Below are 72,089 nucleotides of genomic sequence, written 5' to 3' on the forward strand. Positions count from 1 at the left end.
TTTTGCAGCGCGTGAAAACTACATTATTTGCTGGCGAAATTGTATTATTTAAAAAAGTCATAAATCAATTGGATACGGCAACAACGGCCGCAGCCACCACAAAATACGCAAATCTATTTTTAAATGCGAAATAATACGGTGGAACCGAGCGCGCGAGCGCATCCTGCGGCGTTCGACCTTTTCGCAGAACAATAAAAAAAAATAAAAATGAAAAATAAAAAAAAAAAAAAAAAAAAACTCGAAAGAAAAATATTTCGAGGAAAAAAATATAAAAAAATTATGCAAAAGCTAAAGAGAAGAAAAAAATATTTCACGCACACACACATGCCTACCGTAGGCCACGCATGATATACATAATATGTATGTGTGCTTATCCTTTTATCATTCCCCTGCTGTTGCTGGTGTTGTTGTGCGGGCAGCACGCATACGTGTCCTATCGATAGCCGGCGCTGTAACCAATGAGCCGCTGGCGCTGACTACTCGACTGTCAAGTGGGAGAAATCATTGGCCGCAATACCCCGCTGGGTATTATTGTTGGCAATAAACGTAAAGAAAGACAGCAGCAACATGAGCAATAAAATGTTTCCGCTTTTGTGTGCGAAAAATGTGGCAGCAACTTAAAAAAAAAAGTCTGCATATGAGGCGCATGAGGCTATGAAAATGCTTTGGGTCACATTCTTGACACTATTTTTCATTTGAGTGTGTTTCCACTTTTGGGTTTTTTAGTTGAGCCACACACTTCAATGAGTTCGAAATGGTATTTGATGGTCCACAGGGCATACATTTATAAGTGCACCATATATGGGGACCCTTAAGTTATGTGCGTGATATGCAAATCTGCGTAACTCAACAATGAAGATAACCACATATGAGTGTTTGTATTATGTTAAGAAGATATGTTTCTTCAGAGATTGATAGTAGCAATACTTGAAGAAAATGTACACTTTATTGAAGTTGAAGTACACTGAGAAAATTTTATTCATTTATCGTTTGAGGTATATAAATTTACAGTTTTAGTTAATAATGTACAGACAATAATCTACATAAACGATATATAACTATATATAAACCGATGCAAATTTCTAAAGTTCGTAAATAACAAACTGTTTTGCTCTGAATAATAATTATTGATTCGAGATTCTATTTGCGGGGTTTTACTGTACTTTGAAATTATAATACATTCTTATTTAACTAAGCCGGGATTTAAATTTCAGTCCTAACCATACCATAAACTAAAACTACATTAATTCAAAAATGGCAAATTTTAAAACATGCAAAATTTTTATTTGCATATGGCAACCATGCACAATTTTTTTGCACACTAAATTAATTTCTATTACTTTGCATATGAAACAGAGATTTAAATGCTTTAATATTCAAATAATTATATATATATATATATATATACCTAATTATAAATATATATGTATATTATACTTTTTATTTTCATTTAGCTGGCAACTCTAAAATTTATGTATTGCATTAAATTCATCTCGACAACTTTGTATATGAAATAAAGATCTAACTGCTTAAAATTGAATTTTTTAATATTAAAATACGGAATATTTTTTGCGGCGTATGGCAACCTTGTAAAGTTGTTTCCAGTTTAAATTTATTTCGACAACTTCATATATGAAATAAAAACGTAAATGCTTTAATATTGCAATTATTATAATATTTATTTTATTTTCATTTAGGTGGCAACTCTAAAACTTGTGTGGGCATTAAATTAATTTCGACTACTTTGCATATGAAACAAAGATTTAAATGTTTTAAAATTGAATTATTAAATTTATTTATTTTTAGTCGCGTGTGGCAACCTTGTAAGGTTGTTTTAGAATTATATTTATTTCGACTACTTCGCATATGAAATAAAGACTTAAATGTTTTAATTTTGAAATTTTTATAAAATTTTTTTATTTTCATATATGTAGGTGGCAACTTAAAAAAAAATTTGGATTAAATTAGTTTCAATTATTTATCATAAGAAAAAAATACGTAAACATATAAAATTTTCCAGTTTTTGAATTATTTGCTATTTTACTTTAAAATAGCTGGCAACTCTTTAAGCAATGTGTTGCTTTCTTTATATTCGACTTAATTTACATAACTACTTTTCACATGCAACAATTTTTAAGTTTTCTTGCTAGTTTTTTATAAAAAAATTTATCTGGCAACTCTATAAGACGTTTATTACGTTCAATTTATTTATCATGCTAATTTATTTACTTTTTTATAAATTACTCTATATTATCTAGCTTGTAATATATGTAGTATACAAATTATAACAAAAAAATTGAAAATTAATAATAAATAAATTATAAAAATAAATTGAACGTAATAAATGTCTTATAGAGTTGCCAGATAAATTTTTTTATAAAAAGCTAGCAAGAAAACTTAAAAATTGCACTTAATATTAAATTAATATGGCAGCATTGTCAAAAAAAATTCAAATCATGAATTTTCCAATATTTTGTGCATTATGTATATTACTTATATGCATCAAGTGTACATAGTTTTTAAAATTTTCAGATAGGTCTGTATAAAATTATATAATGTTATGCACTTTTCTGACTATGATAATTAAATTTTTTTGTTACAATTGTCACGTTTTAAATTATTAAAATTATTTTTTATAATAATTCTGGTTTCGTAGCAGTTTTTATTATTTTTTATATCTAAGATAATATTTGGAATTTTGGATTATAATTAATTTTAAATTAGAAAAATTAAAATTTTTTAAGTTTTCAATAAAAGGTGGCAACTCTATTTTAAAACTGCTTTTAATAATACTATTTAGATTTATTTTTATTTTAGTGTACTTGATTTAGTATTAGTTAGACAATCTTAAAAATAATGTATTTATATTCAAATTTAATTTTTTTTCTTTTTTAAAAAGAGGTGTTTTAGTAAACCAAATAAAAATTGGAATTTAATTTGCTATAAATATTGCAATACTTTTTAAAGTGGCTTCATTAAAAATGAAATTATTAAAAAAGATTTTACCCAGTTAGTATCTTTCATGACAAAAAATATTTGTTAGTTCACCTTTTTGAAAATTCTAATAAAAATAATCAAAATATTGCTTTCTGTATTACTCTCTCTTTTTCTCTTTAATAAACTTTCGTAAATTTATTTTATAAATTTTATTTCCAGTTACATTCTGAATACTTAAGACAACTTAACTTAAAACAAAAAGTGAATTATTGTCTAAAATTGTCTGGTTGTTTCAACGTTTAGGTATTTCTATCGATGTCAGAATATCGTTTAGAATACTTGTGAAGGTCACAAATTTGAGACGCCTGTCTGATCTCTGAGGTTTTACATTTCTTGAACATTAACGCTTCTAACTAGTTCGATCTTGCATACATCATCCACTTCTAGCAGATTTCAAGTAATTGTTTAAGTGTTTTATCAAATTGTTGCGAATAGTTTCACGTTTAATATGGGATCACCAAGTTATTTTTGAAGAGCTTGGAACCCTAGTTAACAAAATAGTTGCTGTAGTCCTTAGTAATCTGTAGGTGGTTGCTTGCTTAATCTCAACAGAAGCTTCGTAGGTCTTATCAGGAACACTCTAATTATTCTTGAAAAGCTTTATCGACTAGCGGTTTATATTTTCCGGCTTAAGAAACTTACATAAGATAATTAAAAACTGATATTCAAGAGCTTTAACATATTTGGTAAATTTGTAATGGTTTATTAGCCTATAAACACTTTCTGGGGTTATTTCTATGTTGTATAAGTGGCTTCTAAATGGGTCTGAAAAAGTTCTTAACAATTTTCTGTGAATTATTTTAAATGTTTTTGACACCTTTCATTTGTTTGTTTGCCCCTAAGATCTCTCTGATAATGTTTTTCAGTTGTTTATGCTTATATAAGGAGCTGCCAAGTGTTTCTCGAACAGTTTTTTCGATTTTCTTTGAATAATTTAAGGTTGTATATTGGACCTTCAATAGATTATTCAGCTCTAAAATATTATTTTTAATGACTCGGAGTTCATGTTCCAAGTGAAATTGGGTTTAGAGAAACCACTTTATCAGAGATAAGGGTTCACTTCGGTGTACTAAGGTCGATTTCTAAGATTTAAGTAATCTTAGTGTGTCCTTTTAACTCGGCTATAACCGCGTAAGTGGTGTCTACGCCAATAAAGAAGAAGAAGAAATAAGCTTACTAAAGTATCTACTATTTTATTTTCGACAAATATTCGGTTCAAATTATCTACATGACAGCTAAAGAAAGTATCTCAGTACACAAGTTGATAGTGAGTTATAAGCGAAAACAGCATTTATTGAAGACAAAAGTATTTAGTGAGAATTATTTCTCACAGTGTAAGCAAATAGAATTGATGTAATGCCTTGACACACATCCAAAAGTTGAGCTAGTGGCAGAAAACAGGGTTGCCTATGAGTATGTGACCACAAAAGACCAGCCTCGAACACAAGTAAGTGCTTAAAAAAATTTTAAAAGTATAAACTAACGCAGCACAAACATACATATGAACAAATAAAAGGATATTTGAGTATATCTGTTTATCTAATATACATATGTGTAGATGATATTTACGCACATGTATGCAAATACACTCCCACAACAGTTTCTGCTATCAATGCACACGCTTACTATTTAAATAAATCGTTTTTTCCTGATTCCTGCCCGGCTGGGTGGATACATAAATTTGTTTATGCAAACAAATCAAGCATAATCCTTTTTAACACTCAACAGCATACCAAATAAGTACGCATGTAACCCACAAACTAAAAAAGAAAACCCAAACAAAGTTAGAGAAAAAATCAAAGAATTTTCCTCACTCACGCGTCCGAAAAAGTGCCGGGAAAAGGGATGCGCCTAAATGTATGCATGCGTGTACGTATATGTGCGGTAGCAGTGGTTGAAGTATAGCAAGTTTGATAGGCATATATGTGTGTATATACATATGTGTGGATATGTACACATTAGTATTTGCATGTGTAGCTGCCGTGTGACTGACTGTCTGACTTGACTGCTTAACTCGCTTGGTAGCCCTAAACAAATCAGATATCCGCTCTAATTCAGCGATACGGTCAATTTGTAAGCGAACGTCGGGCGATAGTTAAGTATTTTGGGGCATTATAAGTGCGTATGTATGTGGGAATTTATTAATGCGCTCATATTTGAAGAAGTAATATACATATATGTGTTGTATGTGTTTGTACGAAAGACACGCGTTCCTCACTTTGCTTGCGGCATATTAGCCGTATGTGCTTGATAGAGAAAATTTTATTTTTTTCTTTGTACACAGTTTTATCTTACTTCTTTTTCCTTTACTTTTTTTTTAGTTTTGGTACAATCTTTATTATAGTAAAATTTTATTGCAATCTTTTTATACATTTCATTTTCTTTTTTGCACTGAGTAATCCTTGTAGCATACATGTATGCGGACATACACAGCACTGCACTCTATGATGGTCTGTTGTTGTTTACCTATACTGACTTCAAGTCGTTGAAAACTGAACTCTTCTCAAGAATCGCAAAGAAATTTTGCCTAGATTGCAATTACTTAATCTAATTAATTGGGGTATAGCTTGCGAAAAAGAGTCTGAAGAAGTGCAAATGATTCATTCGATTTCAGCAAGATAAATTTATTTCTAGCGCGCGTTGATGTTACTGTGGCTGCTATGTATACAGACCCTTAAGCTTGCTGATATTGTCCTAACAGCTAGAGAAGGTGTACAGGACCACAGTCACCATAGAATCAAGTAACTTCAACAATAAACTAGGATAAGTGCCTGGCCACAGCGGAATTGTCGGTAACTGTGAAGCCGATAAGCTTCCAAGAAAGAGCTTCCTCAAGTTTTAAGGATGGAAACGAGCAAAGATTCCCTTAACTTTATGCATTCGGACGCTGGATCTATGGACTTCAAGCGAGCGCAGTAGCGTTGGTCAGCAACTATTTGAATTTTCTTCTGGTCCAAAGTGCACGTAATAAGTACAAAAAACAGCTAGCTCTTAGCAAGCCTCACATCACTGCAGTGATAGGTGTGTTACTTAGACACTATCCCATTGATACTTATGCGGTGACGCTAACGTTTTTGAGGTTTATTAGAGTAGCAGAGAGGAAGATGCGGTGAAAACATCTTCTTCTCTGACCAGTTTCGCCAGACTATGGTTGAAGGATCTTAGTTTCCATACCTTCTACGAAACCGGCGCATTGGCTGGAGTAGGTATTAGCTTCCTCAATAAATTTTTGGTGGGCTATAGACACTATATCCTTATCCGACGGTCTTTTTGATTCATATTTTGGAGTTCTGGGTATCACAACGGACAAGCTTCACTCGCTGTACAAGTGGGTTTATGCTGGGACTCACAGGAAAACAGTTAATTTACCTAACCTAGCTAACCAAACAAATATATAATACATTTTATTTAATAAAACTTGAATAAACAACTAACAATGTTTTGGAATTATTTTTTTAGAGTTGCCACCTTTTTGAAAAACTTACTTATCTTAAAAAAAAAATATTTTATTAAATAAAACCTTAATAAAAAACCCACACTGTTACAAATTACTATTTTTAATTTGGAGTTGCCACCTTATTGAAAAAACCTACTTATCTTAAAAAAATATTTTATAAAAAAAAAAACCTTAATAAGAAAGTAACACTGTTTAGAATTATAGTTTTTTATTTGAGTTGCCACATTATTGAAAAAAAAAAATTAGTTTTTATTTTCTTATTAAAAAACAATACATTTTATTAAATAAAACTTTAATTGAAAAGTAACATTTCGAAATTATTTTTTATTTAGAGTTGCCACCTTATTGAAAAAATATTACTTATAAAAATAAATAAATTTTATTTAATAAAAGCTTATTAAAAACTAACATTATATCGGAATTATTTTTTAGAGCTGCCACCTTATTGAAAAATTGTTTTTCTTATTTAAAAAAATTAATTTTATTAAATAAAACCTTAATAAAAAACTGACATTGTTTCAGAATTATTATTTTTTATGTTTTTTTTTTTAGTTAGGGTTACCTCACCCTGTTGAAAAACATATTAATTCCTATAAATAATTACAAATTAAATGTGCATAATCAAAATATTAAATCTCATAATTAACTTTTGACCAGAAAACATTGGCATTTTTAGCCAAAATACACATGCACACAATGTTTCTAGTTTGTTTTGTGGAAGCACATTCCATGTTTCACGTCAAAATATGGGTGCATTGCCTGAAAGGTTTCGCGACCCGTTGAGAAAAGCTTTAGTCAAATAGTCGCCAACTAACGTCTGCAGATTATTTTTTCCGGGGGTATGTTAAATCAAAGGTATACGCCATCAACCAGCAATGCTCGAGAATCTCGAAGACAAATTACAGCGCACCATAGGCGAAATTCCTGCCGAAATTTTGGACCAGGTCATCGTTTATTGACTAAAGCGGGATTGATATATGCAAACGGAGCTGTGGAGGTCATTTGGCCGACATTTTTTTATATATATGGTATGAAATTGTATACATAAGTTCTAAAGAGCAAATAAAGATCTTGTCGCTATAAAACCCATTGAATAAAAACATTAAACATAAAATTTAAATTTGAAGAAATAGGATTTAATAATATTTTTCCTAAAAGTACTTTCGTACACAATGTCCACTTTGTATCTCCTAAATTCTCAGACGAATATTCATATAAAAATATATTAGTGGCAACATTGGTAATTTAGGTGCTAACTCTTTTAACCCTTTCACTACCATGGCGATCGTGCAACACAAAAGAAATTTAAAAATTTGTCAAAAATTCAGATCAAGCTCAATTTAGACAGGAAAAGGTCTTATTGTTAGTTTTGAGCATTTTTCGTATATCAGCTGATATTTTCGTTCAATATGTATACTGTATTTTATTGGGATCATTCCTTTGGTCAAAAAGCGCAAAAGAAAATCAGAGCTGAAGTATTTTAAATCACACGGACGACATCACCTAGCCAGTGAGGCCGCTGTCTATTAATTCGCTGAACTATGTCAATGTCGTCATATATCTCGATCAGATCATTGTTCTATCGAATGCGGTATTCGCCGTGGACAATGCGCAAAGGACCATAAATCATCCGCAGAACCTTTCTCTCGAAAAATTGTAACGTCGACTTATCAGATGTTGTCATCGTACATGTCTCTGCACCATAAGGCTACCGTTTTTGTTGGTGCTAATGATGGTTCCAAGGTAGATGTTGATTTGCCAAGCCTAAAGCCACACTGATAAGGTCCAATCAGTTTGTTGACGGTGGACTTTGATCTTTCATACAGTACCCTCGATAGAACCTTATATGCTCTTTTGAGAAGGTAGTTGGCGCAGATTGTGTGGTCTCCCTTTCTGTGGATTGGGCAGATCACGCTTAAATTAGGTATATAGTCCCATTTACTAACGTCTAAATATATCAGTTGGACATACATATTAACCGAGGAAATACTTCCTTCTGAAGATACACAAACAATTTTTTTAAGTTTTCTCTTTTATAAGATTTTATCTATCCGAAATATATTAGGTATATTTTTGTAACAACGCTGCGTATAGTACAGTAGTGAAAAGGTTAAAGACTTTAAGCTATCTTTCTTCACAGCAATGCAAATTTTCGTAATTTTTACATGAAAAAAAATTAGAAAAAAAATTTTATCTAAGTGGCAACTCTAAAAATATATATTTTAATAAAAAACTATCACTAATGCATCGAGTATGTGCCAATTTTTATGCTTTTTACATTTTATCAAATGAATAAAATTTGCAAACCTTTGCCACCAGAACTGTTTCCAATTTAGTAGTTTTCAATTAAACCACAAAATTAAATTTGAATTTTTATTTTAATACAAAATTGAAAATTAGATAATGTGTTAATATTTAGTTAGTTAGTTAATATTTTTTTTTATTTCTAATATATATATTTTTTTATTTTTTTCTTTTATATATTTAGTTAATAACAGAATATTTTTTAATTACTTTAAGGAGAGTTATTAAAACGAAATTCCAACAATCAAATTTATTATATTAAATATTTGAAAGATTCAAAATTTTACTATACCAAAACTCCAGCTTTTCATCTTACTGCCTTAAGCTTTCTTCTATTCGTTTCAAATTCATTATATTAAATGCGACTACAAAAATTCTTGATTGCCTTTTTAACTAATTTCCACATAAGAAAGCGCAAGCAAGCTAAAAAAGACACTTGAAATAAAAATACAACAAAAATGCCACACACCGCTGTAGCGTCATCGCAAAAGGAACAAGGAATGCTGCCAGATATGTTAAGTGCTCATCACAGACGCGCGACGGCAAGCGCAAGTGACACAACAAAAGCGCACATTAACTTATTTGCCCTGAGATACGCGCATGTAAGTGTGCCGTTGTATCAATGAAATATTTTTTTCTGTTATTTCTGATAGATGTTTACGTCTAAGTACGCACGCACCTTCGAAAACTGCACCATTGGGATTTATACAGATATTTGAAGCATACCTTGCGGCGCGCTACCCCACCAACAACCACCATACGCTTACAGAAACACACATAAGTCACTATTTCTACAACTTGAAGCATTTACCCACACCACTTTGAACTGAAAGAAGAAAATTTGCATATTCCTTAACGCGCATGTGTATGTGTAGCTCGCTTTATGTGTGTGTGTGTGTGTGCGTTCTTCTCTTCACTCGCCTGTCGTTGGTTTGTTGCGCCCGCCTCCGCGGTTTTACGCCGCGGTTTAAAGTATTTTGCATATGTTACGCGAAATTTGCGAAATTTACAAAATTGCGTTGTCAAGTCAACTCCCCCACCCGCCCTGCGCGCACTCACACCGCGCCGCGCAGCAAAAAATATTGCCGCCTTGCTTGCCTTGTGCGCGCTTGCTCATTGTCAGCTGCTTGGCATTTTCGCTTTCGCATTTTTTTTGGCAAACTTTTTGTTCTTGCTTTTGCAGCTCAATCTCGTTCACAATGCCACGACCTCTTTGTAATCCATACACCAATCACTCACCCCCACCCGCGTTGCAGTGTCGCGCTGTCGTCGGTCTTGCTAACATCGCGTTTATTTGTGTTTAAATTTTTTTTGTTAATAACTTATTTGTGCATGCATATGTTTGTATGGCTTTTTGTTCGCTTATCAACTTATCCAATTCGAGTGGGAGAGAAAATTATTTCTATTATTGCGTTTTTATCGGTTTCCGCAAGGCGCGGTTGGAGTAATGAGCTTGCATTCATTCATATTTGATATTTATATATATGTGTGCAAATTACTGTGTGTGTATGGTACATACATACATATGTGTGAACTCAAAAAGAGACAACAAACGTTAACATCGATTGAAACGAAGCTATTCAAGAAGAATTTCCTTCTAGCAATGCTTTGGGCTATAATCTATGCCAAATTTGGTGAAGTTACTTTGTCATATGAAGAAGTTTTCCATACAAGGACTTGAGTTTGTTCGGTCAGTTTGTATGGGAGCTATATGTTATCGTTATCCAATGTTGACAAATGAGCGGCTTCTTGGTGAAAAAAGAAATATACATAATTTCAGATCGATATCTCAAAAGACTAGTGACTAGTTCGCGCATATACAAACAGATTTAGTCGCGGACATCGATAAATCTACTAATTTAATGTTACTGTTTATTTGTACACGGGTCCCCGAAGTTTCCTTTAGAGTGTTAAAAATATCGTGGGGAACTTAGTATATCCTTTCATACACATATCCTTCAAGATGTACATACATATGTTTTACAAATATAAGCGGCTTTTTGTGGAACCTTTTTGGTTAGTGACTAAAACCAACTGTATGATCGATATGATCGTATAAAGAAAAAGATCTTGGCCTACATCCTTATGACGCAAGAACTTTAGCCGCTTGACCACCAGAATCGACGTTTGTTCGTGAATTGTTCTGAGCAACAACTTCAAAATTATCCGTCGTTTCATCGAAAAATCATCTTCAACGATGAGGCTCATTTCTGGCTGAGTGGCTTCGTCAATAAGCAAAATATGCGTTATTGATCAGGCAGCAATCCACGCGTAATCCATGAGTCACCATTACATCCTGAAAAAATTACAGTTTGGTGCGGTTTATGGGCTGACGGTGACATTAGCCGTACTTCTTCCGTGATAATCAAGACCGGCACGTTGCTGTGAATGGGAATCTCTACAGCTAAATGAAAACCGAATATTTATGACCCGAATTGGATGATAGTTTTGGACAATATGTGGTTGCAAAAGCATGGCGCCACAAACCACTCAGCGAATTGTACAATCAATTTATTGAAAACCAAATATGGTGAACGTGTTATTTCAGAAATTTGCCCAGTCAATTGGCCACCTCGATCCTGCTATTTGACGCCGTTCAACTAAAGACTACTTAAACTATAACTCGCGAGGCTTTAACGGCTCGAATAAAACTGTTAAGCTGTGTCCAACTTTTGAAATATACTACTGACCTTGTTGACTTATCCATCAATACATTCGATCAACGTGTTCTCAAAACTGGAACTTTGTTAACTTAGCTATATAATCGTACCGCTATAATCCAAGATATACCAGGTTTGTAAAAAACATAAACTATCTTTAAGAAGTTTGTGGAGAGAGTCTGCCGTATAGTATTTTCACATCTAATGGTTGTAGACGTAGAAAACCGCAAATTATGTATAGGAAAGCTTTCAAAAACTTCTGATCATCTCGACTGACCATATCGACTTCGACAGTTATAATTCTGAAGCCACGCTGTATAGAATATTACTTCAGAAAATGTAGTCTGGTCGGTATTTGAAAGAGAGAAAGTGGAAAAGAAGACAGAACCGAAGAATGGGTGGCGATATACATATACTATATTGCCAACGGATAAGAAGAAGCAAACCTTTATACTGAAAAGTCGGGATTTAGGGTTTATATTGGCTTATTATTCCTCTTACGCTACTTTGAAGAAAATATAAAATCTATGTAGAAATTGTGATTCAGTATTTTTTCCGACATCTCAAAGTTAATTTGCTGAGTTATTCTTAGTCAAAGTTACCTATATTTCTTTGGTGATTTAATCCTTCGATGCTATGAGAGAGACAAAGATAACGAACGTTGGAGACGGAAATAGTCAAGTTAAAAGAGGGATGAAGAGGAAAAGAGATGATCAAATAGTAATTAAAATAGAGCGAGTAAGATAAAATGAAATTAGGGTAGTGAGAAAGAGAAGTAAAAATTGTGTGGAAAGGAAAGGGTGAGAAACAATTCATTAGTGCAACGAGGCTTATCTATTTTGAAATTGGGTGAACAAATTTTGAGATCTTAAGTGTAATATTGGAATAGTTATAAGTAATAATACCTTATCAAGACATATTTCTGTTCAAAATTTTACAATTAATTTAACTTAGTAATCTAAGTGAATGCAATTTCATAAACTCGTATAAATCAGGCCTAATGGTGTTCCCCCCCATACTACATTGTCTCCTACTACCACATAAATTACCAATTCGAAACTAGTTGCTCTTTACAAAATGAGTCATAGTTTATGTTTGAATATTAGTAAGTGAGAAATAAAAAAGGAAAAAGGAGTAAACTAATCCTGATAGATCTTTTCTCGTGACTATTTTTAGCTACCTAGACGATTTAACTTATTTTGCTAGTAGCAGCAACTCATTGTCGACTAAGCGTTTTGTTATCGTTTCGTCCTGATTCGGAACTACTTTTTCAAAGGTCTTCAACTTTCCTCTACATTCAGGTTTTGCAAGACTCAAGTTAAAACGTTTTAACAGTCAAACTTTCAGTGAATTTGCTATTAACCCCCACAAAAAATGTGTGATCGGCTTGAGGCTCTTCGTCGATATATGAGGTCTTCATTATCAATTTTAAATGATTTCTGGGTACCGCTCCTGACCTCTGATCGCTGTTAGTATCAACGTTTTAACATAAACTTACCTAGAACTTCGAATAGTTAACTTCGGCGACTGTTTATATGGAAACATAAGACAGCAATGTTACTCAACGCACCATGGCGACCACACTTCGGACATCTAGTGTACCATCCCTGCAGGGTTGCTCAAGCCAATTGCATACTTTTGTGCATTTTTAATTATCGGTCTTCTTAGTCAAACTTTGACTATAGTCGGTCGTTAATTGTATTTGCTTTCACTCTTCCTGCGTATTTTTTCCAAATGTTTGCTCAAAAACTACTAACAGCCGTTAAGTGTACGGGAGTTTGAGAGAGCAGAGCAAAAAAAGAATAAATTCAATTTTATTGCCATTTGTGAGTGAATGAAAGTAAAACAAAACTAACGAGCAATCATCAAAAAGGGCGGAGTTTTAAGCTTTACTCGACTCGTCTCACTTCGCCTCGCCTCGCTGTTGCTTTGGCCGTACGAATTGGCGCTGAACACTTGGAAGTTGGAGAGTTCATATAAAATGCATGGAATTTTAACTAAAAGTGGATATTGCCAAAACGTTGCAGCAAGAATGGACCGAGCGAAAATGCGACCAAATGGCATATAGGAGAGAGAGGTGCTGTTGTGCGGCAACGAAAGGAGTTGAAAGCGAAATTGCTGGCATTTATACTATATAGCGTCATGGCAGCGCATAGAACGTCTGGTTGTATGTTGCTCGAATGGGAACGCAGAAATTGTTGCTCTCCGTCTGACCATTGGCAGCGCTGGTGATTGAACAAATTGCTAGGCGGATAGCCAAAATAAATATTTGTCGAGTAAAAAGTGCAGAAGCAAATAGTAAATATCAAAAAAAGACGAAGAAATAAAATTGCACTACTTTATTAGTTTGAAATGCGCGAAATGAAAAATGCAATTTGATGAATGCAATACGGAAGAAATGGATGGAAAATTTTATTGTGGGTGAAAAGTAACTGGCGGGTAGTGTAAATACTTGAATTGATGTAGTCTATTGAAGAGTGAAAATTGCATGGATCGAAGCTGTATAAGGCACAATTATAACGACCAGTTATTTCGGAATATAGAAGGAACAACTTTACACTTTCAACAACATCTAATTAATTTGCTGTACAATGTCTGATAATTTTCATCGATCATTTCAGGTAAGGAAGCAAAAAAAGTCCGAGGGCCATATCTGCGGAAACGTTGCCGGCCTTGACTAAGTAAAAGGGCGGTGTGAGCCGGATCGTTGTTGTGGGGCAACTTCCAATCGGCTTCTATGTTTCGTTGAACCCTTGCGCATGCTCAAAAACTCCGAACCACAGATTGTGATAAATTTAACATCTTGACAATTAAATGAATATTTAGTCGGCGGTCTGAGTTCAAAACCTTGTGCACACAAGTCACATTGTCGGTGTTTACGAAATCGCCAGTCTCTCAGCACGGTCTTCATCAGCGACTTCTTCCCAGCCCTACAAAAAGGCTTGATGCCATCAAAACTCACCACTTCTTGCTAAGTAAACATCTGGGTGAGTGTGCTTGATCATATCAAACGTCTCCGTCGCAGAATTACCGAGTTTTACACAGAATTTAATTGCTTAACTCTGCTCTAACGAACGCCTCGGTAGAAGAAACTCAGTCCTATTAATTTCCGGTCAAACCTGTACATATATATTTTATAGGTTCTCCATCGTATCCTTTGGTGAGTTACAATAATGGTATAAAAACTACAAGAAATTTGCATGTTAGGCAGTGTATTAAAGCGTGGATCATAGTACTTCTTAAATAATTACTGCTCCCAAGCTCGCTCACTCTACACTCGCTATACAGAACGTGAAAACGCGGCAGACGTTCTTCCTTTTCGCTATTTTGAGATTCCATGTGTAGTTCTCCACCCGGTCATTCCAACGTGTTGGAGGTCTTCTTCTTTCTCTGCTTCTCCCGTGGATACTGCGGCGAATACTCTCAGAAGTGTAGAGTTTTCGTCCATTCGGACGACATGACCTGCGGAGTTCATGTCTTTGTTTGTCGAAAGAGGACTTTATTTCTCCATTGCCTACTCAGTCCAAAGTAAAACTTGTTCGCAAGAGATATTCTGCGTTGGAGGCTGACATTGTTGATGGTGTTAATGCTGGTTTCAGGGTAGACGAAATTATCTACGACTTCGAAGTGTTGATTGTCAACAGTGATGTGGCGGCCAAGTCAAAAGTGCGAAAACTGCTTGTTCGATGACAGGAGAGATTTCATCTTGTCTTCGTTCATTACCAGACATATTTGCTTAGCTTCCTTATCCAGTCTGGAGAAAGCAGAAGTAACAGCGCGGTTGTTGAGACCAATGATATCAATATGAACGGCGTACGCCATCAGCTATACATTCTTATTTTCTCCAAGAGGAGATTGAAGAAGTTGCATGATAGGGAGTCGCCTTGTCTGAAACCTCGTTTGGTATCGAACAGCTCGGAGAGGTCTTTTCCAAATCTGACGGAGCTTCTGGTATTGCTCAACGTCTGTTTACACAGCCGTATTAGTTTTTCGGGGATACCAAATTCTTACATTTCTTTTCTAAGTTTTGGCGCATGGTGAATATCTGGTCAATTGTTAATTTTCCAGACCCAATTGCACACTGATAAGGCCCAAATCAAGCTCTTTGGACTCACGCTTCTGTTCTTTTAACTGTTCTTTGGCCTTTTCCGAAAACCAATAGGTTCGTTTGCAGTTGTACGTAAGGAGCTTAAAAAGTGGTCCCACAATTCCCTTCTACGGAGTTGCTGTTGAGTGCTCACAGAGAGCAGGAGTGCAAGCCATGTAGAAAATCGTTCGGCTGTCTGTTTTGATTGCAGCTTCTTGACGTCGAGCCTTCATTGTGTTCTTTGACGTCCGTTTTTCGCTGCACAGAGGCGGGCGCGTATCTTGGCTGCAACAAGATAGTGGCCTGAGTCGATGTTAGAATCTCGGAGCGTACGCACATCTAAAACACTGGAGACGTGTTTTCCGTCTATCACAACATGATCGATTTGGTTGATGGCTTTTCGATCCTGAGACAGCCCAGTAGCTTGATGAATTATTTAATGCTGGAATCTAATACTACAGGTAACTATATTTCAGGCCCTGAGAGGTCGATCAGCCTCAATGCATTTGCGGATGTTTCATCATGAAGGCTGAATTTACCGATTGTTGGGTCCATGATACTTCTTTTGCTCACTCTTATATGACCGTTATAGTAAATGCCACAAGGACTTCTCGTCACTGTCCTCGCCTCATCCATTGCACTTCTTGAACGGCGGCGATGTCAGCATTTACCCTCACGAGGACATCAACTAGCTTTGCAAAGGCACCTTCCCTATTAAGGAACCAGACATTCCAAGTGCATGCCCTAAAATCATAGTCCTTAATAGATTTGCTGTGATTGTCATCAAAAGGAGGGTCTTTCATGCAAGGCTGTTGTGTTCTTTTCATTGCTGTTTTTTTTCTACCTGGCGGGTTCTAAACCCAAGCCCAACCCTAGGGAGGAATGTTTCGCCTTCTTACTTTAGTTTGTCTTCAAATGGATAGTTTTTGGCTACCCAGAGGATACTTGGTCTAAGAGCGGTATTCGTAAGCTGTTTGAACCATATGTAAAATAATCGTTTCTGGCCACACCCAAGTGAATGGCGCTCAGAAAACATTCCTCACTTCTACACATGATTCCATCTTCGAGAAATTTGGGGTTCGATATTATCCAAGAAACCGGTGTAGTCTCCGAAGAAATTGTTCCTATCGAATCACTAGAGCAAAAAGCTGCCGTACAAACTGACAAGTCAAAATCATATTCTTTAAGGAACCTTCTGTATTTGTGAAGTGTGCTCTAGTAGCTTCAATACAACCATTTTTTCTTCTTTAATATATACTTCAGCAGAAATAATTTTAAATAACTGTAAATTGCCAAAGGCTACGTGCACCGAAAATTATAATAATTGTAATGGATGAGCTAAATTGCTTGATATTTATACAAATGCAAAGTATATGTGGAAGAAGAAGTGGCAACAATTGCAGAAATTGGCAGAAATAAAACTTGCGAGCAGGCAGTTGACATTTCTAAGCCAAAATATATGATGACAAAAAGCTTTGAGCGCACGAACGTGTGAAAAGCAGTAAGAAGAAATGAGTTTTTAAAAAGGCGTAATTTTTCAAGCTTTTCAGCGCACAAATACAAAAAGTGTGTATATATACACTTATATATATATGTACAAGTATATGTAATTGTGAAAAGCTGCGCGAAAAAAGGTGTTGGCGACAATCACGAGTTGTTAATGTGCGTTGGCAGGACAAATGCGCACACATATGCCATAAATTTGTGTCACTGTGTGGTTATATGCACATACAAGCATATATATGTATATAGGTATGTATATGCATGGGCGCATATGTATATAAAGGACACATTGTCATGTGCATGACTTTGAGCCAGTGTGCGCCGTTGATTGCAGCGGATTGAGTGAGCATTTCTCCAACCAGTGGTGTGTGTGCGCCATGCATGTGTGTGTGTGCGTTGCTGCTGGCCTGCAAGTGCGCTTGCTTGTGCGGAAATCGCTTAAAATGCTGAATTGTTAAAATGGCGAAATGCTGATTTCCGCTTTGCAACATTTTTTTCCGCAAATTTTTTCCGACAGTTTTGCATACACGTCCAACACTGCGCTCGCTTACCGTTAGCTAGCTTTCAAACAAACTATTTGCACTTTATCAAAAGATTTAAAAAACGGCAGCGCAGCGGCTGCGGCCGCTATTACTGCTGGTAGCTGTTGTTGTTGTTGCTGTGTTGTTGTAGTTTTCTGTACTTGTTGTTGCTGGTTGCTGAGCAAGTGTTTAAGAAAAATGTGCAAAGGTGCCACTGCTGAGCCTGTAGCTGGCAGCGCCAGCTTACGCGGCATTTGTAAGGCGAGACGCGTGTGCGGAGTGTGAGTAAGCGCAGAAAGCAAAAGAAACGTGAATACAACAAATCAAACGAGCGCACACTCTTATTTAAATTAACATAAATCATAAGAATGCCAGGCAGGCACACACATGCATAGCGGCCATGCCATAAGATATATGTATGCTTCATACACTCCCACTCAAAAAAAAAAAAAAAAAACACAACGCTCTTTCACACACACATACAACAGTCACCGCTACAGTTAGCGCACCACAATTGCATACTCGCTTTAATGCGCACACGTAGCGCCGCGCAATTTGACAATTTATTTTTTGCGGAAAAAATTTTTAACGAAAACGCGTCTATGTGTGCGCGTTGAAAAATGCTACTTTGTACTTTTGTCACATTTCATACTTAAAAATTAAAAAAAAAAAAATTTGCTCCACCACTTACTAGTTGCCACACACATGCACTTTGCAGCGCCTTCGTGCTTACCTACGCGTTGATTGCTGTGATTTTTCATATTTTTCACAGTTTTCCGCTCGACCGCTGATACCCGCTGCGCTAACCGGTTGCCGTTTGTTCGCGACAGGCGATTTTTAGCAATTTTGCTGCTGACATAGATTTGTGGCGAACTCGTTGACTTCAGTAGCTTAGGTGCTGTGCGCTGAATTATAACGTGTTCACGATGTGTGGGTAATAGAGATAAATACTTACTGTCAAAGAAGTAGCAAAGGAGAGAGACAGGGAGAGAGACAACACTATAGAGCTAAGTTGTGAGTAATGGCAAATTTATAATAAGTGCCGATACAGGATATGGAAATAAACTAGGTTAGAAAAGAACGATAAACTATGAAGATATGGATACAGTTACATATTAAGATACACTTTTTTAGATTAAAAGTAAAGATAGAAAAACAAATGCAAGCACAAGAAACCGTCAGGAAGAGATATTCATAGAGAGAACTCCAGATACATGCTGACAATAACGGGTGATCCATATGAAGGTACTTTTTACAAAAGCCTTTTTTTGACAGATCACGCGTGAGTCTTGCCAAGCTGTCATGTTATTTTTGTTCAGTATTGTTTGGCATTTCATTATAGAAAAACTTACCACTGAACAACGTTTACAAGTCGTTCATCTTTATTACGAAAGTTTCACGTTCTGTAAAGAATATGTTTCGCGCGCTTCGCGCAACTTATGGTCAACATAATCGCCCTACCGAGCGTACTATTCGCAAGAGCATCACCCATCTTGAGACCCAGCATTCATTACTGGATAATATTCGACCGAATAGACTACGTCTAGCACACAGTGAAAAAAATATAGCAGTCGCAGCTGAGTGTGTACACGAAGACGGTGGAGAGTCGATTCGGCGTCGTTCGCAGCAACTCGGACCGACGTATGGAATGACTCATTCTACTTCGAGATCTTAAATTGTAAGCGTACGAAACACAGCTTGTGCAAGAACTGAAGCCGTTCGACCTTCCCAAGCGACATCGCTTCATTCTAATGTCTATTGGAAAGTTTCAAGAAGATCCGACGTTTTCGAGCCACATTTTGTTCAGTGATGGGGCTCATTTCTGGCTCAATGGGTATGTAAACAAGCATAGTTGCTGCATTTAGAACGAAGAGAAAAAATAACGGTTTGATGTGGTTTGTTGGTCAGTGGAATCATTGGTCCGTATTTCTTAAAGCGTGATGCCAGTGGGAACGTAACCGTCAAAGGCGACCGTTATCGCGCCATGATAACCGACTATTTGATGCCTGAAATTGAAGCTCGTGATCTCAGAGACATTTGGCTTGAACAAGACAGCGCCTCTTCCCACACGTCGCAACAATCAATGAATTTATTGAAAGAACATTTCGGTGAGCAGATAATTTCACGTTTTGGGTCGGTCGATAGGCTACCAAGATCGTGTGATATCACACCGTTAGACTTTTTCCTGTGGTGATATATGTAGGCTAAAATCTATGCGGACAATCGCGCTTCGATTCATACCTTGCCGATTCGCTAGTTACTAATCAAAATGCTCGAAGGAGGCATCGAAAATTGAACTCATCGGATGGACCTCCGAGACGTAACCGCGGCCAACATTAAAAAAATAAAATTTGAAGTTTCTTTGTTTTTTCTTTTGTAGGGAACTTCAAGATGGATCACCCTTATAAACATACCATGGGTAGATGTGTGTTAGATAAGTGGGGTTCGCTGGGTATGCACAGAGGTGATTATAGTCTTGGAGGAACTCATTGCACGCTGGATATATATTTGGAACGTCGTGGACAATTCTGGATAAGTAAGTGCTTAACTTACTACAGTCGTGAGGTGGTAGTTTGACACCAAGTACGCCTTTCGCTGGCAAAGAAACAGCGAAGATGTTGATGGCTCCGTTGAGAATGGCGGCCAGAGCAAATCTGAAGTTTTGTACGTCCAAAGAGTGGTCATTGTACCATTCGATATCCTCGACGTAATCGAAAAATGACCACCTGATTCTCCTAGCAGGCGGATCCGCTTAAACCAGAAGACTGTAGGAATGGTTTACTCAAAAACATTCCAGCAGAAACTGTTTGCAGAAGAGTTCAATATGTTTGTTGAGCGGAAGCATGCGTGCCTCACTAAGTAGGTTTTCGACAGTAGACTTTAAGAGGCATCCTGTAATAAAAAGCAGTAATCTGAGGTGTGTGAAGCTGCTTCGTCTACGTTTCACTACATCCATCCGAGTTTTCCACGATAGCCGGTTCTACACTACCAGAATTGAACCCGGTTTTATCCGGCCGATTGGCTTGTATTTTGCCAAGAACGTGTTTTTTCCTCTCCCAAGGAGATGTCGTCTAGCGACTTGAGGATTTTGTTGCGGCTGTGTACAATTGTCGTGTGGCAATAATCGCCGTCATATGGAGAGTGAAGGAACGAAGACTGTCGAGTGTAATACTTAAATTCTTTGGGTTGTTGACAGTCGAAATACTAACGCCATCTACTGCGATATTAAGATCCAGTCTGCATTCTTTCGTCCAGTTAGTGAATATGGTCGCTATGGATTTGCGGGAAAGAGGGTCAATCTTTGCTAAGAAAAAGCGACAGTTCTGAGAAATAGTTGTTTACTATCGAACACATGTCATCGATTTCATTGCCTAACGTTAAATTGTACAATTATCTGTATATGATAAGTGGAATTAACCTGTGAGTGAGCTTAAAGCTTCCTTTTATTGTTGACTATGCTGGAACTACTCAGTAGCGTTGACAAGGTGGGCAATTCCGCCTGGTTATCCGTGTATTTGGTTGGTTTCTGTATCCTCTCTCTGAGTTATTTTATAGAATTCGGCAGGCCTTCTTTAAGCCTAGTACTTTTGATTGGAAGATGCTTGCTGAGTTTGGTAGTCGGATAGAGAGGGAGAGAAATGTCAAGAAGCTCAGAAAGTGATTACTGAATTTTAATCTTAGGAGAACGTGGTCTGACTTACTTAAGTTAAGCTAATTCAGGATGACGCTTTGATCAAAATCCTTCCGGGTCAAACATTTCAATTTATATTGTATATTCTGATAGCAGAACTTTCCGAGTAAATATATCCATACTTTTTTCTTTCAGTTCATATGTTTACTATATTCGTATCGATATTCAAGCACTCAATTTTAGTTTAGATCCTTGTGGATCCTTTAAGCATGGAACTACCAAATGAACTCTTCGACTCGAATCCGCAGAACACAACTGTACAGTTATAGTTTGATGCTTGGAATGTTTCAAATGGTTTCTGGGTTGATTCAAGCCGAAGCTTAAATATAAGACTGGGTGTGTAGGCAACTTCGCTGAGTTTAGAGTAGAAAAAGATTATATATGAATATAATATATTATATGTAGAAAGACTGAAGGTTGAACATTCAAAAAAAAAAAATGTTCTAGCGTACTTTGTATTCTGTAAGTTCCACTTTACTAGACTTATGAAGGTAATATCTGAGTCTTATAATGCATCTTACTTTCCCTTTTTTGAAAGTGAAAGTATTTTCATCTAACATATATTCATACCGAAGTACTGGGTATTATGCCCTAAATTGTTGGTGTTACTTGTAATGTAGATCATCTTACACATTAAGAAAGCCGCTTGAAGGAGCTGAAGGATCTAGGGTAGCTTAAAAGAACAGCTTTACAATCACTTCAAAACACCCTAAAATCGCTATTCAGCAATATCGCACTGATTTTCTAGCGCGCTAAACGTAAGACAAGTATTATATGACTGTATAACTTTCAAGGCCCGAATCGCACTCCTCAGCTTTCTCACCGTACTATTATAAGCATATTTGCTTGAAATTTGCTCCGTTCATTCAAGTATGGGATTGATAATAACTAAATTCAACTTGGTGCTAAAGTTCCAGGATATTAGGATACATCCAGTTAAGGTACTGATTCCAGATTGAATTTGAAGGACTTTTTGCTTTGAGAAATCAATCCAATATTTTGATATTCTACTTTCTCTATATCGATATTCATCAACTTTATGCGGTAATGCTTTTATCTATTTGTTTTTCCTATAGAAGAAAGTACCTACTACATTCTGTTTACTATATTTATAATTATATTTGCTATATTTTATTCGCGACGAATTCCGAAGCTTTTGCTCTTAATCATTTACTTTCTTACATATGTATGTAAATAACCTGCAGGTCCTTGAACTCATGTTTCTTACAACTTTCTCGCCAACCAATAGCAAAGCAAATCGTAATGGAAATATTAATATACAGCAAGCAAAGCGGCAGTGCTGGAGATTGCTTGTAAATAAAGCATGTATAAGTATATAGTATATGGTATACAAGTGTCTTCAGCACATCTTCATCCCAACTACTTACTTTATACTCAAAAAAAAAAACAGAAAAAACACAAAAATGGTAGAATGTTGTGTCCGAATATAAATGGCAACGCCTCATCGCGCAATTCGTTTACCTTACATTTGCTGCTACATAGCCATAAAACATTGCATACTTACAGGCGTTCAAGCGACTGTTTGTGTTTACGTCAATTCTTTCAATTTTTTCCACAACCTCTTGCGCTCTCACAAACTCTGGCCATCAATTTAAAAATTGCTACATTAGCATTACGCACTTAACCTATAGAGGGAGCGTTGCCGGTGGGGATGGTCCGCTCTTCTAGCGCCCACGCTTAAACGCACATTTCTGTTTGCGTGTGTGCGCGTGTGTTTGCGCGCACATTAAAATTAGTGATTAATTTTTACGCCTAAAATATGTAAATGCACATTGATGAATACCAATGGGACAAGCGCGCAGCAAAGGTCGCCTCTAAGTATGCTTCATTTTCTGCTTCATTGCGGGCCTGCGCTGCTGCGCGGGCATTTACAGCGATTTTTTCTACTTTTTTTCTTGTTTTTTGTAATTTTCCACTTTTTTCCTTTTCGATAAGAAGAAATGTCCATAGGGAATTGCATTTATGCGCTGTTTGGGGATTTTTCCACAATATTTCCTAAGGCGGTTGTACCTATGTAATATCATTGTGTGTTGTTGTTGTAAAGGAAATGTTGTTATGTCGCTTTTTTCGAATTTTTCAAAAGGAAATGAAAAATTTTTCGTCATATTTTCCAGCACTTTTACTTTTATTTTATTTCATTTTTGCTGCCATTATAAGTGAGAAAAAAATCAAAAATTATTTTTCCTTTTTTTCGATGAAAAATGTTAATGCGCAACGAAATGAAATTGTTTGTCCTGCAGGCAAATTGATTATGAACACAATCGAGTTGGTTTTCTCTGCGCAGCGTTGGTGATTTTAAAAATACACACACATATGTATATGCATTTGCATTTGCCTTGTTAAGTTGTGCGTTGTGCGTGAAGTGTGTTAGCTGGTGGGTTGCGTGGTCTGGCTGAGTTGCTTTGAGGTGGTTTTAGGTAGTTTAAGCATAGCAAATACAAGTACATATACAAAATGATGTTAGCGCGTTCAAGAAGCGCGCAGATGTTAATGAGCAGCTGAATTGACAGTCATTAAAACATTTCCTTCGCATTTGCCGTATGGTGGCGTACATTGTGGCATTATTATGTTGGCTGGAGCTGTATTTAATTTATAATCTCAAATAACTGCAAAGAAAGCCTACACATTGTTTTAACAGTATTTTTTTTGCATTATAGGTCAGTTTGCTTGCAATTTTTAAACTCATCTTGATGTATTATGATTTTTTCTCTAATCGAAATATTACTTACAATCACTTCGGAGTAAGAATTAAATTAGTCTATTAATAGATATAGTTTTTTGAACTACCCAGGTTACGTAAATGGTGATTTTTAGACATCCACCGCGGCTGGTCGGAATAAATTCCACCCGGAGGGCCCAATTTTCAAGCACTTTTTGCAGCAATTGAGGTCGTATATCAGCAGTAAAGCGTTGAATATTATTTTTCAAGGCGTCGACTTCACATAACCACACAAAAAAATTTTTACAGCGGTGTTAAATCTCACGATTTTGAAGGCCACGGCCGCACCACGTGGTTAATACGCTCACCAAAAGCTCCCTTCGATCAATCGAATACTTCATTGGTTATATGGCTTGTAGCGCCATCTTGTTAGAATCAAAGGTTGCCCACATCACCATCGTCCGGTCGTCATGTACGAAAAAGTCAATAATAATGACTTATAGCGTTCCTCACTGATTGTTACATTATGGCCGACATCATTTTTGAAGAAGTATGGATCGATGATTCCCTCATATGCACATAGGGTACAGCAAACAGTGTTTTTCTTAAGATGTAATGGCATCTAGATAATGGCTTGTCAACTACCATCACTCCAAATACGCTAGTTTTGTTTATATACGTATCCACAATCAAAAGTGAGCCTCATCGTTAAACACAATTTTCTTGTGTAAATCGGTATTGGAGGCCAACTCGTTTTGTTCACTGAACGTTATTCCGAAGTAAGTCTGTTTATTATGAAATGGCAAGCGAAACTGAGTATAAAACAAGTTATATCTGTCAAAAAGACGAACTCCGAAAAAGATATTGCCTGATTGAAAACCACACGTCTGAAAACAACACCCATTATACCAAACATATACACAAGATATCCACTAATTTAAGGACAATCGTGATTTGGAAAGCTATTAATTCACGTCGATAGAACTAAAATGTTTATTTTTTTAGAAGTATTCATGTCTTCGGCCTGAGGACCTGTAGTGGGATCGGCTTTTCAACCTCAGATTACCCTCTTCGCTGTTTTCTCGCAACAAGTCATTTTTTTCTGTGGCTTACGCAGTATAATTGATGTTTCAATTATGTTGAATATTACACCTCTTCGGTCATGATTCCTTGGAAGGGAATACGTAACCAACTTTTATCGCTTTACCTCAATATAGGCTTCAGACTCAACAATTACCACTTTTTACTCGCTAAATCTCCATGTTCGCGGTTTGTCGACTCATGGTCAGAGCATAACAAAGTTCACTGAGTTGTTTTAATGAAAATCAGTCCAGAAATCTTAGTACGAAGTGTTTTTATTTTTTAGTTTGAATCTGCCTGTTTAGAGTCCCATAATATGGCCATTATATTATGATAAAGCCTATGGTAAAGACGTATGTTTAGCTATCCTCTACAATATATACTAAGGTTCTTCTAAGATTCCTCGGGATGCAAACCTAATGCGAGGTCCATTGATTCACCGATATAACGCAAGACATGGAGAGATGGAGATCCAATTGCATCCCATTCCGATGTCAGTGTTTTTTTTTTTTTTGTTTCGAAGGGGGAATCTTTCATAGATACCGTCAGTCCTGGACGGCATGCACGATTCATAATCCACGCTAAGGGTACACCTCTTTCGGGACCACGCCCAGGATGGATGATCATACCATGCTAAACTAACAGTACAGTACACGTACTAAACTCTAACTCCGTCTGCATTTCACTGATCCTTCGGGACTGCCGTTAAGCATTTCTTCGCAGGACCAGGCTCAGCCAAAATTGGCTCTTCGTGGGCCGATGTCAGTGGGGCAAGAGTGTCATCTGCGGCTAGCTCGTCGTCTTTCCAGTTGCTAGCGATTCCACTTTTTCCAGTCCTACAAACGAGTCTGATAATGAAGTAGCTCGACAGTGTAGTTAGCGTGCTCAGCGCTGATATCGCCGCTTATTTGTGAGAATTCCCACTTTGGTGGCAGTTCCTAGCTTTTGGCCATGAAGCTTTTCCACAGCAATATAAGTTAACCGTTGCCTTTCTTACTCTCTTCTCGAAGTTTGACCTCTATGAGAGGCTACTTTCAAGAATAAGCCTTAAGTATTCCACTTTATCAACAGGTTGCAGACGAGAAACTCTTGAAGATGAGAGCGGCACTATCAACTATCTTGTCGTATTAAGTCTCATATAACTCATTTCTGAGTCTGAATGAGTTGCTTTCTTGACTTTCTTTACTGGCGTAGACAACGCTGCGCGGTTATAGCCGAGTTAAAAACAGCGTACCAGTCGAATTGCTGGATCACGGAAATTCAAAGGTTCTTTGTATCCAAGAGGATAACTGGATATTTAGATCAACTTCTGTATCTTATGAAGGTTGAGTGTCGAAAATCATAGTTCAAGGCCCATATAAAATCCTTGAACGTCCCAACTTGGTTTGCATAAGTTCAATACTGGCTTCGGTTTATAAAATTCAGCCCCTCTAATCGGGTCTGCAGCGGTCCTGGTAATAATGTAAGCATTAATATATGGTTGTATAAAAATGCAACACACATTGCGCTCACAATAAATACTCATCAAATTGAAATCAAAGAAATGCACACAAAATACAGTGGCACTCAGCAAGCCCATCGATTGGCGGAAAAAGACAGTAGCGAAAAGCTCTTAAGTAGAGAAAATCATTCACGATACTAAAGAGAAAAAATCAGAATTGATGATTATTGCTTTTTGACAGCGCAACAAAACCAGAAAACAAACAACGCAAATTGCCATGAAATATACTAAGAAACAGGCTGGCGAAACAGCTGGCCAGGCAGACAATTATGACTGCCCATACCATCGTGTGCGTGCCTACAATAAACGCGAAGGACAATAAAAACCTACAACAAGTCACACACACACATACATAGATGTGTTTCAGATCGTGTGCGTGGCTTTAGCGGCGACCATTTGAAGACGTTGGGCAACTCTGGCGACCTGTGCCTGCATAAAACTGCCAACAGCTGCGAACGTTAAATGTCCCAAAGCAGCGCAAAAGCAACAAATAATTACAACACATACGACTATATTGAATCTGTGTAATGATGTAACATGTATATGCGTATGTGTATGTGTGTATTGCTGGCGGCAAACATTGTTAGGTCGGAGTATCAATAAAATACCATAGAAAAATATTTATGAACATGTTAGTGTAAGTGCAAAATAATAGCGTCAAGCACAAAGGACACGTATGGCAAGCGGCGCACAGGAAAAAAAAAAACAAAAATAAAAATTATATGCGTACATGTGACAATAATAAAACTAGCAAGATTTTAACGGTAAAGTATGGGTATTTCGTAGTAAAAGTAAGTAAAGGAAATCAGTATGCGACAATGTGGTGTATATATTTATATACATATATACTCGCACACATACCGTATGTACATATTGCTAAGTGAGCGCCAGTGAAAGTTCGAGAGCGTATGAGCGTGTGTGCTCGTATGCTGCGTAGTCATCAGCGCCAATGTCGCGTAGCAATTCGGCAATAATGCACTCGACACTTTTATTTCTTTTTTATTTGACTTCGAGGCAGTTCACTCGCCTAATGTGGCAGCGGTTTGGGGGAGGGCGGCAATGGCGAGCAATAAAAATTGTACAACAAAGCGACAAGTGTGAAACAGCGGTGCGGAAAACATAATGTCAGAAAGTAAAATGCTGAAGACTTTGGTAAAAAGGAAAGAATATGAAACATTGAAATATTATATTATGAAACGAAATGGAATTCACTGATGAAAAGCTAAAGTATTAGAAATTTTGTTGAAAATATAGCACGATTTTAAATATATAATTTAAAATATTATAAGGAACGAAATGGAATATGAAACATTGAAAATAATATTGTGAAACGAAATGGAATTCGCTGCAATAAAATTAAATTATTATGTTTTGTTGAACGTATAACATTTTCTTTAAATATAGTAAATTTAAATGTTACAAGGAACGAAATGGAACTGAAACGAAAGTCAAGTGAAACAAAATCTGGTTAGTTTACTAATGACAAAACTTTCGAACTGGGAGGAACGAAATGGAATTGGAACATATCAAATGAAAATATTATTGAATATAATGCAAGAAAGAGCATGATTTCAAAATTGAAGATAATATGTCGTATTGTAAGTAATGAAATGGAACTCGACGCATTCAAAACAAAACTGAAGTGGTACCGGAACAGTTTTGAAACCAATTTGAGTCTTATCACTGTTAACTTAATGAAAACTTTTACAATACAAAGCAAATAAAATATATAAAATATTGAAATGAATTGGAATTGGAACAAAATATTAATATGTAACTCCTTTGAGTTCAAATATATAAACATTATGATATATGAAAATTAAAAACAGATCAATTGAAATTAATAAATATGGATATTTTTTAACATTTTAGACACATTTTTTGGTAATTAGGAACGATTTGAAATTGGCACATGGAACAAAAACACTAATAAAATTCAATGTTTTTGGAAAAATTTACAGTTTTAAATAGCTCATAGCATAAAAGGAGTAATTAATTGTGAATTGAAAAAATGAGAATTGGAACGATTTGGAATATGAAACTTAAAAAATACTAAAGTTAAATTAATACATAAGGATATTTTTTAATATTTTATAATTTTTTTTTTGTACTTAGGAACGATTTGAAATTGGAACATAGACCATGAAACTTAAAACCGAATAAAATTCAGTGTTTTAGAGAAAATTTACGGTTTTAAATAGTTTATGAGAAATGGAACATATTTGGATTGGAACACAAATGAAGTTTTTCTTTTAGTTTTTGGAAGAGCTGTGCTGAATTACCTGCGTAAAACTGACATATTTTTAATGCTACACATATAAAACATAGTTGGCTTTGCTTACATTTCAGAACAACTAACCACTCCCGCTCAATTATGACAATTTATGTAGCATACATGCAGGCGCACATGCGAATTATATACCAATATACAAGTGGTCCAGTAACTACAATGTTCTCTACTTGTTTGCTGTCTTCCGCGCAACTGGCTCCTGTCAAGCTAACATTTTCCTCGTGCCTTTTGATTACTGTTTATGCCCGTGCTCGGTCGGCTCTGCTACTTGTACACTTGTGTTTGTGCGGCATTGGCATGCTCTGAGGTTGTCCATTACCGGCCTATTGCAGAAATCTATAAATTCGAGGATTTGGCGAACATTTTTATTTGTTAGCAATCAGCGTCGCTTATGCTCGCTGCGTAGTTACATGATATTTTCGGTTTTTTTCTTTCTCTTTTTTCGGTTCTTTATGGCAAACTAGCAGGAAGAGCAAATTGCCAAAAGTAAATATGATTGCCATAATTTCTAATAATTTCTATGATTATTATTGCTGCACCCACTCTTAGCAGGCGGCGTAACTTGAAAGGCATTTCAGGCCAATAGTTTGCAATTAGTATGATAGGTACACTAAAGTATGATCAAGCATAAATGGAATTTTATGTTTTTGCTCGAGTAATGATTTGTGATAACGGTACTTAATGCCATTTAATATTTTTATATGAATTTATGTTTTTCAAGGGAGTGAGTATTGGTCACAACTATAAAGGATTTGAGACCAAATCATCAGGGAACACGAGGAGAATGTAAGAGACTTCCGGACTAAAGAAGACTGAATATTAAATATTTTTTCCGAAAAAAATATCGAGAATTCTCTGCCTTCAATTTTTCTATAATAGGAACGACGAAGCATTTTTCGTCAAATTAATATTATAAGCCACCTGACCAGCTCATTAAGAAGCAGTACGTAAAATCTCCTTACGCTGGCTCTTTCCTGTACACTGCTACTAACGACTGTCGTTTTGAGTTTGGGATTACCTTTGACTTGCGATCTGAAAAAACCTTGAATAGCGAAAGATCTGTGCATTCGCAATATATTTTGTACTGGCCTCTAAATACTATATGGTTGCCTAGGAAGTACTTACATGGAAATCAAACAGACAAAAAATCATCTCTTATTTTCGCTTAGGAGACCTATTTTGAAAATCTTTTCGTCATGTTAACGCCCAGAGCTGCCGATTTTCGAATATTTCTTAGTCCTAACGTATACGAAAAGCTCGTTTCTAAGTTTCCCTTATTATGACATTTTCTTTTAGACAGACCGCTTTGCAAAGGCCTTAATCAGATATACTTTGAAAAGCCCCTTATCGAAGTACTCTCAGTCATTACCTCTTTTCTTCGCGGTACACACTCACAACCGTGACAGCTCTTCTTAAGAAAAATTCTCTTAGGCAAACCGCTTTGCAAAGACCATAATCTGAAGTCGCCTTTGGAGAAACCTTAGACATAACTTCAGTACCCGTTGAAAATCATAGGGTTTCTTCTTAAGAAAAATTGTTTCGAAGATCACTCAGAGACTTCAAAGTTCCATTTATTGTTATTCCTCCTTTCAGAAAAAAACCTTTTCGAAGATCGTTTAATCTAACCTTCAAACCTTACGAAGTTCCCTTTACTCACTTTAATTAAGGTTTACTGGCATTTCTTCTTAAAAAAATAGTTGTTCAGAAATTGCGTCGCCTTTTTGGAACACTCTTTTAACAAGAAGTCTTATTTAGGAAGTATTGTATTCTCTTGAATTCATTCAAAGTTCCTTCTAATATTACGTCTCTTTTTGAAAGGAAACCCTTTCGAAGATTGTTTAATCAAACCGTCTAATCATATGTAGTTCCCTTTTTTAAACTTAATTCCCGTCTCCTTTTTTGACTACTCTTTTGCGAAGTTTCGACAATTCTCTATGCTTTTCGTATAAACATTACTTAGCTTTGAATCATTTAGGGCTACAAACGAATAAGATATAATCAAGTAAACTTCTCTATCCTATTTTAGTACTAGCAGTTCAAACTCCAAATGTTTGTCAATCAAATTGGCTCTCTTAGCTATTGGTCGAAAAGATATGAATGAACCCAGACGGCTGCACTTAAGCTCTCCATACACTCCACGCGAGCAGCTATCTTACTCTACATATGAATTTGACACAAGATGCTGAGCATTATACAGCAGAAATAAGCACATACTCTTAAAATAATCAAGCTTACCGACAAAATTTACTCTTATTGAATGTGGACTCAGAAATATATTCGCACTAGAAAAGAATTTATTTCATTTATTTATATACATATATATAGCAACTATCAAATCTACTTGAATGTAAACCTTTTCTTTTGATTATTATAATTATTATCGTAAAATTAGCTTATCTTGCCCAATGAAGTTAATAGGCTTCTGTCCTTCGTGCTGGTCGGATTTACTACCAATACCGATTTTATGCGGCAATGCATAACGCAGCTTTTGCCAAAAACGCGAATCGTTAAAGTCCAGATACGTGTTCATTTTCAAATAGGCCTGCAGCTCCTTATCCAATTGCGTTACATTCGTAAGCTCACCATATTTTATGATAATTATGCGCGCGCGTCGCTCATTTAAAGCGCTCTGATGCGCCATGCGAAACTCCATGCGCGCCCAATCCGATGCGATGAAATCATCTGACATCACAATGATTGTACGACGCGACTGCTCCACCGATTCAATAATCTGCTCGGGTATATAAGCGCCAGCTAACCAGTTGCGTTCGTGTGTGCAAATGCGATATGGTGGATCGCCCTGCTCAAGCTGCGGCAGCAATATATGATTGACATAGTGTTGTTGTTGATGCGAGTATGATATAAAAGCATCAAAAGTTTTATCACTATCCAGTGTCTCCACTGTAATACAACACTGACATATGTGATGCGCATATAGCCAAATCTTTATTTGTAATTTGTATTTATAGTAAAGCGCAAAGGCGCTAATGAGCATAGTGATAACAATCGTAAGCACTAATGCTAACTGAAAAATCTTGGCACGCGACTTGTTGACGTGGCAAATATCGGTAAAAATGACATCTGTAAGTGTAACATTTGGTAGGTTGGCGCAAAGCGCTGCGTCGGCGTCGAGTATGCGCTTTCGTTGCGCGCGCACGACGCGCAAGAGCAGCTCAGCGCCACAATCGCAAATCCACGGATTGCCTGAAATATACAGTTCTTCTAAGGTTTCACTTGCTTCTACATATCTTAGTAAAAAATAATTGCTTAAGCGCTCTAGTTTATTAGCGCGCACATCCAGTACCGTCAAGTTAGGCGGCAGCCGCTTTGAATGTATGCTGGTCAGCTTATTATAAGCGGCATACAAGCGCGTTACTTGTGCGTAGCCAAAACTTGTGTTCAACGGCAGTTCATATAATGTATTATTGTTGATGTTTAACGTTGTACTACTGCGGCTCACCTGTTCTGGGCGCGGTATGCTTGGTAACTGCGAAAGTTGCGCTTTAGTACAATTAACTAAGAGCGCGCTAGTATCATAACTACAAGCGCACTTTTCAGGACATGAAGCAGGTGACCAATTGCAGAGCGCGCTGCTATTAAGCGCATTTAGCGCACGTGTGGACAAGTATTCCGGAAATGTGCAGCGCCAATCACTAGTATCAAATTGATAACCGTTATTTATTAACCAAGCCAACTGGCAATCACAATGTAACGGATTATTGGCGAGAAGCCATTTCCGCCAGCAGCGCACCATATTTACACCTGGATGCTTCAAAAACGTTACATGCTTGATGTTGTTATGCGAGAGATCGTAAGTGTAGTAGCAATCTTTAATGTATTTAAACCAATCGAAGCTGAGCATGCTGATGTTATTGTGACTTAAATTAACATGTAAGTTTAAAGCGGAATAGTAGCTAAAACGCGTGTGAATCGGACGCGTTAAAATCGTTTTATTTTCATACAAACCCGTGCCGCGCAGCCCGCTCAATTGATTGTAGCTCAAATCGAATTCGCGCAAATTGAAAAAGTTCACAGAATGTTCTATAACATTATTGGGCATGCTGAATTCATTGTGTGCCAACAGTAATACCTCCAAGTTCTCTTGCCTCTTAAAAAAGTTGTGCGGCAGCGATTTGAGTTTATTGTAACTCAAATCTAACGACTTCAATTTATATTGCGCCGATAACAAATCAGCGGGTAGCCTCGCCAGCGCATTCAGTGATAAGTTTAAATGCTCTAAACTGTATACTGGCTTAAAAATATCTGCAGCAAGCGTGCGCAAGCGATTATCATCCAAGCGCAATATTTTCAGTTTTTTTAAATCGCGGAAATGCGCCGCTGTCAATTGTGGCCTTGCGCCGCTGATGTCCAAGCGCAGCGTCTCTAACGTGTCTAATGTATGCAGCAAGTCGCCGGGAATTATATTGGCGCCACCTGTGCAATCAGCTGTCAAGTCCAATTCCTTAAGTTGATCCAAATCGAGTAATAGCTGCGCGATTAGTTCACCACTGCTAGCATTTTCGCTTATATGGTTCAGTTCCCATAAATTGTGCGAATTTTGAAAATAAATATCTTCTCCTCCGTTAGCAGCACTAAGTTTATCGTGCACTACTGTGCCGTAATAGCTTAGTTTCTTCTGTCGCAGCGCTTCTGGCGTTTGCAGACAATTTTCCATTGAAAACTCGGATTCTTTAAGATAACTTTTAATCACTGGTACAATTATGCGTGGCACGAACAGGTGGTTGTATTTTGTGCGTGTTTTTAATGTACAGTGATTTGAAGGTGCTGCATATTCTATGCGACGTACGCCTATAAATTGTGGACCACTAGCGTTACAATCCTTCAGCTGACACGTCACAGCAGTTGCAGTGCACGCACACCCTCCAATATCGCAATATGTATCGGGATTTCTTCCATTTATGGTTTTCGAGTTGGCTGCTTTTGTAAGTGGTTGCGTTTGTTGAAAAAAGAGCAGCGCTATATAAAAAATGACAGTACGTTTATGAACGCCGAGCATCATGGCTTCTGCCTAAAAAACAGTTAAAGGAAACACGATTAGAATGCATCAAAAATACATAAATTGCTGCAGGACATAAGAACAGGTCAATTTAAAAGTCACTGGCTGGACACATAAATCCATATAATGTTTAGTTAGCCCTAAGCTCCTCCAAAAGGATCATAATTTGTGATTTATATCATTTTGAGTGAAACTTTTTATTGTTATTGTGATTGATAAAAAGGAGTTTCGCGTGTTGATAAATTATTGGTTACTGAAACTCTAGCTAAACTCCATTTCTTACTCGGTTGCTATTGCCACTAAACAATCCTAGATTTAGCGATGACAACTACCTATAATTGAAGTCTTGACTATGTATAGCTTAGTTTTCAACAATCTAAGAAGATTTTTCAAGTATTATTTATGCTCACCTGATAATTTATAAAAATGTCAATAAATTTATATTAAATCCTGAAATTTCACTACAAAATCCACTTATTGGTAAGCGACAATTGTGTCGCTTATCAACCCCATGTTTAGCGTAGACACATACCATGCGCGGAAAAGTTTATATTGTTTTTAATATTAAGATTTAGGCTACTTTTGTTTATTAAACCTAGTTAAAAATTGGTAAAAAAAAAGGTATATCTCGCTTTGAGAGCTTTCAATCGGCTTTGGAGCTTAAAAAAATCACCGAATATAGCGACCCTCCAATTCTTCAATACCAGTTGTGTGTAGTACGATTTGTTCTTTGCTGCAAAATATACCCCAGTAACGCGTTCACCTCTTTATTCGACGAAAAACTTTTCCCAGCGAGCATTTATTGAGTTCTGGAATCAGATAATAGTCAATGGGGATCAGGTCTGGAGGATACGGCGGATGGAGAAGCAATTCGAAGTCCAAGTCATGGCCTTTTGCCATCGTTTTAACTGACTTGTGACACAGTGCATTGCTTCGGTGAAACCGCACTTTCTTTTTTTTTTGCAAATGCGGCTGTTTTTCCACGATTTCGTTTTTCACCGCCGTGTTTGTATAGTTCCAATAATCCATCGGTCCCGCCGTTGTGTCGTTCTTCAGACGGGTAATTGCTATACGAACTTCTTTATGGTCCTCCAATGGAACGTCTGTTCCATCGCCAGCGATTGGAGAATCGTGTTCGCCTTCTCCTGGCGTTATGCTTTAACTGCCATTCAGCAGGGGAAGTGTTCCCTCCATAATTTTAGTATGCTCTGAGCATCGGTTACCAGATCACCTCAGTTGGTGCTACAAGAGTATGCTCCGGTTTTGAAACCTTCCGTTAGTCCTCGCATCTTTTCGAACATTACCCCTGTCAGACAGCTAGTCTAGCTCTTCGTACTCACGCATTTCGGCCTCTCTTATTTTTCTGCCTGCAAATGCATCTCACTTCCCTCTTCAACTCTCGGTATCTATCCCATCCTGCGCGTGTTGCGGTCGATCGTAACGTTGCAATGTAAGCAGTCTGTTTTCTCTCTGCTGCGACACGGCACTCCTGATTTACCAGTTGTTCTTTTACCTTTTCCGAAAATCAATGGTTCGGCTGTCTGTTTTGATTGCAGCTTCTCGATATCGAACCTCCCTTGTGTCTGTTAACGTGCGTTTTTTGCTGCAAAGAGGCGGGTGTGTATGTAGGCTGCAACAAGATAGTGGTCTGAGTCAATGTTAGGATCTCGGAGCATACGCACGTCTAAAAAATACGTCTATCACACCAAGATCGGTCTGATTGGTGGCTTTTCGATCCGAAGACAGCTAGATAGCTTGATACACCCAATTTCCTATTAGGAATTGTTTATAAAAAGAACATATTTTTCTAAAAACATTCTCATATCTTAAACATCTTAGTTTGATATTTATGACGCTCTGCTTAACAAAATTTTATAAGATAAATTTATTGCCGCCTATTAAATGCTGCCATTTTTATTAAAAACTTTACCCTGCCACACCCATGCGTCCAATTTATGCCTCCCCCGGTGATTTGGGTAAAAAAGGTCAATTCAATCATCTTGAAAATTGATAACATGCCATTTACAAACGACATTCGACATCGAACTGTGCGGCTAGCGCCGAATAAAAATGATAACAAATGATATGATAATGAAACGCACGCACACCAGAGCACAGCGCAGGCAAGCCGCAAATAGATAGCAACAAATTGGGGCATGAAAAATGCGCAAACAAAGCAAAAAAGTGAAATAATAAATACAAAAAAATAAGCAAAAAACAGAATTGGCCATAGCAAATGAATAGCGGCCGGCAGCAAGTACCGTTAGCAAAGTGTAAGCGCAAAGGAACAGCATATTCAAAATTTGAAGCACGTGCAACATTATTGAATACAAGCGATTGACCACAGCAATTGAATATGCGAGTACGAGCGCGTCGCTGCCTGAAAGTAGACCTTAGCGAAGGCAAATTGTTTCTATGTATGTGTGTATGAGTGTGCGCATGTTGCGCGCTACTGCTGCGCGCCATGCCGCCAGTGGGCAGCTGTTCGTGCGGCGCATTGTTCTCTTCCCACTTCCCATTTTTGTGGGTTGCTGTACACCCTTCAATTCATTTCCTTTGATTTTTTGTTTCCACAATTTTTCAATGGCCATTTTTTATCGCTTCTCCTTGGCAAATCAGCCAAACGCAGACAATTGATTTGTACGCACTGGGCTGCTGCATGTTTACTAGGTGTGCCACAATTGTTGGGTCATCATGCTAGCAGTTGGCTGCTGTAACCTCACGCGCTGCACTCCACTCCGCTTTTGGTCATTGTGCTCAGCGTCTGGTTTTGTATGCTTTCATTGGCCGCCTCCGCTACTTTTTCTTTGTTTGCTGTCCGCTTTTTGTGGTTTACTATTGTTATTGTTGTTATCATTTTACGGAAATTGATGCTGGGAAAACAACAGGACGCAAGTTAAGTGATTTGATACGTGATGTTTGTGGGCTCACGGTAACTAACAGGGTGGCGGTTATGGGCGAGAAGAGCTAAGCTGGTTGTTAAAGTTGGTTATATAAAGCTATATTTGTACTTCAGGGTGGAGCTTCAAAAAACTTTTTGATATTTTCAGTTTGAGGACTTGAAACTAGAGGAGGTCAAAAAAATTTGAGTTAAGTTTGATTTGATCTTGAATACTAACCGATATAATCTCTATAAGGTCAAACACAAATGCGAAGACTCATAATATGTATATGTTAGACGTGGGCTAAGGAAAGTATGAATCGATATTAATATTTTTTCCCTCCAATTTTATCGTGTCTTGGCACTATCCGAAACGTTATTGAAAGTGTAGAAGCTGCACAGCGTAGATGTCCCAAATTTAAGCGAGTAGCTCTGTCGGCGACTTTAGACGTTTGACACGCCTTCAATAGCGCGAGCGCTTTAGAAAAAAATTTCAGTATCCCGATTACCTCAATGATGTGGTGCAGAGCTATCTTAGTAACAGAAAACTGCTGTACCAGACCAAAGAGGGATCACGACAAAAAGAAGTTACGTCTGAAGCAGCACAAGGTCCATTTTCCGTCCAGAACTGTGGAACGTTAGTTATGACGGAATACTAAAACTTGAAATTCCCGACGAATCATATTTAATCGGCTACGCGGACAACAAAGCAGCAGTAATCACAGCCTGAGAAACAGAGGAAGCCCGATGAAAGCTGAATCATGATACGGACACAAACATTGGCTTGACATAATCTCCACAAAAAGCTGTGAATTATCTAGGCGAAAGACTGGACCCCAGACTAACCTTCTGGGTACAAATCCAGCACGCAGTAGGAAAGGCAACGAAAATCATATCCTATCTTAGCAGACTGATGACTAACATAAGATGTCTTACACAAGAAAAGAGAAAGCTCTCAATGGCAATAACCACCAGCGTCTTACAGCACGGAGCAGAGATCTGGCCAGATGTGCTAAAAAGAAAATCTGCCGTAAGGTATTGGCCAGAGTGACTTCTACACAACACAGCTGCTATCCGTTCACCGATATCTCAGAAAGTACTTTCATAGAATGAGCAAAGTCAAAGAGCCGTCATGCCTAAACGTGGATCCACCGTGGGCGACGGTTCCTTAGAGGTTAAGTGGCACATACCGTTGCTGTGACGACAGCATTTTCCACCCGCTCACCCGCGAAGAAGAAAACAAAAAGCATGAACCTAAACTTGTATTCGAACTATAGTGACAACTATATATGTTTAATTTCGAAACACAAAATAGATACTATACTAAACTGATCTGTACAAACGTCCACATAGTATGCTATCCATCGTGGCCACGCAGCCGATTCAGCTCCACATCGCCAATGACATAAACTCTGTGACGTTCATTCAACTCAAGCATGTCGCCATCACGCAGCTCACCCTTGCGATGTGGCATAGCATAACGCAGCTTACGCCAAAACCATGGATGCTCCTCCCACTTCAAATATGTGTTCATATCTAAATAGGCGCGCAACTCCTTATCAATCATCGTGAGATCGGTAAGCTCGCCATACTTTATGATAATTAAGCGCGCGCGTCGTTCATTCAAAGCGCACTGATGCGCCGTCCGAAATTCCATGCGCGCCCAATCCGATGCGATAAAATGCTGCGAGAGCACAATGATTGTGCGCCGCGATTGAGCGACGGATTCAATAATTTGTTCGGGTATGTAAGCGCCGGCGAGCCAATTGCGTTCATGCGTACACACGCGAAATGGTGGCTCACCTTGCTCTAGACCAGGCAAGAGTATGTCATTAACAAACGACGCGTCTTGATGCGCATACGATATGAATGCATCGAATGTTTTTTCCTTATCCAAGTCATATTCGCGTATGCAACAGAGAAACATATCGTGCGCGTATAGCCACACATGTAGCTCCAAATTATATTTATAGTAAAGTGCTAATGCACTAATTAACACAATAGCTGCTAGCGACATGCTGAAAAGTGACCACAACAACCGCAAACGCCGCGCTGATGCTGGCACACAAACTTCTGTGTAGCGCGCTTGCAGCAAGCTGGTATTTTGCAAATTCGCGCAAGCTAGAAGCGCCACATCGGGTATGCGCTTACGATGCGCGCGCACAGCGTTTAACAATTGCTCGGCCTCACAGTCGCAAAGCCATGGATTCTCGGAGAGATAAAGCTGCTGTAAAGTGGCGCTTTCATTGAGGTAGCGCAAAATGAAACTGTTGCTTAAGCGCGCTAAACGATTATTCCGCACATCCAAGAGTTGCAAATGCGGCGGCAGGTGCGCGCTTTGTATATTTTCTAGGCGATTGTGTGCTGCATACAGGCGCGTCACATTAGCGTAACCGAAAGTCAAATTCGATGGCAGTTCAAAAAAGCGGTTGTGCGTAATATCCAGCGTGCTCTGCGTCAAAGAAACCTGCGCTGGGCGCGGCAACTGTGTCAAGCTATTCAACAAGGCATGTGTACAGTTGATATGCAGTGCTTGCGCGTCATAGCGGCAGTTACAAGCGCTAGGGCAAAATTTCGGCGTCCAGGTGCACATAACGCGCTGCCCATGTAAATACATATAATTGCTACCATCACGCCTAACACACTCCCAGTTAGTCGCCATCGAGAAATTCATGCTGTAGGTCCAAGCTAAGGCACAGTCACACTGCAGTGGATTGAACTGAAATAGCAACTTACGCGTACAGTCGCTGTGACTTTGTTCTGGATGACTTAGCGCGTAGATATGCTTTATTTGATTATTGGTGAAATCGAGCTCATAGGGACATTGCAACATAGCAGCGCTGATGCTATGTAAATGAAATGTTTCAACACGATTATGACTCAGGTTGATTACAGTCATATTGTATGGCGGCGCATATTGTTTGGTCGACAGCTGCGCTAAATATTGTTGAAAATAAGGCGGCGCGTCACTAATTTTTCTAATATTCTGGCGCGTGAGTAGTGTGCGGTTTGCATACTCATCAGCGCCCTCAATACGCGAAAAGTTATTGTAACTCAAGTTGAGCCGGTATAGAAAACGCAGCGGTTTGATCGCTGTAATAATATTTGTAGGTTTTGAAAGTTGATTGTCGTTCAAGTCAAGTTCCCATAAGTGCGGTGTCGTATCGAAGACACCAGGCGGTAGCGCCTGCAACATATTGCCGGCTAGACTAAGCTTTATCAGTTTACTTTGCGCGCGCAGCAGTCGGCTTGGCAGCGCCGCCAAATGGTTCAAGCACAAAGTCAATTCGTTTAACTCGGGTAAAGTGACAAAGAGTTCAGCTGACAATGTTTGCATATAATTGCCATCCAAATTAAGTTTGCGCAAATTCGGCATATCACGAAAATGCAAAGATGTTAAATTGCGCAGCACCGTATTTGTAATGCCATCGAGATCGGTTTGTACAACGCGCACTAATAGCGCTTCCAGCGCGTATAGCCTGTGGAATATTTGCGTGGGTAGCGCCACTTCATCCGGTTTGCATAACAGTAACAATCTAAGCTCCTTCAAAGCGCCTTGTTTGTGAAAAAGTTCTGCAGGCAAACCATCTGCAGCGCTGCTGTTAATTGTCACGTCAAAGCGCAGGCGCTGCAAACCACTTGCTTGGTGTAAAAAGTGCGCAGGCACTGGCACAGCGCCATTGAATTTGATTGTACCTGTGTAGTTGATTTGCGCGCGCTTTAATATATCCGGTAGTATTGCGCAATTCACCAAATTAAATTTGACGTTGTGATGCCGAAAACTGTAAGCGAACTGCGATTCCTTTATTTCCTCAGCAGTTGTATTCGCCGCACAACTTATAGTGAGCCGCGCGTTGCCTGTCACATCCGCGCCGCTGTCGATGAGTATAGTAACACCTTTCATAACACATTTAAGCACTAAACCGCGGCATTGACAGCGCACGTCGTGGCAAGTGTGATAGATTTGTTGTTGTGCGCTTATAGTGGGTTCTATTGTTTTTGTTATTTGCGCCGTTACACTTGCTGCTAGTGGCAGATTTGCCCGTGAGAACGTGCTGAATATTATGATAAGCGCAAGTTGTTGAAAAGCGAAGACGAGACCGCGGTATGTGTGGTACTTTGGTGCCTTCATTTTCAGAAAAATTTTTCCGGTTTTTTGTACCGTTATTTGAGTAGCGAATGCGCTTATAGAAGTTAAGATTTAGCTTAAAGCAACCTTTGCTATCTCTGCTTATTAACACTTGCAAATTTAAATACATGGCTTGATCGCGTTATTTAATTACATAGCGCCTGTTGTGTACTTTACAGTTAAGTATTCGATTAGGAACTAAACATAAGTCTTGGCAGTCTAAACATAAAGCAGAGCACACATGGAATTTTTTAACTTTTGCTAATATAAAGCACGCTTTTTTCCGTTGACTGATCGAAAATGTTGTCATAAAAGCACATAAGAGCAATACAGGGTGCTACACTGGAACTTTTTATTATATGTGCATATATACTTTATTCCTTTAAGGGACCGACGCTACATCGCCTTGCCTTACTACTTGGTTTCCATCCCTTTAAAGACTCTAATATACAAAATTAGATATTTGGGTTCATATGAATTCATTAAGAGTAGACGCTGTTCTCATACGAAGCCTATAAAGTCCACACCCATGAACTCTGCACTCATTCCAGTTTTTTGAAAAGTTTAAACAATGCCGAAGAATGTTTATTTTTAGTGTAAAGGACCAATTCTCATTCCAAGCCACCATAATTCTGTATCTAAAAACCTTAAAGCCAAAAACAGAGATTGCTGGAATTTAGCCTTGAGGAATATGCCTAGTTACTACAAGCGAAAGTGTTTTCATTAAGGTGATTCATTATTCGTGTTTAAGAACATTTTCTTAAAGTATGGCATGTTACTAGAAATCAGTAATAATATAATGAATGCTGACACCTAATATTTGAGAATTAGGTGAAAGTTAGATTTTAGCGCAGAGGCAGAACAGTTAAATATCGGCTCTTTAAGTAGCGAAACCCGCCTGAAGATGTACCAAAATATCTCAATCATCGACTACATACCCTGAGGGTTGAACTGTTGGAAGATTTTCTTCAATCGCCACGAAAACTAAAGATCTGAACCCAGAATGTTTAAACTTATTTTTTTGAGAGCTGCACAACGCAGAAAACTGGGTCGAAATGATTTCACACCGCTTTGTTCCAGAGAACATCGACAACTGTAGTATAGCAAATGAATGCTCATTGAACTGTGTTTGTTTAGCAGTCCTGCAACTACAAGTAAAACAAGATGAACCTTATTGACGACAAGTAGAGAATCAATGGTCATCTTGTGATATACTTAAGGTCACAAGGCTGAAGCGAAGGTTTGGTTACAAGGTAAATTTTCCTTTGGAAACTTAAAGGTATGTTAAAAAGGTTCCTGAGAAGGAATCTAATATTTTTTACGAAAAAAATATTTGCATGAAAGCTCGAATATGACTCGATTGCAAAATCAAATATAATGTGCTGATGCTTTTCTTTGCCGATGGCAAAAATGATGGACGCACAGAAGCGAAGCGTAAAATCATGGGTACAACAGAAATATGGGGATACTAATTTCTATCTTACACAGTTACGAATATGGACACGTTGACGAACCAAATTGCTCCTCCTGCAGCAGCAGCGAAAAAGTATGCTGAAAGTATGAAAAAGAGAGATTTGAAGTAGACAACCTAATAAACGATCTAGTGACGCCGGAAAATATCATGCTTTACATGATCTCATCGAAGGCGGTCTAGGACAGAGTGAGAGCGTCGGCAGCTATAGCGAAGCAAGAGAGAAGGAGGAAAGAGTTGCATGCAGCGAAAACAGCAAGATTAACCGGACTTAGGACGAAAATGCGTGAATGAAGAGCCGAATGACTAAGCTTGGCCTCATTATGTAATGCCTAACGGCAGTCCCGTTGGCCGAATACAAGTACTGACGACGGAGTTCAGGGCTTAAGATGTAGGTGTACTGTGCCGTAAGTCCTATTTGGACGTGGTCAAAAAGAAGTGCGTCTTTAACGGCCAATACGAATCGTACATACATATACAAAAATCTAGAGAGATCTTAAAACACAAACATTTTATGACTACGAGCGAATGTGTCGCACGACTTGACCGAAGAGTGAAACTTTAGAGCGTTATTGACGCTCGATTTCTGTACAGTTCATTTTAATTGATACAAGTGAGTGTCAAAATATTGACATGTTATACGGCATCCAATTATCGACATTAGTTATTGACATCTTCCCAATTCCCTGAAATACATTTTTTATAGAGCTCAGCGATTAAGAACTAATGAATAATCCTATTAATTCAGTAAAAATATATGTCGGTAAATATATAAATCTCTCTGTTATATGTATAGTCTTTCGATATTACATTTGCGTCAGCAGCCAACTTCAAGCTTTAATGCGCTGTCAAAATTTAAAAATCAAATGACGCAAACGTTTCGTCTTGTTATTCTGGCATGAGTCAGAAAGATTGTATGAAGAATTGGGTTTTTACATCTCTTAATTAAAGCTATGTGAGCCAGCACTAGCTGAGTATCTCTGCCAAAGAACTAAAAATATACTAAGTAGACTGAGTTGAAAGAGAATGAGAGCTTTTTTTCTATATGCAAGGCAACAAAATCCACAATACTAGTATTTATGAATAATAAAGTAGACAGTTTGAGTTTTTTTGGAATCAATTTTCAAAACTATTTTTTAGTAATTTCAGTTTGCAGAAAGTCTTCTAGTTCATATTAGTTTCTATGCAGGTGATTAGCCTTTTAATCTTCTCGGCAGAGAAATGTACGGTTTTGCGTAAGTTGGTACTTGACAGAGTTGAATTAAAAATAATGAAGTATGGAAACTTAATCTCTTATTCAAAAATCAAAATAGAACCCAGGTTCACCTTTCGTACGGATAACTCTAAGGCGCTGTTTCTAGTATCGTTCCGTGCCTATCGAGGGAACTCATGAAAAAGAAATAAATTCGCATATTGTACATGTGGTTATAGAATTTCAACTCGGTAGCATTGCATACGCTTAAAAGTTTGGTTGGCTTGGAATATTAGCGATAGCCTGAAAACTAAAAACTAAAACTTATCGATTCAAGCGAGGGTAGATCCCACCATATAAACACCTTTACCGACTCCCTCTCAGTGAATGGCGTACTTGGAGTCTAACCACCACCCACTGCAGACGACGAGCTCGATTTGGCGCGATAATCGAGAGTGACTCTTGCCTAGCTTCGTTCTGGATAATGTAATAGGTTAAACTCCTACTACCCAGAATTGCCCGGACATATCAAACATATCTCCAGCGTGCAACAAATCTCCGCATGAGACTAACCACCTCTTTGCATGCCCAGCTAACTCTACACATCTGACACCCCTCTCCGTATGGTCTGACCTCGTCAAAACAACATGTTTTCTGGGTCTACCGTTGTATGACCTCGATGACAACTTTTCTGAATCTTACCATTCCAAAGGGGACTAGATAACCGTTACAAGAACAACCGCCTGAAAGCTGCACCCAAGACTTTCGAGTCTATGTAATCAAAGCGGATGCCAATCGCTGTGGCGCTAAAACCACTCAAATCGACGAGATTCTTCAAAACTGGTTTGTGGAATATTTTTTGCTGCCACTGTAACAATAACAGCGCCAAAAAGGGAATAGCAACACTTCTAACAAAGGTTTCTTTGACATTAACACTCTAGAGACTGATCGATACGATTTGATGAATCGAAAGATTGTTTCACAATCACTCATAGCACTCACAGCTGAAGTGACGATACAGTTTTTTGCGGCTCTACTTGAGTTCGAGTTAAGACACAAGTGTTTTCTTTTAGATTCCATTTTACAAAATGTTCAATAATTCTATAAGCTTTTTAATTTACACACTTTTTGGAACACACAAATTTATTACAAACAAGAAACACTCAACGATTCTTTATATATTTATTTATTTTGCCAACTTACATATATATAATTATTCGATAGTTTGAGCGGTCTTATGACCGCTTACACTTAGTACTCTCTACAATTGCACAATAGAACACACTGACTATGACTGTGGGCGCTGTTCGATATGAAATTTCATTTACCGCAATGTCGTGCGATGATTAAAGATTGTATAACAATACTAGAAGTGCACCAAATGCTCGAGCTGATTTCAGGAGAAAATTAAGATAAGACTTCCACGAGAGTAGCCACACTTCTGCGAATGCATGCATGCATATTGTATAACAAACATTATCGGAAATGGTATTCCGGATATAGCAAACGGATTATGTTGTATGTTGGGTGTTTGAGGCACGTTCCTTACTTCATAATGTGGGGGTTTCAATATGTCAAATTCTATGACAGTAGTTGTCAAAGTGGAATATAAATTTCTATATAGATATAGATATATGTAGATATAGATATAGATATAGATATAGATATAGATATAGATATAGATATAGATATAGATATAGATATAGATATAGATATAGATATAGATATAGATATAGATATAGATAGAAATTTTACAAAATAGGGTTACCACCCAGCGAAAAAAACTTAAGCTAACAAATTACTACATTGAATGCGACGAGATTAAGTTTGAGTTTTTAAAATTTCTAAAAACTAAATATTTTATATTATATGTGGACATGTTTTACGAACAGTGTTGCCACTCATCGAAAAATAAGCAAACTAAGAGAGAATATTTTATATGTAAATTTAAGCAGATAATTATATATACCAATCTGATGAAAATCCTCCAAAAAATAGTAGCTAGCAACGTAGAAATTATATAAAATAGAGTTGCCACTTAAATGAAAAAAACTTAACTTAAACAAAATCCCACAAAATATATGCGAAGATTTAGTTGGAGTTTTTAAAATTTCTACTTTATTAGTATTAGTATTTAACTTAATAATATTAAAAGTGCGCATATTTTTGAACAGAGTTGCCAAATATAGAAAAATAAAGGAAGTATAATATAAAAAGTGCACTAAGCAAGCAACATTTAAAATATCTTCCGAGCAACTTGTGTGTAGTTTTTAATATATTTGATCAATTTTTAAAGAGAGTTGCCACCTCACAAAAAATATTTAGTAAATAAAATCCAAAAAGTGTATGCTAACAGTTTTGGTTGGACCCCTGAAGGCTTATATGAAATTATTGCTGTTTGCAATGCTAACCTAGTTGGGAATAGAGCTGCCACTGAAAACTAAACTAATGTCCACTTATAATACCTTTTAAGTGCTTTTGGTGCTAAATATAAAACTTTTTACTAAGCCATTCTTAAAAATTTCAGGTGCCTTTAATCTGGGTATGTTTCGACATAGCGTTGCCACTTTTCACTAACCAATTAACCATGCAATTTTTCCAAAAAATTGAAGTTTTAAAAACATAAGGAAGAATATTCATGGTTTTAATAAAAAAATATTAACAGAGTTGCCACCTTTTGAAAACTGGAAATAGAGTTCCACTTATCAACAACTAATTAATTTAAAAACCATGCAATTCTTGCAATAAATCTGAAGCTTTAAAAAAATATAGAAAACATGCATGGCGTTAATTAAAAAATATTTACAGAGTTGCCAGCTTTTGAAAATTTCAACATTTTTATCATAATAGTTGCGTAAATACAACGACTTTGTGAAATCATTTTGAAAGTTCAGTGTTTGTTTATAAAAAAATTATTTGGAACGGAGTTGCCACCTATCAGCAGAAATTTAAAGTGGGTACATTATAAGCTGTTTGACGAAAATAGACTTTATAAAGAGTGTTACCAAAAGCATTCGACATATTTGCCAGTACGGTAAGCAATTGCATTATTTTCCCCAACACTGTGGGTGTACATTACATCTCTTTGAATGCATTCATTATTTAATATACATACATTGTATGTATGTATGTATGAGTATGCCAGTTTTTACGTGGAAATTCCGCAATCATTTTCAAACAGTGCTTTGCACTATTATTAGATGCAAATCGTATGTATATACATATTTCTGGGTATATACATATAATATGTGTGTACGTATGTATATTTTATCAATACAGTAGCTATTACTATTGTATGTTGTTAAACCGAGGCGATGGGTAATCTACGAACAGTCGTAAGTTGAATGTTGAAGTGTGAAAATTGCATTGAAGTGTGAACGAGTGTGCAACAGGTTGCTGTTCTGTGCAATTTAAAGAAAATAATTCAATTTAGTCAATTTAAATATGTATATATATATGTATATCAAGAGAGACAAATAAATGCTAATGGTTATTAAAGAAACCAGCTTTTGGATATGCAAGAAGCTTTTCAAATTACATACATATGTAAAGAGATTAAAATTACTTTTTTTTGAGTTGTGACTTTTGTAAATTCCTAAAAAAAGCAAAAGAACAATTAAATATTTGGATATATTTACATACATATATATGTACATACATACACATACATACACATATGTATATATTTATATATGTATATGTATATACATACATATATCAATAAACATAAACTATAGTTCAAAAACTGTTCAATAACTGAAGTGAAACTTATCAAACTCAACTGCAACGAAATTGCGTTACGCAACGAAATTCCGTCACGTTCGTACTATATGGATGTAGAGTTTCCGTTACATTCGTGCTATACGAATGATGTGCCGATCTGAACATGCTTTTGTATGGTTCGCAGGAATACTCCTTAGTTAGAATTTGGACACATTTCTGAAAATTTTAATAAAAGTTTTAATACGAAGTTAAGAACTTTCAATCTTAAACACAATTTAAATAAAATTTAATATGCACAAAATGTGACCACTGTTGAAGCGGTTGAAGATAATTTCACGCCAAAATTTTTTTTCCAAAAGAGTTGCCACCTGTTTGAATTATTTTAATGCAATTTTTTATAATAATGAATGAAATATGACAGTCAGCTTTTTATGAACTTAAAACGAGATATTTGTACTTAAGTGTAAAATATTTTTTGAAAAAGTAAAACGTGTAAAATATGACAATGTGCTTTTCTTCAAAAATCTTTGCAGATGTTTCGCAACATGCTTGACATTTCTTAATAAATTTTTTTTAAATAAATTAACTTAATACATACAACAGTATACACAGAGTATGTATATCACGGTGAAGAGGTTCATGAAGTACAGTCTTACAGTCAACATATTTTCACATAGGGTTGCCACTGATGTTTTTACTACAATCAGTTAATATAACTAAATAATATTCTTATAACAAACTGAACAGTTTAATATTTGAGAAAGTCTTCATAAACAGTTTAAGAATTTTAAAAGTACAAAAAATATTTGAACAGCCTTGCCACCTTTGCTAGAAATTTTTTAATTCAATTGGTTTTTATTTTAAAATTTTTTAAGCTGACAATATTTCGAGAAAGATTATAGTCTAGAATACTTTTGGAAGCGTTGCCACCTGTTTGATTTTTACAGTCATACAAATCTTATAGATAATTAAATGTTATCAATAAATTATTATCATGTATCAAATGTAATAATAATTTTAAAATTTCTGGTTGAAACTGAATACAGAGTTGCCGCCCTTCCCAAATTTTAAGTAACTAAATTAATGAAAAAAAGGTATATACCATTTTTCGTTTTTTTTTTTTAATTTTTCAAGACAATGTTATTTCGAGAAGACTACAGTCTAAAATATTTTTGAGAGCGTTGCCACCTGTTTTTCAATTTTGCAAATCCTATAGAAAACTAAATGTTATCAATAAATGATCTCTCGACGAAGATGTCAGTTTAAAATATTTTTTGAGAGGGTTGCCACCTGTTTGATTTTTTCAGTTATACAAATCTTATAGAAAATTAATTGTTGCCAATAAATGATTATTATGTATCCAATATAATAATAAATGTAAAATTTCTGTGTGAAACTGAATGTAGGGTTGCCACCATTCCCAAATTTTAATTCCTAAATTAATAAAAAAATTTTATATTTTTTTTAACAAACTATGCACATTATGTAATTTTTGAACACGCAAGCTTTTAAAGCTCTTTTAATCGTATTAGTTCTGGCATCTCCGCTGTCAAAATGTTTGTTCAAAAAAATTTGATTTCGCCCCATTAATCAATAGATCATTTATCATAACTTCCTAGTTCCCTCTTTAGAATAAATTTCACTAGTACCGAACTAAATAGCACTTAATACAGCACTTACGTTTAATTTTTTTCCACCGCTCGAATCAGTACGAAATTTCAAGACTTCCAGACCTTTGCTTTAGGACCGACCCCTTATCATTCAACTAAGGGCTTAGCGCCTTGTGGTCGCAAAAAATGTTAAGCTTTTTTCATTTTCTCTCTCTTTCGCTGCTCAAAACGTTAACTGGAGAGTAGAAAGGAAGCTTAGTGACATACTTTGCAATACATATTTTTAAGACGATTCTATCAGTGGTAAACTTCTAGATATTCTAGCTGTACTAATATTAGACCTTTTCTAGCCACTTAATCGGGTATCTCCACGATATGCTGTTTGATATTACCAGACTAGAGAAAAACGACATTAAAGCACGTTTTTTCTCTGTTTGATAATTACCTAACTCTCGTGGTTGTAACAACATTACCTGAAGACAGCTACTCAAGGCATGACATCGGAAACTACTGCAACTATTTTTGTAGTGAAAAGTATTCGAACCTCGGTATGAATTCTGATTGAACTTATTTTTTGACATAGCTTCCGACATACTTGTACAAGAAAATGTGGCGTAATTGTATGCGTCTCATAACACTCTACGCATTGGCAACGCTACCAGGCTTGGCAGGTGTCAAACTCGAATTGCCAACACAGCCTCAAATCTGCAATAGCGAAATGTGTGAATGCACTTCTGCCAATTTCGAATGCCGCTTAAAGGGTAGATTCAGTTTAGTCAACGTAGAATCCAGAATACGCGCATGGAACGACCGAACAGATGTCCTCACCGCGTACGATTTAAATATAACTTGCGTATATGAACCTGAGGACCTCAATGTGGTGTTAAATATGATGCCACCCATAATATTTGAAGAGCCAATGCAATACTATTTGAAAAACTGCTTGGAATACCCCGCTATACTGCAGCAGTCGCATGTAACATACGTAGGTATTGTGGAATTCGATCAATACTTGGAAACGCCGCCCAGATTTTTCAATCAAACGCAAGTTTTGCAGGCGCTGACTTTGCCAGTGCGTTTTAATTATGTCAAGAACCCGTTACCGCCGCAATTGTTGCATAATTTAACGAATTTACAGCATTTGATTTTGCAGATTTACACTCCGTATCCGGAAGTACGCTATCCCGTCGAGCTTTTGCACACGCTGTACAAATTGGAAACACTTTCCATAGAGCTCATAGCGCTGCAAACAAGCGTACGCGACGCTCAAAGCGCGCATTTTCGCGATCTCCGCGCACTAAAACAATTGAATTTAGATGCAAATCATATGACGGCACTACCTGCCGAACTCTTTAGCACACTACCAGAGTTGAGAAGGCTGAGCTTACGACTGAATGACCTAGAGCAGCTGTCGCCGGATTTGTTACGTATGCAGCGTAAACTGTTAGTACTAGATATATCGGAGAATCACTTAAGCGCATTACCCAAAGGCTTATTTGACAATACGCCGCTGCTCTGGGAGCTCTTACTCGCGCACAATAGATTCAAAGTGCCAACAAGTATTATAGAAAATGTGCATGCGCTTCACTTTTTGCGCAAAATCAATTTGGGCTATAATCGCCTAGAGACGGTTTGGGGTACAGGTATTTACAGCAATCACACGCTTTTCACACGCGCCAATATTACAGACGCGGAAACGGTTACCAACTTTGAGCGCATGGTTAAGTACGTCACGGCCTTGCATGAACTTGAGCCGCTAAACTATACGGAGATGGTGCTGAGAGCTAACCAACTCACATACTTTTCGTTGGACTGGATTGCGGCGGCAGGCATCAGCTGCCCCTACTATATTGATCTCGCAATAAATAAAATACGCCACGTACATGCGCTCCTGTCACCGACAAAAGCAACCTGTCGGCAAGAAGTGCACTTGTTGCATAACCCGCTCGTTTGCGATTGTGAATTAGCTTGGATCTACAATACGAACATGCTTGTAATTGGCGTTCAGTGGCAGTGCGCAATGCCGGAGCGCTTGTATGGCAGCGATTTACGAAATTTGCGAGGCGACGCGCTTTGCGACTGGTCACCCGCCTGGTGTCCATTGAAATGCCGTTGTACGCGACAATTGAATGCGCTGTTAATCGATTGCAGTGCGGCAGCGCTACAAGCACTTGGTCAGCTGCCGCGGCCCGAACAGTTGTCGCTCGCGGAGACTACGCTCAACCTCACGCGCAACCAATTTCGCGAGTTGCCATCGAATGCCACCTTCGGCTATGCGAATGTTACGCGTCTGTATGCGGCGCACAACCGCCTAAATACCCTGCTACCAACACATTTGCCACATACGTTGCGCGTCTTGGACCTGCGCACGAATCAGCTGCAGCGCTTGGATGAAAACTTTCTGCGCGCTTATCTTAATGACAGCGCCACGCTTACAGCGCTTTATCTCTCCGACAATCCCTGGTTGTGCGATTGCGCCACTGAGCTCTTGCTGTATACGCTACGTGTACACCGTAGTCGCATACCGGATTTCGAGGAATTGTTTTGCGCCAATCTTCCGAACATAACGCTCGGGAATGCGACTTTCACGGATATTTGTGTAACACCCAGCAACAGTTGGGCTTTAATCACACAGCTAATTGCTGCTTTTCTTACAATACTCACACTGTTGACTTGCATTACACTGTACTACAAGTACGAGTTGGAGCTGAAGATTTGGCTGCATGCGCACAATGTGAACATTGCCTGTTGCAGCATTGACGAAATGGACTGTAACAAAACTTTCGATGCCTTCATCTCATATGCGCATGAGCAGTCGGACTATGTAAACCAAGTACTCGTACCTGGGCTCGAGAAAACGGCACCTTACTTTCGCATATGCACACACGAACGTAATTGGCTTGCGGGCGCTTACATACCAGAGCAAATTGTCGAGTCGGTTGCGCAATCGCGTCGCACCATCATTGTGCTCTCGCAGGATTTCATTGCATCGCTTTGGGGGCGCATGGAGTTTAAGACGGCGCATCAGTTTGCTGTGAACGAACGGCGTGCGCGAATCATTATTGTTAAATATGGTGAGGTGGGCGATATGGCGGGGCTTGACACCGAATTGCAGGCTTATTTGCGTATGAACACCTATCTGGAGTCGGAGGATCCGCGCTTCTGGCAGAAACTGCGGTACGCTATGCCGCATCTTAGGGGCGAAGGCAGGAAAGCCGGTATGCTCGAGGTGGGCCAAAGAGTTTACGTGCGTGGACAAGTGGAGTTGAATCAAATGGCGATTAGCAAATAAATGTGTGCTAGCATGTCAATACTCACATCGTATTGTTGTCACAAAATCCTTACGGCTTATGAAAATAAATAAAAGCTTACTAGGCTTGTGGAATTTTAAATCAAAAAGTTGTTTTTCAAATTTAGAATTCTCTCTGAAGTACTCAAGTGAATGATTTCATGATTATTTTAAAAACGTTTCCCTTTATAAAGCTTAATGAGGTGTCTTATTAATCGCAGAATAGCAGAGTGAGATCAAGTACTTCTATAACAAAGTACGGTTACTCGATGGATGTACATTAACCAAACCGACAGAAATGCCCTTACTATAGACCGATTTGAGGTTAGAGAAGTATTCCGGTAAACATCTACTATCTGCAGGCCAATTTGAGGTTAGAGAATCTGGTGACACTCAAGAGCAGTTCTAGAAGACTGATTTTGATGTCCAAAAAAATCTACTTATATAGAAAAGCAGTACGAAACTTCTTCACAAACTGTTCTTTGACATTTTTTCAATGTTTAAATGAGCCGTGGCCTCACATTGACTATTTCATACAGGACTCGCTTTTAAAAACTATTATAAGATTGATGTGAGGACCACCTTACGGTAAGGAATCGAACTGACTTGAATTCTTATAACTTCAAAAGCAATACTCCATTATTTTTGGGATGATACCAAATACACGAAGAGTTACCAAACTGTTGTCTTAACGTCTTCAATGACTCTGAAAAATAAAAAGGGGGTCAGGAACCCCTTTTCAGATATCAGAATAGGTCCAAAAAAGAGGTCTCTCATTCGAGGCTGTGTTCTTCTTTTCGTTGGTAGTGTTTTTACCTGGCAGGTCCCAAACCCAGCGTACAACCCTTCTCACTTTAGCTCAACTTCAAACGGATGTGTTTTTTGGCTACCAAGAGGACACTTGGTTTAAGACCGGAAGTCGTGAGCTACTTGAACCTTATGTAAAAGAAACGTTTCTGGCTCCTCCCAATTGAATGAATGGAATTTCAGTGTGCTCTGTTCAATCCACAAAAAGGGTGACTCCACCACCTCTGCCAATTACTGTGGCATTACCAACCTAAAAATCACATATAAGGTTCTATCGAGCGTACTGTGTGAGAGATTAAACACCACCGTCAACAAACTGATTGGATTTGATCAGTGTGGCTTTAGGTCTGGAAAATCAGAAATAAAATGGTCGAAAACAGTCCAGCTCTGAAAATATTCGACTCAGTACCCGCTGGAGGAAGCAGAAGAAGAGGAAAATCTCCACTCCGTTGGAATAATCAAGTGGAGTAGGACCTGGCCGCTCTTAATAAAAGAAAAAAATAATCGACTGGCGCGCTGTTTGTTAACTCGGCTATAACCGTCCAAGCGGTGTTTATGCCATTAAAGGAGAAGAAGAAAATTTGTCAAACCAATTTAGTGTTATGAGCAATCCCATAGGTTTCAGTTTATTCAATATCACTCGTTTAAGTACATAATGATGCCGGCCTCAGGTTTTACTCGTCTGAGTTTTCTAAATGGAATTGGATTGGAAGTCAATCGGCTCGGGGAGTCTAACATTTACCGCTAGACTGTTGCTTTCAAGCCATTAAGCTCAAATCGGTTAGAAGTTTTCGTTTTATTGCTTTATATAACTAGGTCTACTTCTGCAGACTTTTTTCATTAAAGTCACTTCTGTCCAAGCCTTATGTTTATACCTTTGCAACAAAGTTGCTAAGGAGAGTATTATAGTTTTGTTCACATAACGGTTGTTTGTAAGTCCTAAAACTAAAAGAGTCAGATATAGAGTTATATATACCAAAGTGATCAGGGTGACGAATAGAGTTGAAATCCGGATGTCTGTCTGTCCGTCCGTCCGTTTGTCCGTCCGTGCAAGCTGTAACTTGAGTAAAAATTGAGATATCATGATGAACGTATTTCTTGGTTCCATAAGAAGGTTAAGTTCGAAGATGGCAAAATCGGGCCACTGCCACGCCCACAAAATGGCGAAAACCGAAAACCTATAAAGTGTCATGACTAAGCCATAAAAAAAAGATATTAAAGTGAAATTTGGCACAAAGGATCTCATTAGGAGGGGCATATGTAGACGTAATTTTTTTGGAAAAGTGGGCGTGGCCCCCCCCCTACTAAGTTTTTTGTGCATATCTAGGAAACTACTATAGCTATGTCAACTAAACTCTATAGAGTCGTTTCATTCAGGCATTTCCATATACAGTTCAAAAATGGAAGAAATCGGTTAATAACCACGCCCACCTCCCATATAAAGGTTATGTTGAAAATCACTAAAAGTGCGTTAACCGACTAACAAAAAACGTCAGAACACTAAATTTTACGGAAGAAATGGCAGAAGGAAGCTGCACCCAGGCCTTTTTTAAAATTGAAAATGGGCGTGGCGTCGCCACTTATGAACCAAAAACCATACCTCAGGAACTATTAATCTAATTAATTTTACGGCAAAATAAAAAAAATATGTAAATGACGGATAATGAAATCTCGATTATCACTTTATCATGCGAGGGTATAAAATGTTCGGTGACACCCGAACGTAGCCCTTCCTTACTTGTTTTATTTATAAAACGTAATTAATTTATAACAGCATTCAGTTGAAACGAAATTAAGTGAATAAAAGCTTAATAAAAAAACAGAAAGGGAAGACATCAACAGTTTGGAAGCCGAGCTGGAGCTTTAGGAGCTTTATTCATTGGACCAACAACTTAGCGGTGACCTTTGCTTGAATGTAAGCTTCTAAAGAGCTCTACGGGCCCTTACAACTTAGAATCTGTCATGAAGCAGTTTAATACTTAGCTATTTACTTGCTCTTTTCAGCTTTCAGTCGACTTTAAGGTTAAGTGCTGGAACTCTGTACCGATGCCTTAAAATATTCATGAACACGCGTTAGAATGTTCCATCAAGTAACTTATAAGCAAAGCTTGATACTGCAGCTCTTACTACACTTCCTATGCGTCAAAGTGGTGTACACCAATTTGGCAGCACCAAAGCCGACGTTGCTAACGAAGCTGCAACCGAAGCCAAATGGACCCGAAAGTGCCTTCAAAAGCTGCTACCAAAACAAGTGTCAGTGCAAAAAGGAAGTAATCAATTGCTACTTGAGCGACCGCAATGGTGCGGTGACGCTCACCATTTCCTGGAATTTGGGAAAAGACAAGATTACGATGGACTGCGAAGGCGCGACTGAAAATTTAGACGCGCTGTTAAGTCAAGTGACGCATGAATTCGTACATAATGATACCTATTACGAGCTGACCAATTGTCAACAACTGCCGACTATGCTGCGACGCCCGAACATCACTTACGTAGGTCACGTATCATTTACTGAAGATGTTACAGTACCAGAAAGCTTGTTTTCACATACAAACGGCTTGTTGTTGTTAGTGTTTAATATAACAACGTCGAATGCGGAGCTCAGTTTGCCGGTGAAACTGTTTCACGACCTTACGGAAATAAGAGAGTTGGAGTTGTTAGTTGTTAGTGACGCGCCAGCGATCACCTTACCCGTAGAACTCTTTCATAAACTTGAATCTTTAGAAATACTCTCGTTTTACGTGTATAACGCCGCGATGGGCTATTACGAAAAGCCAAATGCGCAACGAACATCGGCACGAAATTTGACGAGCGCACATTTTCGTGATTGTAATGCATTGAGGGGTCTGCTGCTGGATGCTAATCAACTCAGAACGCTGGACCCAACAATTTTCAACACACTGCACGAATTGAACCTTTTGAGTTTGAGTTTGAACGAGTTGCAAAGTTTACCCGAAGATTTATTCGTTGCGCAACAAAAGTTGGTCATAGTGGACTTGAGTATGAATGCGTTGAGCGCACTGCCGCCGCGCTTATTCGCGCATACGCCTCTGTTATGGAAATTAAACTTAGCTGAAAATCGTTTCCACACGCCAACAAATATTATTGCCGCGTTGCACTCTCTACACTATCTCTACAGACTCGATTTGGATAATAACAAGCTCAGCAGCATTTGGGGTACCGGCATATACAGCAATCGGACGCTACTAACACGCAGCAATATAAGAGATCCAGGAACGCTGCCCGAGTTCACCGAGTATGTGACCATTGAGCGCGGCACTTATAATGAACGTGAACTTAATATTACCATTATTAGTCTGCGTCGAAATCAGCTGACGCACTTCAACTTCGACTGGATTAGTGGCGCTGATGGCTTAGCTTGCCCTTACGAGCTGGATCTCTCGCGCAATAAAATTAAAACTCTTTACGCTGCCAAGCGACCGCCGAGCACCACTGGCAGGTGTCAGCGCAATTTAAATTACAATCGCTTGCATTGTGATTGCCAACTAGCTTGGTTGTATAACAGCGATTTTCTAACGAAAGATGTTGACTGGAGTTGTACAACGCCAGCACCTTTAGCGCGGAAGCCACTCAAAACGTTGCAGCGTAGTCAGCTGTGTCCTTGGGCGCCGAGCTTTTGTCCTGCGGGCTGTGAGTGTGACTATGCCACACAAGCGCTTGTTGTGAATTGCACAAACGCGCGTCTTGAGGGCATCACACAACTGCCACATGCTGCGCAGTTCGCGCTCAACAGCAGCGCGCTTTACATAGAGCGCAATAATTTCTACGAACTACCTGTGAATACAACGCCGGGTTACGTGGATGTAATACACATCTATGCCGCGCACAATCGGCTTGTCGCGCTGCAGTCATCTCACTTGCCGCCCAATCTGACAACGTTGGATGTGCGCGACAATCAGCTGGAGCGTCTGGGCGCTGACTTTCTGCGCGCATATCTAAATGAGAGCGCAACATTACAGGCTTTATATCTCGCTGACAATCCGTGGTTATGCGATTGCGAGTCGGAGGAGCTCTTGCGTGCGGTTCGCCTACAGCGCGCACGCATACCCGATGCCAGCAGTTTAATGTGTGCAAATTTTGCAAATGTCACTTTATTGAGTGCGCGCTTTGATGAAATATGTAAGAAGCCCTTTCAGTATGCCAGCTTGTATGCGCCGCTTATTGGCGTGTTTAGCTCTTCTGTACTTATACTAGTGTTTGTTGCGCTCTTTTACAAATACAAGTTAACGGTGAAAATTTGGTTCTTCGGCCACAACATGTTTTTGTGTTGCATCAAGGAACACGAGCTAGATAAGCATAAAGCTTTCGATGCCTTTATCTCATATGCGCATCAAGACCAACACTTTGTCAATACCGTATTGATACCGGGACTGGAGCAGGGTGGCACACGTTTTCGCATTTGCACACACGAACGAAATTGGCTGGCCGGTGTTTATATACCCGAGCAAATAATGGAGTCGGTGGAGCAATCGTGTCGCACGATTATTGTGCTTTCACAGCATTTCATCGAATCAGACTGGGCGCGCTTGGAGTTTCGCACCGCGCATCAGTGCGCCTTGAATGAAGGTCGCGCGCGCATAATTATTATAAAGTACGGTGAGCTTACGGATATGACGCATCTGGATAACGAATTGCTGGCCTACATGAAATTGAATACCTACTTGGAATGGGGTGATACGAGATTCTGGCCTAAACTGCGCTACGCTTTGCCACATAAATTTGGTGTGGTTAAAAAATCAGGCATGTTGGAAGTGGGCAGAAAAGTCTATGTCCGAGACGGCTTGGAGATGCATGAATTACACATTTAGTTCCGTATAATTACATACATATAATAAAAAATTATACCTGTAACATCAGTTGATTTATCCGTTTGGTTAATAATATAATATATATAGTACAGATGTTAAAGATCTCTGTGGTGAATATTATATTGAGGATCTAAAAACAAGTTAGTAATAGCAGTGAAGCTAACCTGTTTTTTTTTTGAGATATGACAGGACTGGTTTAATTTAGTATAATCTGTGAAGCTTTACATTATATCGTTATTAACTGCTGCATTGATTGAGTCTATGTAGGATCTTATCAATAGGGTGATTCAAAAAAAAGTAATATTTTTTTTTCGTTTGGTACTCTGAAAAAGGGGTTCCTAGACCCCTCTAAGAAAGCCTCTCTTAAGTTCTTAATTGTAACTGGAAGGTCCTCCTTCTTACAGTTTTCTATGTTTTCTTATTATCAGATAGAAAAATGCAGATCTCGCTTCCAACTACTTGAAAAAAATCTTGTTCCTTAGATTTTTTAGGAAATTGAATGCTCTATAAAAAGGTCTCTTACGATTTTTTCGTAACCACAAACGTTTAAAAGATATTAACGGTTGAAGTTTGATTATTTTTGGGAAAATTTTTTATTTCTTATGAATTTTATAACTCAATGAAAAAAAATCATTATGAATGATGAAACTCATAGGTTTTTGGAGAGGCTTTCTTAGAACTGTCTAGACACCTATTGTTCAGAGTGCCAAACGAAATTTATTTTTGATGATATTTTGATGATATTTTTTTTTTGAATCAGCCTATTCATCAAGCTCCTAATCAACCCATGTTACTCTGCGACCTTTAACGCTCACATTTTCACCAACGGTGGACTGGTTGTCGCTTCGTTGTCAGTAGCTGGTCATTGCTAACATTTTCCAAAGTATCGTGATGAAAATGTGGGGAAGAGACCCTTAAAAAAATACCAATCACGCCATTTATAAAAGAGAAACATTAGTCTAAGAAAATTGGGTAAATATGTAAGCTTTGAGAGCTGAGGTAGCCACAAAAATTATGTTGGAAATCGAAGTGGTTACTAATTTTTTAAAATATTTTAAAAGAATCATTAGAGGTAGATCCTTAAGTTTGTTTCACTCCAATATATTTTCAGACGTTTTAAATAACTTTGTAGATAAACTAAAACTAAAACTGTCACTATTATTATAATTTATTGTCTCCCAATCGCTAAGATATTTATATTGACAAATCGAACAAGCATCTGGTCTAACTCAGATAAACTAGCATAATCTATTGGAGATAGCTGGCAGACCATTTTATCAAGTTATCTTTTTAGCCACTGATATGCATTCAATTAAAAAGCATTGTTTTTTTTTTTGTTTCAAGAGAACAGCGATCAAGCATAACAAGTAGATTAGTGGCGAGCCGAAGACAACTTTATTAAACTTGTATAAGCATGCTTATCCGTATGTATGCGCTTGTGTAGTTAAGTGTAGGCGATAGCAACAACTTATTTCGTAAGAAAATCCATTCCAACTTTATCATTTTTATTGTTATTTATATACCATATTTCTGTAGTAAAAATATTTATTAATAAATAGTAATAGTAATTGTACTTGGCGCCATTAATTGCATAATTGTTCGCTTTGTAGATTTCTGTATAAAAAGTGTGCTGTTTATCAATTATTATGTATAATGTTAGATGTACATTCATTTGTTGCATATACACAAACATACATATGTACATACATATGTACATATCCAATGTGATAAACACGCTAAAACTTTCAAATTAATAATTGACACGTGTTTTATTGTATTTACACTCATTTCTATGAAATCTTACGACTTTCTTATAGATACTTCGACTTAGTGGCCATACATATAGTATATGAATCTTATAAATATGCAGATATACATACATACATATATGTATACCATATACTTTGGTATTAAACAATGTAATTTCCAGTTAATTCATAAGGAAACATAAAATATTAATTACTTTGCCAATTTACACCAGTTCCATAATTGTAATAATCAATTATTAATTATTACAAGCTCATAATAAAATGAAATTTGAATTTATTCCAGTTTATACCAGTTTCGTAGAAACACAAAAATGATAACATGAATTTTTTTAAAATATCTACTTGTTTAACAGAGAAATTTTAGTGGTCTTTTCAAGGCTAAAAACTAATTCCAATTTATACCACTTCACAATAAGTGCTCACATTTCACTAAATTATAGCTTAGCAATATTTTGGGATATAAATTACAACAAAATCATGGTAAAATAAAATTTTTAGTTTTTGCCAGTTTATACCAGTTTCACAGAAATACCAAAATTAATACATGACACTGTTTAAAAGTTTATATTCATAGAAAAAAATAGTTTTTAGTATATTAAGAGAGTAAAAAAACTATTTTCAGTTTATACCAGTTCACAATAAGTGCAGGACCGGCGAATTAATTACAACAATTTTGACGTTAACTAATAAAAAAAGAGCTCAAAAGTATTAAATTTAATTTTATTCAGTTTATACCAGTTTCATTAGAAACTTGAAATAAAGAAATTTCCTTTTTTCGAATAAGTTCAAGGTAATGCTGAATGTGTCATTAAGAAACAAGATAAACCAGTATGCGGATAAATTTTTTAATACATTTAATTATTGATAAAATACGTACTGATAAATGTTTCATTTATTATACCATTTCATTTTGGTTTTTGTTATTCATAATAGAGAAAAAATTGAGCTGCTTGTATAATGACATATCATATAATGTTATGAATAATAATATGAAAATGAACTGGTATAAATGGACATGCTAAAATATAGTAATATGTTTTCTATAGATAAAAATTAAAACAAATATTTCACCGCTTTTTCTAAATAATATTGCATGGAAATACAACAAAATCAACTGGTATAATTTTGCTTTAAACTGGATTCCATTTGTATTATGGTTCTCTTACAACCATGTTTGTTCACAGTTCTCGTTTTAAACGCAGTCACTGTTATAAATGAAGCTTTTAATAACTTTTAAGACTTTTATCTGGTTTAGACTAGTTTTAAAATATACTATCGCTACTTACATAGATAATTTTAGTATTCCTTTTTATTGAACGATAATTTTTAAGCATGTCTACTTCTGCCATAATAAGTAAATTGTTGTTCAATGTAAAATGTTACTCTTAAATTCAAACATACTCATTTCATAGTTTTTGAAAATTTTTATGAACTGGTATAAAACTGGTATAATAGTAAAAGTATTTTATTTTATTTTGTAAGTATCTTTAATGCAAAATTTAACGAATTATAGTATTTTATGAACTGGCGTAAAAGTCGGTTTAACTGGTATAAAAAAAGTTTCACCGTAACAAATTTTTTTAACAGAACATATCAAAAATGAAGTTATCCTCTCACTTTGTATAAATTTTCCTCACCTTTTTGATCATATCTCCACATTTAAATAGTTAGGTTAGGGGGGTAAAACAAGGCATATTTTTTTTGATTTTTTTAATGAGTTATAAAATTTATGAGATCCACCCTAATGCAGGAATGGAATAATGGCAGGGGTGAACCGATCGGGTTGAAGTGAGGCCACAAGATATACATAAGTACATACATGACTTTACCGCCTGCATTCACATCCCAATCTTAAGCGCATTTCCGCCAGATTCAACCATAAATCAAATACTCAATGTCAAGTTACGTCAAAGTATTATATGTAGACACCCTACCATTGGTTTCGCTAACTCCTTTATAATATGAGAATCCCTTTATGGAATTGTTGCAAGTTTTGAGCAGTAGTGTGGGCGCTCAAGAAAATCAAGTGGAATGCAAAATATTTGCGAAGATTATTAAAGGCAAATAAACCAGAAAAAAGAACAACAACATTGATGGGCACAAGAATTGTCTATGCACACTTGTGCGATAAAAAAATGCGCGAAAGGAGTAAAACGCACACAAGTGCCACATGTGAGTCGCGCTAAGCTGCGAGGCAACGGGAAATATATTATATTATGCTTTAAGCATTACTTGCGGTTGTCAGAGTGCGTGGCAGGAGAACTTATCGACAAAGCTGCTGCAGCAATTTGTCATGCATACGCGCGCACACAAGGACGACAGGACACAAACGCAAGACGGCACAGAAAAGAATTGTGAAAGGATGTGAGAGCAATGAGTTGTGTATGTGTACATATACACAAATATCAGCTATTGTTGTTGTAGCTCTTGAAAATGCAAATAAATCATTTACGTTGCAAATACACTTGAAATAATGCCACAATTGTACATATCTGCCGTAGGAGCAGTGGAGCAGTTCGAACTGTCAAATGCACGTACAGACATGGAATGGAAAAGCGCGCGCCATTAGCTTAAACCGTCAATGCTGGCGCGTGAGCGTGTGGTGGGGGAGAGCACATATGAAGGTGTTAGGGTGGCACTGAAAACTGAAGTCTTCGTGCCACCACTGAAATAACTAAGAATTGTAATTCTTCTCATTTAGGAGCTAAGATTGAAATAATAGTTTTATTTCTGTATTTTAAGTACCACCCTAATAACTTCGACTGCTAAATATGACGTCTAGGTAAAGCAGTTGCACATAAATCAAAAATCGCAGATTTTTCTTCAGCCTAGAACGTATTCTCTTATATTTCCACATTCCTTGTCACACAGCCTAAAAATAAGCTGACGGTGCATGGCCAGCAAGCGTCACTAATACGGCAGAGTATTGCGAAAACTTCTTTATTGGATTATTTAACATAGGAAGTGGAGTGGTTGAGGAGATAGGATGAGGACATGGAAAATGGTAAACATACTATATGGATATATTGACAGTCACCAAAAAGAAGTATGTAATCACTTCCCAAAATGAAAAAATATGTATATTAACTCTAATAAATATCTGTGGAAATTATTCCAAGATATATTCAAAAGTAGGTAAATGGATAGAGATAGGGATAAAGATGGAGATACATATAGGCATAGATATAGATATAGATATAGATATAGATATAGATATAGATATAGATATATATATAGATATAGATATAGATATAGATATAGATATAGAAATAGATATAGATATAGATATAGATATAGATATAGATATAGATATAGATATAGATATAGATATAGATATAGATATAGATATAGATATAGATATAGATATAGATATAGATATAGATATAGATATAGATATAGATATAGATATAGATATAGATATAGATATAGATATAGATATAGATATAGATATAGATATAGATATAGATATAGATATAGATATAGATATAGATATAGATATAGATATATAGATATAGATATAGATATAGATATAGATATAGATATAGATATAGATATAGATATAGATATAGATATAGATATAGATATAGATATAGATATAGATATAGATATAGATATAGATATAGATATAGATATAGATATAGATATAGATATAGATATAGATATAGATATAGATATAGATATAGATATAGATATAGATATATAGATATAGATATAGATATAGATATAGATACACATATATAGATAGATATAGATATAGATATAGATATAGATATAGATATAGATATAGATATAGATATAGATATAGATATAGATATAGATATAGATATAGATATAGATATAGATATAGATATAGATATAGATATAGATATAGATATAGATATAGAATATAGATATAGATATAGATATAGATATAGATATAGATATAGATATAGATACAGATAAGGAATAGAATGAATAGAGAACAGAAAAATGTTAAAAAAATATAAGTACGGCGAGGATTAGTAATGTACACTTGGAGATTATTCGACAAATGAAGAGATCTGCAGTTTTAAATCGACTCCAAAAGATTTAAGGATTTTATGAAAATTTTTAGAATAAACGGAATAGAACTGAATCGATCGATTCAGTCTGAGCAGCTAATTTTTTATTTTGTAAATACCTTTAACTAAATATGTTTCCATTTCATAGCGAGTATTGACACCTATTAGCATATCTGTTTTACAAGAATATTATACAGTTCCTCTCTAGTGCTCTAAAAAAGTTGCATTAACTCTTTAAATATTTTTTTTTTTGTAAAACTCGTAGATCTATAAAATCAAATTGTTGTGGTAGTCTGGGCTGTGAATGAAAGCCAAAGTCATTAGATGACTTTTCACTAACCAAATGTCATCTGCAATAGCTTCAATCACTTCAGTTGTAATAAAAACATCACTTCTAAGTATATTATGCTTCGAATACTGATATCTTTTGAAAGCAAAATAGTTTACAATACAAGTAACAAAAAAAAAAAAAATATCAAAAGGTCAAAAGCATAGTTAAATAGTTGACAGGTCACTAACAAAACAACCAGGGTTTTGAAGTCAAGTGACAACACAAATGCCCAAGCAAATTGATGTTCCAAAGATACACACACGTAAGCCAGCAAACATTTTGCCCGACTACTGTAATGGTGTACAAATACTTCTTGAGTAGATTTGACTACAGTTTGACCATCATTTTGAGGTTACTTTTTTATATCGGTAAGCCAGATCCAATAAAATTCCACACAGTTAATAACATTTTTTTTTATTCGAAAAGACTGAACGTCCTACCATTCTTTAAAAACTTAAGACGCCAAACTAAACTAATGGGAATCGAACTTTTATTTCAATGCGAACTAAATCTGTGCATAATATCTCTGAACACATATTTTTCATCTACTACCTATATATTGCTTACTATAGACATCTAATTCCGCGAGCTATGCAACCTAACCTAAAATTCTTAAAATTTGGCTCTTCCGCTTGTTGTATGGAAGTTCTCAGACACCTCTTCTTTAAGGTTTCTCAAACTACTGTTTGTTTATTGCTGAAAAAATATCGGAATGAAATTAGACATCTAAGAAAACATAATACATCAATACTAACAATACTAAGGACTCCAGCTGTTCAGTTTTCGTGCATCTGAAATGAACTACCATATTTCTTAAATAGATAGAATAGAAAATATTCAGCTGGACAGCTAAAGTTAAATTTCTAAGCTTTAAGGCGGCTTACTTTGGCTGGATGAGGATCAATTGAACCCGACAAAAAATCTGTTTACCAGCTCAAAGCGATCAGCTGCTGTTTGGTGGGACGTTGTTGTTGTAATGATTAACTAGTCTTCTTTAGGGTAGTAAGGTTCATATAAGTTGTCAACCAACGGTAAGCCCAGGAAATGTGCTTTTTCGACGGATTCGAGGCGTAGGGAGAGGGGTGTTAGATGTATAAGGATAGCTGGGCATGCAAAGAGATGGTTAGAGTCTCGTTAAGACTCACTGCATGCTGGAGATATATTTAGTATGTCGGGGTTGATTCTGAATACGTAGGAGTTTAACCTGCTACAGTATCCAGAACAAAGTTGCGCAAGGCTCACTTCCCATTGTTGTGGCAATTCGAGCTCGTCATCTACAATGAGTGATGGTTTGACTCCAAGTAAATACGTCATTCACTGAGAGGTAGTCGGCGAAGGTGTCTATGGCGGTCAGTGCATGCCTGAAGTTAGTTGCGTCCGAAGTCTGGTTAGCATTTTGTCTTATGTCGTCGACGTAGTTGAGGAAGGATGACGACACTCGCGGTCGTGTGAGGAGTAAAAAAGCACAGGTTGTCGTGTGTCACATCGAAAATCTTAGGTTTATTGACAGTCGAAATTTTAACGCCAACGATTGGACAAAATTGCTTGAGTCTTAATTCAGCAGGTCTCCACAATGACTGCATGACATTTAAAGACTTTTGTAAGATCTTCATCAAAATTCAGAGAGAAACTAATGGTATAATGTTTTGACGACGACTTTTGGTACGGTAGATTTTCATTATCCGCTTTTCTTTTCTTTGCATAATAACTGATCAAGATTATGAACAAACAATAAAATGGTACTTTTAATATTATTAAAATGGTAATATTTATGGAAACTTTTTTAAAATTTAGACAAACGATTCTTTTGAAAATATAAGTTATGAAATAAAGTGACCTCTATATAAAGAGATTTACATGAATCGCCAGAAATCATAGGTGAAAGTCTTAGAGTTATAGAATCGAAATAAATATGCTAAGCGTCAAGAGCTGGTTGAAGCTACAGATATTTTACCAATTGTTAAATTGATGTTAAAATTATTCAGTGCTGGACCATAACCGCACTACAAAAGCTTTTAGCAAATGTGTTTTGTGTCCGTCTGCCTGCTTACTTTTAATGAAAAATTTATCGAAAATTAACCTACGCAAAACAAACAGAACTAATTTTTACGCAAAATACCATACCAAGATTATAAGTTATTAATAACCAAACTCAAAAAATGTTGTCCGCAGTAAGATTGAAGGATTATCACTAAATCTTAAGCCACTTTAAGTATTCTTCAAGTGAAATAAAAACCCATTAATTTGGCTCACTGTGCAAACTAGAGCCACAACCATTCTCTTCAGCAACCAGCAGCCAATAGTTATACCCGTTGACACTCAATGATAGCTGAGGGCAAAGCCTTGACCACAGGTCAATTTTCCAAAATACAATGCAAAATATTTTTCCAAACAACATAGGACAACAAACACATAAAAAGCACGCCAGAAGAGTTGAAAAACTAAAAGGACGAAAGAGCGACACAGCAGGCATAAAACTATGGTACGAAATGAGCAGTTGCAGTCGGGTAAGAGAAGTAAATACGAGTATGTGTTGGGTCTGCATGGCATTGTCTTCTGTTGACATTGTCTTTTGGCATTAAATGTTGCCAATGGTCACTTTTTGTTGTTGCAAGCACTTCATAAGTATGTTCTTGAGTTGCCGGATTTCCTGTCGCGCAGCAGGAGTTAATTGTAAACAAAAATAAATCATTTATTACCAAGTGAGAGCGCCAAACTTACTTGGCAACTACACGCTGCCTTTATACAAAAAGCAAATATTTGCCCGAAACTAGTGCTTCTTTCGATTGCTTTTAGTTTTCGAACGCACAAAGTATTTGACCACTCCCTCTATCGTAAATTGACCCAGGGTCAACTGTTTGGTACGAGTGGGATGTATTTTTCTACGCCTTTTGTTGTTGGTTGTTAGGGATTGCGCTTTGCGTTTGGCAGTTGCTAAGTGGACAATTAAAAATTCCACTTGATGAAGATATATTGAAATTAGTTTTGAGTTGAAGGGCTTTCGCCACGCCTGCTCTGTAGTGTGGGTGTGGCTTTTGTGTTATTAATAGTAACAAATGAAAATGGTTTTTTTTAATTAGATTAACAAAAAAAGCAGAGAATCAGTAGTCTCTAAATAAGAATCGTCCTGAGAAGTCGGCTCTAAGTAAACGGACTCCGTTTTGTATATGCAAGCGACAGTTAGAGCAATAATCCCACACTGCCTTATGGCAGGGAATGTCCTTAAAAGCATGCAGGCAGTAGATATAGCGGCTGCTGGAAAGCAGCCTTCTTATATACTGGGTTCCAGGCCACAAGGGCGTTCTGTGAAACAAAAGAGCTAATGAGATTGCCAAAAGTGTCATCCGCTTTACTTAATTCAGGAAATACACAAGTCGCTATATTTACGAAAGTGCTGATAGACGGTTCAGGATGAGTTGGAATGCCTTAAGGGCACGAAGGATCAAGTGCAAGGGAACAAAAGGAAAACGGGCATGCTTTTTACACACACGATCCCGAAAAGGCCGCAGGACTTTTTTTTTACCTAGTCACAGGTAACAACTTCTTAGCCTCATATACCCAGCAAGTTATTTGCCATTATTAAAGTAGGCATGCAAGAGACGCTGAAACGCCCCTCTGCATCTGATCGGCCTTATTTATAACTCCAATGAAATATTTATGAGCTTCGCAATTAAAGGGACTGGATGATGTATCAGAATTTGATATCACGTCTTCAACGTATTAAAGTGAACGTCCATGTCTCAGAAAACCCGTAGGTCTACGTATGGCGTGATGGCCAGCCAGTAGAACCTAACCTAACTGTGGGCATATGTAAAGTCTTAAGTCTATGTGGACAATGCCGCTTCGATTAAGGCCTTGGAGCAAAACATCACGCGTATCATTCGCCAGTTACCAGTCGAAATGCTCGAATGAGTCATTAAATCTGAGACGTAGCCTCAGCCAAGATTTGAAAGAGTTACAACAATAGATCTAACACAACACCTAAATAATCTTTCCGTAAATCTACAACTCGTTGTCCTTCTCCGTGAGAGTTAAACTCGATTTCTACTTAAGTCTATCAAGTACTACTTTAGACTTTCGTACTTGCCTTCAGTTTCATAAATGATTTATTAAACAAAAAGTAAATTCCTAGGTGCTTTAGTTAGACTTTCTCAAACATGTGCTTAGTCATTGTTCGCTTGACGAAAGAGATCGCATATGTCCTTTTGTAACAGCGACTGTTGGTCTATAAGTCGGTATACAAGTCAACTGTTTTGATTTTCGTGGCTCTTTCATAGTGGAACTATCGTTCACATTATGGTTCCTAGATATATAGTGTGATTTTAAGAGATCACCGGGTTCTAATAATGTCACTTGATTACAGTTATGCTTTTAAATGAATTAGGTTATCAAGAGCTTTAGTCTACTTCTATTTTATATATATTATCGGTTTATCCTTTCCATCTATAGTTCTAATTTATCCCTAATTACATTAATAATGCTAAGTCTATTGCATCTTCAGCGTTATTGTCAGACGATCAAATCACTATAGTGGATTCTAAAACATGAGAAACTTACAAATTTACAGAGAGGCTTGCCTCTTATACTTAAAAATTCGTCGACCGAAACCTGAGTGCTTTGAAAATACTAAGACACTGAAATATTATCTGTCATTAACTTACCGAATCGATCGTCTTATCCACAGATCGCAGTGAAAACAGAAATTTTAGCAACTTTTGAATTTTTAAGGGCACTCCGCTGAAACAACCCATATTTTATCTTATGGAAAAAGTTCAACTGATACCTAGATAAATAAATGAGGATTGCACCGCGACCTAAGGTCTATTGTGCCTCTGAGACCTAAGTAACAAAATAACATGCCTATTTAAGGTAAAGAACCGTCCCGAAAACAATATTCACTGAGTGATCACTAGTAACTGGGTTAAACTTGTCTACAATCACTGTAACTTTAATATTAACTTAGGTTTACAAAATTGTATGGAATTGCAAGTGTCAGTGGTCTAAGATGTATTACCGTTCCAGATTCTCTTTGTACTTGAAACTGAGTTTTTGTGGGCTTCAATGATTATGCTTAGATTTCCATTGGTTCTCATGTTACGATGTCATTATTTGCTTAGCTTAAATTGATCTTAGACGTCGGATTCCAAATGTCCTTTCTTTAATTAAGCCTCTGGTTTCAATCTTAATGTTCACTTATTTATAATCATTTCAGAAACTCGCACACCTATCGTTACACATATACTGGTATACTGATACTGATTTTATCACATGTTGCTTGCTGAAAGCATTTGTCGCACGAATCAATATTAAACCGACGATCGACTAATCAGCCGATCGTTTTGTACTGATCAGCATAAGACGATCGCAACAACTTACACACTTTATTGCAAACATGTATTTCGCTCCAACATATGAATCTCTCTTACTACGCCTTGGTCACACTACCCACATTGCGCTGATCGTTGATCGCTGCGTCCGCAGTGCAAAGCTGAGCTTCGTCTGTCGCATGTCGTTCGCTTTTTGTGTCTTTGATGTTCGATAATTGCAAATTCCGTTCGAATGCGCGTTCACTCGCTTCCACACTTTCGTCCATCGTGTATGAGCCCACGACGGCGCACATTTTTGATTGCTGCACGATCGGATTTAAATCAGTGACGCATTGCAAGTAAATTGATCTTTTATCGCTAAAGTGAGCAGTGAACAGTGCTGAGTGAGGTAGTCGCAGCTGTTAGCTGTGAGTGGAAGCAAATTTGCAAAATCGCGCGGATTCAAATCAGCAGCGTCATTTGAGGCTTTCGCATGGCACTTCTTTGACTTGACTGCTGGCGGATTAGTTGGCGAGTTATGCGTTTGTCAGTTACGATTTCTGCGCTCATCTGCGTCCCACTGATATGATTTTGTTGTTTGCTTGCACGCCCTTTAGCCGCTCACAGCTTGCCACTGTTGTTGCACAGACGCCCTGTCTTGAATGAAAAGTTGTTCCAGTCGCTGTTCGGCTGATGTGTTGCACACCATTCTGATGATGTTGAATGGTGATGAAGTAAGAATGTTTAGCGTATCGAATGCGGATTAAAATCAACGCTCCGACAAATACATAAACTGAATAGTCAGGCCAGTCGACAGCCAGCAGTGGCATGAAATCAGCAGCGATCAGAAACGATCAGTGGATGCATTGGAAAAATTGAGAGGCGATAAAGCAGTCAAGTGGCAAAAGCATTAACGATGTAATCGCCCGTATGGAGAATTGTGTGAAAATAAAAGAGACGTTTTGTGCATAGCAAGTACAGTGGTGGTGATAAATTTGCACATTGTGTATGTCAATTAAGGGGACACACGAAGGCGAGGAATATTTCGATTGGGTATCTTGAGGAAATTGTTAAAACTTTAACTCAAACCAAAGATATTAGACTCATTCACAGAAGCCTTAGAAATCTCTTCGCTGATTTTCATCTAAGAGTACACGGCATCTAAATAAGAAAAGGAAGGCTGAGGGCACAGCACAGGATCAGTTGGCAAATAAGAGTCTCAAACCGTAATGAACTCAGTTCTAAAATTCATATTAAATTACCAAAACGAGTTTGGAGCGAATAAGATATCCGAGAGAACAAAGAATGGCGATCCTCTTAGAAAAATCGTGTGACGCTTTTGGAAGCGAAAAAGAAATTCAAGAGAACAAAGAACGAAGATCTCCTTAGAGGAATCTTGTACCGCTTAAGAAAGTGATCTCTTAAAAGGCATCAATAGGTTGCTCCTATAGTAACGAAATCCGGTTCGTGTAGTCATATGAAAAGCGCGTTAGGATCCTTAGACAAGCAAGCAAATTACCCAAAATAAATTTTATGACCCGACTCAACAAATAGTGAAGATCTACTTAAAAGCATCTTGTGAAACTTAAGTAAGTGAAGTCTTAAAAGGCGATCCAATGGATCAAACAACACAAGCCTCAGAAAGCAAAGAACTGTTCCCTCAATAGTCGGGTCTATGTAACGGACGCGCAGTTTTAAACTGTCAAGAACTGTATCGTGAGTTTCCAATGGGCTTAAACAACCCGAGCCAGCCAAATTCTCTAATGGGATTAAGAAACCCTAGTCAGCAGAAGACAAAACATTGGGAATGATAAATAGTTTTAAGAGTGACGAAACAAACTTCCAATTTGTGATGTCAAAAGGAAGTATATGGGGTCTGCGTTTCTTTTTCAGTTTCTAGACATAAAATTTGCGCAGGATCGATATTAGTCAGCTGTGATAGTTAAAGTTAAGGGACGATATTTGATATTTGCTGTTGGTACTGTGCCGGAAGGCAACTTCCTTAAAAGATTTTATTGTTAGTTTTCAGTATTTGACCATTGTAAATCCGGTCATGGAAATGGAATCTATATTTGATAATTATCTCCTGTTATAAGCCTCATTTTTCTCACGATAAGATCTTAAAGGAAAAATGTGAAGTCCTGTTTACCAAAAATATTCTAATTATGACAGCAAAAAGTTTGATTCCCACAAAAACACATGTTCCCATAACACTTTTCGACAGCAAAGCTCAAGCGCGTCGATAAATTCCTGAGACATTACTCAGCTGTCTCTGCGGCTCTCACTGCTTTACAACTGTGTGCCTAAAAACAAACAACACCCTTTCATTTTCTCATCTGCAGCTTAACACATATTCATTGGTTTTCACAATACGCCGACATCAAAGGGCGCCGCACATACGCACGACTGACACCAAATCAATTGGCATTCCGCTTCGTCGCTCGCGCGCTTCGTGCCGTTCAATTTCAGTCACCAGTCACATTCGATCGCCACCGTTTTGTTCAATCGATCTGTTGAATTGGAATGCAACGCTGCTGACTGCCTGCGGACGGGCTGGGACTTGAGGCTGCCGGCTGTGCTCGTCAGCGACATTGCTGCACGTTGCACTTTTAAATTGATTGGAATTCAGCAGTTAATCAGGTGGCCTACACAAATTGAGCCATGATCTTGCGCAAACGTTCGCTTTGTTGGTTTGCGTTTGCAGAAATTTCCATTTGTCTGTATGCATTTCAGTATTGGCGGGAGATTTTTGTGTGCATTTCAGTTGATTGGTTTAATTTGAAGCGATGTCAATTGATTGCTGGGAAAATTGCAAAACTTATTTGAACGATGAGATGCGCATAGCTGTTATTTAGGAAGCTTATTGTGGCTATATACACATATGTAGCAAAGATTTAATGGAAGAGAGAACTAATGGGAAAAGA

The 72,089-nt window shown here is 37.2% G+C and overlaps 3 protein-coding genes across 4 annotated transcripts; 1 reads left to right on the forward strand and 2 right to left on the reverse strand.

Annotated features, from left to right (window-relative positions):
- Positions 1–31,043: 31,043 nt before the first annotated feature.
- Positions 31,044–44,824, reverse strand: LOC126760550 (protein toll-like). Of its 2 annotated transcripts, none has more exons than XM_050476252.1 (2): positions 44,665–44,824; positions 31,044–33,800 (listed from the first exon to the last, which is right to left on the reverse strand). In XM_050476252.1, exon 2 carries the CDS (start codon positions 33,789–33,791, stop codon positions 31,149–31,151), a length of 2,643 nt encoding a protein of 880 aa, XP_050332209.1. In that variant the 5' UTR covers positions 33,792–33,800; positions 44,665–44,824; the 3' UTR covers positions 31,044–31,148. The 2 variants fall into 2 exon arrangements, with proteins under 2 accessions (XP_050332209.1, XP_050332210.1); XM_050476253.1 differs by having other exon boundaries at positions 44,661–44,824.
- LOC126760548 (protein toll-like) lies at positions 37,727–41,805 on the reverse strand. The gene has a single exon (XM_050476251.1). It carries the CDS (start codon positions 40,799–40,801, stop codon positions 38,027–38,029), a length of 2,775 nt encoding a protein of 924 aa, XP_050332208.1. The 5' UTR covers positions 40,802–41,805; the 3' UTR covers positions 37,727–38,026.
- Positions 44,825–48,293: 3,469 nt separating the features above from the next.
- LOC126759350 (uncharacterized) lies at positions 48,294–57,819 on the forward strand. The gene is made up of 2 exons (XM_050474084.1): positions 48,294–52,078; positions 54,955–57,819. The coding sequence occupies exons 1-2, from the start codon at positions 49,402–49,404 to the stop codon at positions 57,717–57,719; spliced, it is 5,442 nt and encodes a 1,813-aa protein (XP_050330041.1). The 5' UTR covers positions 48,294–49,401; the 3' UTR covers positions 57,720–57,819.
- Positions 57,820–72,089: the final 14,270 nt, after the last annotated feature.

The sequence above is a fragment of the Bactrocera neohumeralis genome, chromosome 5 (assembly GCF_024586455.1).
Source record: "Bactrocera neohumeralis isolate Rockhampton chromosome 5, APGP_CSIRO_Bneo_wtdbg2-racon-allhic-juicebox.fasta_v2, whole genome shotgun sequence".
In the NCBI taxonomy this organism is placed as follows: domain Eukaryota; kingdom Metazoa; phylum Arthropoda; class Insecta; order Diptera; family Tephritidae; genus Bactrocera; species Bactrocera neohumeralis.

Excerpts from the sequence above, each read along its gene's own strand:
- LOC126760548 (XM_050476251.1), bottom strand. The coding sequence starts at position 40,801 with ATGAAGGCACCAAAGTACCACACATACCGCGGTCTCGTCTTCGCTTTT.
- LOC126760550 (XM_050476252.1), bottom strand. The coding sequence starts at position 33,791 with ATGATGCTCGGCGTTCATAAACGTACTGTCATTTTTTATATAGCGCTG.
- LOC126759350 (XM_050474084.1), top strand. The coding sequence starts at position 49,402 with ATGTGGCGTAATTGTATGCGTCTCATAACACTCTACGCATTGGCAACG. Across the intron at positions 52,079-54,954 it reads GTTGAATCAAATGGCGATTA|GAACACGCGTTAGAATGTTC; the intron begins GCAAATAAATGT and ends TAAAATATTCAT.